Genomic DNA, 50,839 nt, shown 5'->3' with positions numbered 1-50,839 from the left:
GTCTGGGTCGTCGTATCAAGCAGAAGCTGTGGGAGCGACTGGACCGTCCGATGTTCACAGAGACAGTGGATGAAGACGGTCTGGTTCATGTGGACGTGTCCTACGGTGCTGGAGTCCAGCCTCCGCTCTACAACGTGGATGTTTCGGGTGAACCAGAGCCCGAATATCCACCAGCAAAAAGGGCAAAGCACTAAGACACACTCTCATAAGCTGACATGTCTAATAATACTGTGCTTTAAGTTTAGTTTAGTTTTTTTTAAAGTATGGCAGATAAGTTTAAGTTTATTAAGTGTAGAGATACGTTTTTAGTGCCAAGCATAAGTATTATGTGCTAAGTCTTTAGTTTTAAGTATTTAGTAATAAGTATAAGTCTAAAGTGTTAAGAGTAAGTGTTTAGTTTAAGTTTTTAGTTATAGTAATTTGTTTGAAGTATTTCATATTAAGTGTTACGTTTTTAGTGCCAAGCACAAGTATTAAGTGTCAAGTCTTTAATTTTAAGTATTTAGTAATAAGTATAAAGTGTTAAGAGTAAGTGTTTAGTTTAAGTTTTCTGTTTAAGTACTAAGTGTTTAGTTTAAGTTTTCTGTTTAAGTACTAAGTTGAAGTTTAAGTATTTAGTGTTAAGAGTAAGTATTTAGTAGTAAGTATAAGTATTTAGTGTTTAGTTTAAGTATTTAGTAATAAGTTTAAGTATTTAGTGATTAGAATAAGTTTAGTGTTAAGAGTTAGTATTTAGTTGAGTTAAGTTTACTTTCATTGATCTTAATGTATCTCACCACTGATGAATTGTCTTCCTCTGAATCAGTTCCTGCTCCTCTGTTAACAGTCTTCTTACTCCAGCTTCAGCCTCAACAGCAACAGTTATCACCTGCCAGAACACCTGCTCCACCCTCCAGCCTCCACCTGTTACTTCTACCAGACAAAACATCAGCCTTGAGCTGCAGCCTGTGAGATGACAGACTCCTCTCCACCTGCAGCCTCTGTCTCTCTGTTGCCTACATCCTCTACCAGCAGCTTCAGCATCAAACTGCTGCCTCACTCTTCACCTGCAGCCTCTGTCAGCAACCTGCAGCCATCTCCTCCAACTGCACATTCTGTTGAATAGCTGATGGCTGAACCTCCATCTACAGCCTTTGCCAGTGCCTATACCTCTCGAAGTGAACTGCTATCCGAGCCTCCACCCACAGCCTCTGTCAGCAACCTGCAGCTTCCGCCTCCACCTGCAGATTCCTAGAGCCATCTGAAGACGACCACTGGGGGAGTGGTCGTCTTCAGATGAAGATCCCCACAGAAAGCTGTGGCCAAACCTCCACCTACAGCCTCTATAAGGAAACCTGCACAGATGTTATCCTACTGCCATGTGGAGACCTGAGTGGAACAGCAAGGACCAGAGAAACACACGTAGATATAGTCCTTCAGTTAATATGCAAACATATTTCTGTGTTATTAAAGCTGGCTCTCTGTTTACATTCAGTTCACTTGTTCTTCTTCTCACAGGTGTTTTCAAACGTTGTGAAAGACTGAGCTCACACTCCTCAACATGAACCTGACTGACTGTGATGATGCCTTCATGAAACGAGAGAGCTCCACTGTACGTACAGTATAGCAGTATGAGATTTCTTAACAACACTCTGAGTGTATTGGGATTTTTAATGGAAGTTCGGTGATGAATTATATTTGAATGCAACACCTTACACTTCCAGATCTACCAGGAGCTGCTTCAGGGCCCTGAGGACAACTCCTTTTACAACAGCTCTGTTCCAGAGATGCTTCCTCCTCCTCCACATCCACCACCTTCACCACCCCTCCTGCTCATCGCCAGAACTAAGAGTGCCCCACCCCATCTCAGCAACCACCACCAGTTTCTCCTGCAGCCACCGCCTCCATATGTAGATTCTGACAGACACTGCTGACAGCCAAACCTCCTCCTACAGCTTCTGCCAGTGCACCTGCGTCTACACCTCTTGAAGCCAACTGCGGCTGAACCTCCACCCACAGCCTCTGTCAGCAACCTGAACCAGCACCTACACCTCTCGTACACTACTGCCATCCAAACCTCCACCTGTAACCTTTGCCAGCCGCCTGAAGACACCTCCTCCACCTGAAGATCCCCACAGAAAGCTGGGGTCAAACCTCCACCTTCCGCCTCTATAAGGAAACCTGCACAGATGTTATCCTACTGCTATGGTTGGATCTAAGTGGAACAGCAACGACCAGAGAAACACTGGTAAATATGATCTTTGAGTAAACATGGGAAAATATATCTGTATAAAAATAGCATGCCTGGGCTGGGCTTCTGTTTATATTCTGTGCACTTCTTCTTCTTCTCACAGGTGTTTCCATACGTTGTGTGAAAGACTGAGCACACACTCCTCAACATGAACCTGACTGATTGTGATGATGCCTTCATGAAACAGAAAGAGCTCCTCTTCCTCCCACTTGTACGTAGAGTATAGCAGTATGAGACATTAAGTCATGGGATTTTTGATGGAAGTTTGCTGATGAATGCTATTTTAATGCAACACCTTTTCTTTGTGTTTTCTCCAGGCCTTGTTGGACTTCCAGATCAAGAGATGCTTCCTCCTCCCTATCGTGCACGTTCACCACCCTTCCTGCTCATTGCCAGGACTAAAAATGCCCCTCCCCATCTCTGCAACCACCAGCACTTTCTACGCATGCCGATTCATTGAAGGCCAAAGATTGCAGAGACGCTCCACCCGAGACTTCAGTGCCTTACTTTTCCAACAACGCCCCCTAATACGACGTCCAATGTGCTCTTTTAAGCCTCTGCACTGTTTTACAATAAATGAACTATTGTCTGCAACCATCTGATCAGTAATTTGAGACCAGAATAATTTGTATAAAACAGATCCTAAGGATATGATTGTTTTTGTGTGTTTAAGTTGAAGTGTGTTCCTTTGTCATGGTATATTAATTATTAGTCGCCACTTATTTAGGGTTTATATTAATACATTAATAACATTAACACATTCACTTTCTAGTAATTCATCATGTCGGAATTTCTTGAGCCAAATGTACAAAGACATCTGACACAAAATGTAATTACTGCAATTACGGCTATTTCAGCCAATACAACATTTCCACAATCTCATCTCAAATATCAACAAGTATCATTGAAATGCGTATTAAATAAATAAAAAGCGTGTTGTTTCAATTTTCCAAAATAATGTTTATTTTTCCTCTACATTTAAGGTGAATTCTAAATATGAACCAAATATACCAAGAGTCACAATATGTCAAAGCCAGACATTTAATTATATAATAGCCCACTATATATGTACAGTTGAAATAATACAGATAACATATTCACACCAATTAAACAATTAAACAAATGCTAAATAACTTCAATATGAAGTGGGGTTCAGAGATGATCAGGATATTCAAGAAACAGTTAACAAACAGGAAATGATTAAAGAATATTTTGTTAGAGATTGAAGAACATTGTTAGAGCAGCTTACGAAATAATAAGTCATGAAATGTGAAATTCAGTCATTTACACTATATAAAAGGAGAAATGATTGTGTGAAGTCAAACAGCTAATCGTAAATACAGCATGGCCCTTTTTCAATTGTTGCCACATTATATACACATCCAGTCTCTTTTAGGCAGCTTTTTGGACAGGAATAAAGACATTGTGTCCTAGCATTGCAAACTCTTATGTATAATGTCACCTATTTGTTCTGTCCCTTTCAAACATACATTGAATTTGAGATGGTCAGGTACTGGAATTCAAACCGGAGAGACGTGATGTAAGAATTACATATTTATTGTTTACACGTCATATGAATGAAATGATTGCCATGATAGTACAACAGGAGAATGTAATGGTGTTTGGCGATTAGGCCCCCGGTTTGCAGGATAATCATTCAGGAGGGAAAGCACCGCTCCGATGAAATCCCCGGGGTCTAGACACTGGTGGTGGTGATGAGTAGGTGAGACCAGTCTGAAGGAGGAAGGTTTAGCTTTGTCCTGAAGGAGACGGGAGGCGAGAGGGGTGGAGGCGGGTTGCGTGTGATCATCTGCAATGACAACTGACAGGGAGGAAGAGCAGGTATTTAAGGCATTTAGCATGTGCAGCGATTGGCTGCTGAGGCGTGACGCCCTCATATTTAATGAGGGGGGAAGGGAGCCATAGAGTGACGTGTGAGTGACTCGAGTTAGGTCTTCCTTATTGAACTTGCGCTAAAGCTTTCATTTCAAACCGGAGAGACGTGATGTAAGAATTACATATTTATTGTTTACACGTCATATGAATGAAATGATTGCCATGATAGTACAACAGGAGAATGTAATGGTGTTTGGCGATTAGGCCCCCGGTTTGCAGGATAATCATTCAGGAGGGAAAGCACCGCTCCGATGAAATCCCCAAAACCAGTGAAGTATGAATACTGAGATGAACTGAGTTGCTTACCTTGTGGGGTGACTGGTGATCTGGGGAGGAGAGATAATAGATTAACACGTATATGAGCGACACTGTGCCGGAATCACTGCCGGAGCTTACTGGTCATGCTGAGACTCTGACTGCCGAAATCAGTGCCGGTCTTATCTGAAAACGACCTGCGGGTCGCATGCCTGGCCAGCAGGGCTTGACTACGCCGAGGAGCGAGCGGTTTCGTTTTGTAACGGTGGCCCAACGTCCACGACACCGAAGTGTACGGTAGCCTTCCGCTACGACACCGAAGTGTACGGTGGCCTTCCGCCACGCCTGACTTCGCAGGCTATATATATATATATATATATTTCTCTTTATTCTTTTTCCTTTGTTTTGTAACTGACACCGAAGTGTACGGTGGCCTTCCGCCACGCCTGACTTCGCAGGTTATATATATATATCTTTTCTTTACTCTTTCCTTTGTTTTGTAACTGACACCGAAGTGTACGGTAGCCTTCCGCTACGACACCGAAGTGTACGGTGGCCTTCCGCCACGCCTGACTTCGCAGGCTATATATATATATATATATTTTTTTTTTATTTATTTCTTTTTCCTTTGTTTTGTAACTGACACCGAAGTGTACGGTGGCCTTCCGCCACGCCTGACTTCGCAGGTTATATATATGTATCTTTTTTCTTTACTCTTTGTTTTGTAACTGACACCGAAGTGTACGGTAGCCTTCCGCTACGACACCGAAGTGTACGGTGGCCTTCCACCACGCCTGACTTCGCAGGCTATATATATATATATATATCTTTACTCTTTCTTTATTTCCTTTGTTTTGTAACTGACACCGGAGTGTACGGTGGCCCGAGTCCACGCGGACTGCAGGAAATACATTTTACACTGATGCGTTTGAGCAAGGCCTGGGAATGAAATACCTGTGTGCCGGAGATGAAGCCCGTTACATGTAGTTGCGGCGTGAGACGAGACATTATTCCCTGTGGGCGGGGCCCGCGGAATTAGGACGGGAATGCAGTTTTGAATATCGGGAACCTTAGTGAGACATGTATACTTGTGAATGTGTTTGAGCCACCACCAGTTATATGTATAACTACCATAGTTAGGGTCTGAGAGATCTTTGGGAAGCCCGTACGGCGCTGATGTCCGGACGAATGAAGGTTGTGAAGGCGGAGGAGGACCACCGTCCTAGTTGTTGTAGGGATGAGGTAGAGAGACCTTGATTAGCAGCAGAGGTGGCTGCACCTATCCTGAAGGAATGCCCGGGTATGATATGGGTGATAGGCTGGATTTAGTGAGAACTTGCTTGGGTAGAAATTGACGGGGCCATGACCCTGCGAACCACTCTCCCTGGAAGAAACCCCCCAAAACCCATGGATTGGCGGCATCCGTGAAGACCTCATTGAGTCAGAGGAACGCACGAGGCCATCGTAAAATAAAGTAATTCCGTTCCAGTGGGCGAGCAGGAGGGACCAGAACCGAAGGTCTGAGCGGCAGCCTTCGTCTAAGAAAACGCAGTCATGGAGGTTGTCGACCGCTGATGCTGCGTCCAGGAGGCGGGAGATGAACGAGCGCCCCTGGGGGATGACGTGCATGGCGAAGTTGAGGTGTACGAGAAGGGAGAGTGACTGTTGTTTTGTGATAACTTGTTGCTCGCAGTATGACTTGGTGATGTCCTGGATGCGCTGCGATTTGTCTGAGGGGAGAGACGCCTTCATGTCTATGGAGTCGAGGATGATGCCTAAGAACTCTAAGCGTGTGACGGGACCTAACGTTTTCTCTTTGGAGAGAGGGACACCTCACTCCTGAAGCAGTGTTTAAGCTTGGCCAGTGAGATCCCTGAGCTGTCCTGTGGCGGGTTTATGGGGAGGAAGTCGTCCGGTAGGTGAAGGACGGAGGGGATTCTGACGATGTTCAGCAGGATCCAATAGAGCGCTTCCGAGAAGGAATTGAAGATGCAGGGGCTGCTTCTGCACCCGAAGGTCAGGCGAACGCGAAGATAGAGTTTGGACTCCCACTTAATACCGAACAAGTTCCACTGAGACGGATGAATAGGGATGATTTGAAGGCATCGGTAATGTCCGCTTTGGAGAGCCGAGCTCCGTGCCCTGTGAACTTGATCATCTTTATTGCATTATCCACTGAGGCATGGTGAAGGGAGAACTGATCTGGAGGGATGATGCTATTGACGCTGCAGAATGGGCCGGAGCAGGGAGCGGACAGATCGAAAATCAGCCTTTTATTTACGTGTGGCTATTCCGATGGGATTTGAACGGAACACTGAGAAGGGGGAGGAGCTAAAAGGACCGATTATATATCCTTTGAGAAGTTCTTTGTCGATGAGCTGGGAAACTATGTTGGGTTCTTTAGCGGCTGACTGTAAGTTTCTTGCTACGAAAGTCACTGTGGGAGATGGGAGGACCCCTACCCTGAAGCCTTGGGAGAGCCCTGACGGGAGATAGTCAACAAACACGGAATCTGTAGATAGCGCAGCTGCTAGCTGAGGGATGTTAATGGGAGTGGAGGGGTGATATTCCAGAATGTTTTTAGTTATTTATTTATTTGTTGATGTTTCTGGCGCAGAGCCACTGTGACGGCCCGTCCACACGGTGGCGTGCGTTACAGCTTCCAAACGCTTCTGCCCATTCACTTTGAATGGGGTGACGTTACTTTTAGTAGAACTGTATTTTGGGAAGCGACGTGGAGCGTTTGCTGGCGTTGCTCGCTTCAAAAAGTTGAGCAATGTTCAACTTTTGGCGCCTCGGCAGAAGCGTCAGCCAATGAAATCCCGTTTATGCAAATCTGCCGGTACAAGCGCTAGCCAATCAGACCGCGTGTATGTTGGGAGAGACTACGCAGGTAATTCCTCATATTCCAAAAATGTGAGAGAAAATTCATTATGGCGGTAGTGAATCACCCGGTGCTGTATGATCAGTCTCTGTTCATCTACCGGGATACAAACCAGAGGAGCGAGGCATGGAGGGAGGAGGCAGAGACGGTGGGTGAAACTGGTAGGTTTTCGCCTGTTGGGGATTTTTTTTTTTTTTTTTTTCCAGTTTACTTAGTTTTAACATTGCTATTGCTTTGTGTGTCGGGGGCAAGAGATTCATGTGATTGGTTGTTGCTGCTGTACGGACCAGTAGCGTAGCAGAAATTTACTTTAGGGTGGGCCTGTAAAAATATAGGGTGGGCCAGATTTTTCTTCTGCGCATCGGAAACTAACCACGATCCCGCCGGTACCGGTGGCAGATTACTTTTAGAATACTTCCTTTCCTCTTCTTTTTCTTCCTCCCTCCTCTTCTTTTTATCTTTTCTTTTCCTCTTCTTTTTTCTTTCTCTTTAGAATACTTTCTTTTCCATAACAGATGGGTATGTTTTGGTGAACGGGAGACACGTATTTTACTGTTTTAATGGCTTATGAATAGCACGAACACAACATTTTAGTGTCATTCTTGACAGCTCTCTCATCTGCACCGCACATAAAAAGAAAAATTCACCCAGACTGCATTCTTTGTACTGTCTTAAAACCTTTCCTTGGAAAAGTTTATGCATTGTCAGGTGTCCTTGGGTGCTTTGAAAGGCGCCCCTGAATAGAATACATTATCATTATTATTTATTATCTGAAACGATGTAATCACTTTTAAAACTTTTCCCAGTTACTTGCCCATGCATTCGGCAGCAGCAGACCATTCAGTTAGATTTGATCCCGTTATGAATGTCATCATTTCGACAATAAATAAATGCTACATAAACGTTATCTTCCACGTTTTATCTAAACATCTCCGTTTCTACCTTCCAATATGTTTTGAAAGAGAACTCTCTCTCTCTCTCTCTCATCTGCGTGCGGGGCGGGGCCTCACGGACACGCTGCATCTCTCGCTCGCAGATACGTTGCAGCGCTGTGCACACGGTTCTGCCGGTAATGAATATTACATTGTGAGGAAACTTTCCACCAATAATTCCAATAAGTATTCACTTCAGTTTTACGAAAGTAACTGCACTCAGTTTACTCGTTTTTCAAATGTAACGCCAGCTGAATATACTGATTTTTTTTTTTTTTCTTTCTTTCTTTTTCTTCCGATTACGTAACACCGTTACATGTATTCCGTTACAACCCAACCCTGTGTAAGGGTCGAGTGCAAACGTTTTCGTTAAAACTAGTACCTGAGTGCAACGGAAGTTGAAGCTCCTGTGGCGGAGTCTTCCAGAGCCTGGAGGCGAGCATCGATAGCTATCATGGAGCTAGCCAGGGATTGCAGGGAGCCGGCCGCGCTACTCTCCATAGGGGTGTGTGACGCTCCCGGACTGGCGAGCCTGAGAAGGGGTGGATTTTTTGGAGGGGGACGGGATCCTGGAGGGCTCGACTTCCTGCCCTTTTTTACCTCCGCGGCTGCGGCCTCGTCCTGCTCTCTGGGAAGCTGGCTGGAGCTGCTGCCCCGGACTGGGGAGCTACGCTGGAGACCTGGTCCGAGAGCTATCGCCGCTGAGAGAGAGTGAGGCCTGGGGCTGTGGGAAAGCCCTGCTGCAGGAGCCGAGCGATGAGGAAGTCTTCCTCTGTTGATAAGCCGCTGTGGGGAGCCGAACCGGGATCGGAGACTTCCAGAGAAGGTTCGTGTTCAGAATTGTCCGAGTTGGACATCTTGAGCTAGTTGTTTCTTACGGTTTTTCTCACGAGAAGCAGTATTGTATTGCAACTACCATTGCGTGTGATCATCTGCAATGACAACTGACAGGGAGGAAGAGCAGGTATTTAAGGCATTTAGCATGTGCAGCGATTGGCTGCTGAGGCGTGACGCCCTCATATTTAATGAGGGGGGAAGGGAGCCATAGAGTGACGTGTGAGTGACTCGAGTTAGGTCTTCCTTATTGAACTTGCGCTAAAGCTTTCATTAGCACATACCAGAGGTGTGGACTCGAGTCACATGACTTGGACTCGAGTCAGACTCGAGTCACACATTTTATGACTTGAGACTCGACTTGACAACATCACAAAAGACTTGCGACTCGACTTGGACTTGAACACCAATGACTCGGGACTTGACTTGGACTTGAGCCTTCTGACTTGAGGTGACTTGCTACTTTAATTCAGAGGTCTCCAACACGCCGATCGCGAGCTACCGCTAGAAGAGCAGACTCCCGTCGGGGAAAGCAGAATCTTCAGCCGCTCCTACTCTTGCTGAGAATCCTTGCAGGCAGGGGCGGGTCTTTATTTAGCTGGGCCACCATGCGGCCAATCATATGCGAGGACACACTAGGATCATACCATTATGTGAAAGAAGGGTGGGGGCAAAGCATGTGCAGAGCGACGGGGAGACGGGGAGCCGGATTTAAATGCAAGCGCGTCGGAAAAAGTCAAGAAATGAGCGAAAACCGAAAAAAGAAGCAGCATCTGGCTGCTTTTCAATGATATTGGAGAAAGCAAAGCTGAGTGCAGGATTTGTAAAATGAAAATAACCTTCAGAACAGGGTAAACACTCAGGATTTATTGTCAGAGGTGGGAGAAGTTCAGACAATTAAACAAAGTTACAATCAGTGTTCCCGCGGGGTCTTAATAAGTCTTAAAAAGTCTTACATTTGATAATCAGAATTGAAGGCCTTAAAAAGGTCTTAAATATGATTCAGAAGGTCTTAAAAATTATCGGATTTGAAAGGTACTTCTATGTTGCGATAGCGTCTAAATGTGTTTTGGGGGAAATGTCCGGGCTGCAAAGTAACCAGTACGGTAATAGCCTTTCAGTTCCCCCCAACAATTTGTATTGAATTAAATCAACATGGAACCAGTAATCACTAACTTTGTTTCCCCCGGCCCCTTGTTGGAGAACACCCAGCTAGTAACCTAGCAACCAAGCTTCAGCTCATGTAGCCTATCTTCGAATCTACTTACAAATACATATGGGGAAGTGTAAGTTCAACCGTATTTGGTTGGAAAACATCTAATTCAGTGCTTGGTTGAAACCAGTGGAGGGAACGTGTTTGAAGCCCGCTGCACCTTTTGCAAAATAAATTAGTGTTTGTTTTGCTAGTGGAGCGTTAGCTAGTGCAGCGTTAGCTAGTGCAGCAGCAGCTAATGCAGCAGGTCCCGCAACAACACCGGGGGACCTCCGGGCTAAGTTTGGGTCTACGTCAACTCTAAAAGCGGAGGTGCTGTAGACGCTAAATACCGTAGCTAAACACCAATCATACAACAGCAACGATGAAATAGTGTAGCCAAGGCAGCAGAGCTCTGAATATAGCGCTTGTCACTCTCTCTCAGAGACACACACACACACACACACACACATACACACTTAAGTCACAATTGGGGACACACATCTTTACACCCCCCCTTAGGGGACACCACTTTCTGAAGGGGTTAGAGAGATGCTGGTATGTGGAAAGTATTACTGGGAGTGCCAACATTATCAAAATCACTTGAGATTTTAGTTTAAAATAACTTTTGTCCAACCAGAATTAAACCTTCAGATTGGGGACAAATCATTTAAATGTCCTTTTTGGGGACTCCAGACATACACAAATACACAAACTGATTAAAGTGACTTTTGGGGACCACACTTTCCCATTGGGGACACGAGTCATTAAATGTCATTATCAGCAGGGGTGCAGTGGGAGGCGTGTGGTGTAGTGGGTTGTGCATTGGTGTTTGGATCAGGGGGTCACAGGTTCAAACCCCACTGCAGTCAGCATGTTGTTGTGTCCCTGAGACACTTCACCCCAAACTGCTCCTGTGGGGATTGTCCACAGTATTGAGTATGTAAGTCGCTTTGGATAAAACATGTGACATGTCATGTAATCAGCATGTATGCATTTTGTTAAGCTAATTTTAGTAAGGAGGACATGTAAAGTGGGTAAGAAATTCATCCTTTCACACTGTTCTCGAATAGATCATGACATGTCTAAATAAAACTGTGTAACTCTATCAAGCTAAACTGATACATCTCAAATACATGAGCATAAAGTAAAAACAAAATACAACTCAAATATATTAGCATAATGTAAAAACCACAGAGATTATTCAAAATATGGGCGTGGACCAAGCCCTTAATAAGTAGCTTGCCAAGCAAATCCAAAATGTAGAAAATACACACACAAAAAAAGGAAATGTAATTCAAATTAGCTACCCTAAACGAAACCTCAATCATAGCAAACTATCTACTTACTACTACTCTATATCTTTCTAACGCCCCTCCTTCCCCCACAATGAATATCGACCAATCACGTATTGACTTGATTTGCGGGACCAGCGTTGCAGTCGGGAAGAAATGCAATGTGGAGCAGCACCTCACCACATCATAAAGAGTTAGACCTTTCCTTCTGGCAGAATCAACACATCAGCCCCATTGAACAGCCTAGTCGTGCCAGCCTATACAACACATGAGGGGCAGAGTTTTACTGTGTGTGTGTTGCAACTTGCATATATATTTATTGCACTTGACACACACATACGCATGGCGTAATTTCCACTGAGGACATGTCCCACCTACTTTTCGAAATCCCGTTTGTGTCCCCCCACTTTACAAATATGTTTATTATCATTTTTAACGCAAGCCGTCATCGCCACGGAGCCTCTGTGAGCGAGACAGAGAGCAAGAGAGAGCACACCTTTATTTAATAGTTGTACAAAATAAAGTAAGAAATCATTTATTTCATTTTTATTTGTTCCGCTCATGGTACGCAAAACCCAATGTACAATAATTGCCAACAAAACATGTCTCAAACAAACACACCATTGAGCGAAAAGGAACAGGGAGAAGAAATACATCTTATATTACCTGCCCTTCTAAATAAAAAAAAGAAATTGAAATAGATGGTCTGTCCTTCATATTTATTTTTCACAGCCAAACATTACATTACATTTAGCTGACGATTTTATCCAAAGATACATAACAGTATCTTAGGATAATAAGAGAAACAACAACAAACATATTTCCCACTTGACGGTTAATGGAAAGAAACAAAACAAAAACGTTTAAAAGGGGAGTGATTAGTAAAATATGCATAAATAAAAAGAAAGAATGCTAACTAGGTAACACAAGATAAGAATAAACAAGTTTAAATGATTTGTTATTGGTTGTGATCATATTCTAAAGATGTTTGGATCATTGAAAAGTATACAGCTCCCTTTCATCTGAGTGTTGAGAGCTGTATCCATCAATTCCTTTTGTGCTCAAAGTGCAGCAGATTGATGCATTTCACTTCAACATTCAAAAACAAATCTTCCCGGGAGTGCATACCCCCGGATCCCCCTAGAGGGTGTGAGGTCCACCCCCAAATAAAGCAGGTTAAAATAATTAAATTAGGTTAAAGGTAAGCATATAATAATGTTAAAATGTGCTAAATATATACCAAAAAAAGGAGTAAAAGTAGCTATCGACTTGTTTTATTTTTTGAAAGTAGCCCTCATCCTAAAAAAGGTTGGAGACCCCTGATCTAAAGCGTTTCCTTCACAAGAGTCCCATACAATGATACAAATGAATTTCATACTTAATCTGACAGACATGAAACCAACAAAAACGTAAATGTGGATATAAAAACCTGTCAGTTTGTGTCATTCTTAGACTAATCATGTCCCTAGTCCCTATTCACAGTTTATTACATTCAACTTTTTTTTAATCATCTGAATACAAATTGGGGTCACAGTGACCAGAGGCATCTAAAGACAATGAAGCTCAAATATGAGCATAATATAAAAAACAACATACAGTTCAAAAATACATGATTATGAGTCCTGAGAACAGGCCTTTTTCATGCATTTTGTAAAGTCAGGGTTTTATTTTGGAGGAGAATTGTTCAATTTGTCTTTTTTCCTGTATATCACCAGATGTAAAATGTTACCATTGAATTACATGCTTGTCATTTCTTGGTTTCTGGGCCTGTTGTATAATGGGGCTCTGTCAGCCATTGGAATACATGTATGCAACTAATATGATGTAGGTGTGTTGGTACGGATGTGGAAGAGTGGTGTCAGCTGAGAAATGTGTGTGTGTGTGTGTGTGTGTGTGTGTGTGTGTGTGTGTGTGTGTGTGTGTGTGTGTGTGTGTGTGTGTGTGTGTGTGTCTGGATATACAATGTGTGTGTACAGAGACAACAATATACAGTAGATTTGGTTTACAGCAATTTGCAGTTTTCACCTCATATCTCTTTCTCCCTCATTCCCAAACTCATACACACTCGTACATATTAGACCTCCTTATACCTTGTATGTGTGTGAGAATGAGACAGGAGTAAGTGTGCTCTCATGGCATTTTGTTTTTCATTTGTGCTGTTTCATGTGTCTTGGAGGTAAACAGATGTATGATCTTGACCCAGCTTGACCTCGATGTTTTGAATTAGGTCAAGATCATACATATCTTTACCTCAAAGACACATGAAACAGCACAAATGAAAAACAAAATGCCATGAGAGCACACTTACTCCTGTTTCATTCTCACACATACAAGGTATAAGGAGGTTTAATATGCAGGGATGCAAACTCATCAGGTATGAAAAAGGTGACAAGGATCCGAGCCCTCGACCCCACGGAATATCGGTTTTAAAATTAGGAATAACATAGGATTTTAGCAGTCAGAACAACTAAAGCAGCAGTAATAATAACGCAAACGCCAAAGAGTCACATCTCATAGAAATATATAAAAGCATTTATTTTAATTGTGTAGCAGTCAGTTTATCATTTTGGCTGTTGAGCATTTTGAAAATCTATTGTCATGCCTCTGTGCAAGGCTTAGTCTTTCTATCTTTATGGCATCTGGTGTAAAGTAACTAAGTTCATCAACTAAAAAAGTACTACTTGGGTACAATTTTTAGATACTTGAACTTTACAAGTATTTCAATGTGTTGCTACTTTGTACTTCTACTCCTCTACAGTTCAGAGGTACATGGTGTACTTTTCCTCCACTACATGTATTTAATACCTTTAGTTACTTCACAGATGAATGATGTGAAATATAATCAAGTGTTGAATCAGACTTTAGTGCCACCTGGAGTAAATCCACCAGCTACCCTGCGGAATACAAAGCCATTCAAACTAGCTGCACCTTTACCAGCTTTGAGAACACTTTAATGATCAATCATTATAAAACATATCATATATATTATTCTGAAATGGACCAATCAAACAACGACTACTTTTACTGTGCTACTTTCACTATATTTTGATGAGAATACTTTTCTACTTTTACTTTAGGAACATTTTGAATGCAGGACTTTTACTGTAACAGAGTATTCCTACACTCTGGTACTTTTACTGTAACAGAGTATTCCTACACTCTGGTACTTCTACTTTTACTCAAGTACAAGATCTGAGTACTTCTACTTTTACAGTTACTATTAACAAACACACCCATAGGTAATGTAGCTGCTTAAGTTAGACCAGGGGTCGGCAACCCGCGGCCTCTGCTCTGGCCTCCTTGAGCTTAGACAAAAATAAGAAGGAAATAAAATAAAAGTATTTGTAGGACTATTTATATTTTGTTGCATGGTTGAAAATGTTTCGTATCTTGTATTTTGAGGTGATACTGTGACACATAAATAAAAAACAAAACGGTTTTAATTAGGTCAACTAAAATATGCGTCACATCCTGCTACGGTCCCGCGCGAGCGCCTTTTCTTGGAGGCGAATAACCTGACCCCCGGCTCCATGAGCGAACTATGGATAAATCAAAGAAAAGTACCGGAGGAACACAGGATTTAATTCTGTGTGGACAGAGTTATCTGCTTTCACAGCAAACGATGCTGGTTTACCGGTATGTTTGATATGTAGAGAGAAGTTGTCAACGGTGGTGCAGCCTTTACGTATCGAGGAACAACAAGGGAGAGGAAGACAGCTGACGATCTTCAGTCATAATTCAATGGGGTATGTCATGTATTTCAGAAAACACTTGTTATATTCCATGGAATGCTCTTAACATCCCGATAGCAATGAATATATTAAATGCTTTGACAATAAATACATCCAAAAATTAATCTCTGGAAGCCGTAGCGCTGTAAAAAGCACGACCAATCATCTGAGCCGGCTAAAGTAACTGGATGGCCTACCTGCCTGTCAGCCTTCCATCTGGGCACAAACTTATCTCGTGCCCTCATTGGTCATGTGCGCGTTCGTGTGTGTTGGAGGAGGGGCTCTGTGAGAAAGTCTGACGGAAGAGGCATATTTTTTCCGGTTGTGTATTTTCAAATTCTAGCGCACTCGAGCTGGTTTCTCCATTCTTACCTACCCTACCTTTAACTCTTTTTAGGGTGCAGCTATATGTTTTATTTATTTCAAAGTGGGCCCATTTTAATAATTAGTTTTTTTTCTTCCTTGGAAAGTGGCCAACTCCATTCTTGAGACCTCTCCTTCTCTTCTTCAGTTAAAGATGATCACTTGAGCCAGTGTAACTTTTGCAAGTGTTGCATAGTTGCTTGAAGAGGGACATAGTCTTCCTTATATGCTTCCACAATGTTTTTTTTAGCATATAGTCCTTGACAGTGAAAACAATGCACAAAGTCAATGGGACGTCTACATTTGCGTGGTCTGTAACAGGCCTGCAGCTCTCCAGCTCCCTCCCTCACAACATTGGCATTATGGGCAAAGTTCCCACGGCTTCTGATTATGCTCAACTGTTTTTGTCTTTCTTTTGAATTTTTTGGATGTTAGAATGCAATCGCAGCATCTGGTACCTTCCCATGTACAGCTTCCAGGTGTCGTGCAATTTTGGCTGTTGGATGGAAGCAATAGAGACAGTAATTCCTCTTGTTGTATACACGGCGAGATTCAGAGTTAGATGGGGGCAAAACTCGGATTGAGTCTTCATCGATTCTGCTTTTTTTGTTGTGTGTGTTTGAGTTTTTCTTTAGTGGACTGGGGGATGTAATCTTTCTTTTCCTTTGTGTGTCCCAGTTATTTTTCTTAGAAGAACAATTTGGTTTGGCTGGAGATAAAGGGGGATGTTGCAGAGATGGCAGGGGCTTTTTTGGAGTCAACGGTATGTCTTCTTCTAGCTCAGAAGAATCTTCTGCAGTGCTGTCCGGAACAAAGTCAGGATCACTGTAGTTAGTGAAAGACGAGTCAAGGGATGTTTCCATACATGAAGTAGCCTTGCAGAAAAAGAAAAAAATATGAAACAGATTTAGTTCAGCAGGGACCGATTCTGTGTCATAAAATACAGTAGGTCCTCCATTACTTAGTGCCATACACTGTGTCGATGTTTGGACTTGTATTACAGGTACTGTATCTCTTTTGGACGAGTGATATGGTATATAAGGCTACATTTATCTTAGTGTATTTAATTTAAAAACAGTAGAGATAAGTCAGGGAGAGTGGCATTGACCGGCAAACATTCAAGGTTACCAACACATCCAATTGGTTGGATCTGCAGATATGCAAGAAATCACGTTGCCTTAAAATACACCGGGTCAAGATGAAACAAATGGTGCAAAAGTAAGGGATTCCAGCACACATGATCTGAGACTAGTGCCAAAGCTTAATGAGCAGGGACAGCTAAATAGCACTTTACTTCAATACTAATTACGCAACAGCTGTAATTAAAGTTTAAAAGTCTCAAAATGCTACAACTACTGTCACAAACTGGATGAATGTGAAGTATTTTGTTAAAGGAGGATGAAAGCGTAATCAAGGAGCACTATTGGAGCGACTTTGATGGTTATTGGACTCAGGATTCATTCATTTGGATTCCCGCTGTATGAAGAAATGGATGGTGCAAGTGGAAACAATTCACAAAGGGATTAAACTGTTTAAAACACATGCTCAAAGTAAGCCGGATTTTGCCGATGTGTTTATGTGGATTCAAAAGTCGTAAATAATCTAAATGGAGGAGACCGATCTGATCGGAGCAGCTACAGTAGGACAAATAATCCAACTGAAACCGGCATGGACAATGACTATGTTTTAAAATGCGCTTATCCAGCAAAGCCTGGTTTGGACACTTTACGGGCAGAAGAAACATTTCTATTAAAGAAAGAATTATACATTTTTATGCCTTTAATAGCTACTAACTTGAATTTGTATTCAAATTAATTAATCAATTATCTGCGATCAGGTTGGGAACCACTGATCTACATGATTACAAGAGGATGGTCGCGGAGAGCAATTTCTGTCAGATGATCTGTTATACTCACAAGAGTATCCATGTCTGCCAATTGCTGAACCAGTTGTGCACGCTTTACCAAATTCATGGCATGTTCTCTTTGTTTAGCATGTTGTTCCTTCTCTGCAATTTGGTATCGATTGAAGCCTTCCTGAGGGTGTTGTTGCAAGTTGGTTGTTCGAGACTGTAATGAGAGCAATTCAATTAATAACTAATTAAAGCAAAGAACTTTTGAAAGCAACTTTAAATAACATTTCACAGCCACAAAATTAGCAATATTGTAATAGTAATTACATTATGTGCGACTGGAGTGCTGCTGTATTTGTTCATGTCATGATATGTGTTGAATCCAGGGGACTTCTAAAAGAAAAGAAAAAAACAAGATGTATAATAATAATAATAAATTACATTTTTTATTTAGAGCGCTTTTACAGGTGCTCAAAAGTGCTTTACGATTACATATTACACATATTAAGACATGTAAATGTCATTACTGTGGATATATCTATTATAGAAACATACATAACCTCTGTGTGTATATACAGTATATACACAGTCCAAGATATATACATTCTATCAATACAGCTCATATCTCATTGCAGAAAATATGCTAGGTGTGGGGGAAACTTCTGTTGCAAATGCAGGTGAGTCACCGACTCAAAAGGAGACACGAGGAGAGCTGGAGCTTTGATGGCAAACACTGATGGTTTATTACGAGCTTCGGCCGGAGAATTCACAAGGCATGTCACAGGGCCACGGTTTGACCACACGGTTGAGATGCCACCTTCAAATTTGAAGATTCCTCTCTCCTGCAAAACCCTTTAACAGGTTTGCTTGAGAGTAGGGATGGGTACCGAGAACCGGTACTAAATTGGACGGTATCGGTATACCGTTAAGCCGCTGGACAAACGGTGCTGCTATCGGTATATGTGTTACGTCTACTTCCTTAGTTTAACTTTAAACCATTCTGGTTGGTTGGGAACCCTCATCCCGTGTGATGTATCTGGTTTGAGACCCCTCTGATTGGCCACTGTAAATGCCACTCGTCATCTCTCTCAACAGCGCTCTTATTATTATTGAGACTCCCGTGCTAGTGCTAATAGTGCTAGCAGTAGCACGCTAACAACGTCCTCCTCAGTGCAACCTGATACGATTTGCGGGCCGTGTGTAAATGTGACCTGAGCGAAGGCTCGCAGGCAGGTTAGCTGCTGTGCACGGGTAATATGTTTTGTTTACCTGAGTGCAGTCTTGCAGGCACATCGCCTTGTCTTTTTTTAGTTTATTAACACTGACAGTGCATTAATGTGAGCTCCTACACCTATAATAATGTGGCCTTTCATTGAATGCTTTATAAACCAGTTAAACTTACAGAAGTTCATTGTGAATTGGAAAACTGCATTTAAATGTTGTTAAAGGTCAACGTTTCAATGTATGGTTCAGCAATTGTTGGTCGTTTTCTAGGAATTTACATATTTTAAGCTCAAATACTTTGTTCTATGTTTAAACCTTCAGACACATTTTGACGTTTTTCAGTTCAGTTCATTTATTTTGTGATGATTTTAAATTACAATCCAGAATAATATACGTACTCGCCTTTATCTTTTTGCCATCTTAGCCTTTTTACCAATTTCTTCATATCACAGTTTTGCATGATGTCACTGTAGGACAATATTTTAAGGATCTCTTGTCGAGCTAGGTTGTCAGTTTGAAATGTCTGGATGAAGATGTAACTGATTTACAAATGTTATTTTTTTTTTTACAAAATTCCTCTTTTCATCATCTGTCTGAGGGAAAAACCCCAAAAGCATGATAGGGCGAGCCAGGCCCCTTTAAGTTATTTTATTTATTTTTGTCTGCTTCTGAAAAGCTAATATATACCGGTATCGATAAAATCCTAACGATACCCATCCCTACCTGAGAGTAATCAACATTCCTTACTAGGTAGACTAAACAGCTGGGAACAACAACAAAATACTAGGACAGCCCCTCCTTATGGGAGATAACGTCAGAGGGCGAAAGGTAAACATCTATAGGAATTATTCCCTAGCACTATGTTTTTATTTTATTCAGTGTATGGGAATGTAGGTGGTCAAGAGAGAGAGAGAGAGACGGAGAAAGAAAGTGTACTGATCTGTTATTCATCTATCATAGATAAAAAATATCAATCTAAAACCAAACACTAGTTAACCCATATCCATAAACCCAGTAAATAACACACTGAGATCACTGCAGAGCAGTGCCCAAACTACACCATTTAATACAACTACATACCTTGTCCATGGCTAACATGATTAGGCCCAAATTGCGTCCTGCTGTTCCCCCCTTCTTTTTGAAAACCTTCATCTACTGAGACGAATGGCGATCTAGTTGAGACATGAAGGTAGGCAGCAGCGGATGGTGGTGATGCGGGTGAATTCTGCGTTTACCTGCAACACATTGTGATACAGGTTAAAATGTTTTGTTTAAAGCTGTTGCATCTATAATAATATCCATCAAGTATCATAGCAGAAAGGACAGGAGTTCATCTACTGGTGTAAACCAAACAAAGAATTTCAGTGCATCTTCTTTAAAGAGTCCTCTCCTGCTGATGTCCAGGTGTATATCAGTATGTAGTGTCTCTACTTTAAAGAGTCCTCTCCTGCAGATGTTCAGGTGTATATCAGTATGTAGTGTCTCTACTTTAAAGAGTCCTCTCCTGCTGATGTTCAGGTGTATATCAGTATGTAGTGTCTCTACTTTAAAGAGTCCTCTCCTGCTGATGTTCAGGTGTATATCAGTGTGTAGTGTCTCTACTTTAAAGAGTCCTCTCCTGCAGATGTTCAGGTGTATATCAGTATGTAGTGTCTCTACTTTAAAGAGTCCTCTCCTGCTGATGTTCAGGTGTATATCAGTGTGTAGTGTCTCTACTTTAAAGAGTCCTCTCCTGCAGATGTTCAGGTGTATATCAGTATGTAGTGTCTCTACTTTAAAGAGACCTCTGCTGCTGATGTTCAGGTTTATATCAGTATGTAGTGTCTCTACTTTAAAGAGTCCTCTCCTGCTGATGTTCAGGTGTATATCAGTATGTAGTGTCTCTACTTTAAAGAGTCCTCTCCTGCTGATGTTCAGGTGTATATCAGTATGTAGTGTCTCTACTTTAAAGAGTCCTCTCCTGCTGATGTTCAGGTGTATATCAGTATGTAGTGTCTCTACTTTAAAGAGTCCTCTCCTGCTGATGTTCAGGTGTATATCAGTATGTAGTGTCTCTACTTTAAAGAGTCCTCTCCTGCTGATGTTCAGGTGTATATCAGTATGTAGTGTCTCTACTTTAAAGAGTCCTCTCCTGCTGATGTTCAGGTGTATATCAGTATGTAGTGTCTCTACTTTAAAGCGTTATCTCATGCTGATGTTCAGGTGTATATCAGTATGCAGTGTCTCTACTTTAAAGAGTCCTCTCCTGCTGATGTTCAGGTGTATATCAGTATGTAGTGTCTCTACTTTAAAGAGTCCTCTCCTGCTGATGTTCAGGTGTATATCAGTATGTAGTGTCTCTACTTTAAAGAGTCCTCTCCTGCTGATGTTCAGGTGTATATCAGTATGTAGTGTCTCTACTTTAAAGAGTCCTCTCCTGCTGATGTTCAAGTGTATATCAGTATGTAGTGTCTCTACTTTAAAGAGTCCTCTCCTGCTGATGTCCAGGTGTATATCAGTATGTAGTGTCTCTACTTTAAAGAGTCCTCTCCTGCTGATGTTCAGGTGTATATCAGTATGTAGTGTCTCTACTTTAAAGAGTCCTCTCCTGCTGATGTTCAAGTGTATATCAGTATGTAGTGTATCTACTTTAAAGAGTCCTCTCCTGCTGATGTCCAGGTGTATATCAGTATGTAGTGTCTCTACTTTAAAGAGTCCTCTCCTGCTGATGTTCAGGTGTATATCAGTATGTAGTGTTTCTACTTTAAAGAGTCCTCTCCTGCTGATGTTCAAGTGTATATCAGTATGTAGTGTCTCTACTTTAAAGAGTCCTCTCCTGCTGATGTTCAGGTGTATATCAGTATGTAGTGTTTCTACTTTAAAGAGTCCTCTCCTGCTGATGTTCAGGTGTATATCAGTATGTAGTGTTTCTACTTTAAAGAGTCCTCTCCTGCTGATGTTCAGGTGTATATCAGTATGTAGTGTCTCTACTTTAAAGAGTCCTCTCCTGCTGATGTTCAGGTGTATATCATTATGTAGTGTCTCTACTTTAAAGAGTCCTCTCCTGCTGATGTTCAGGTGTATATCATTATGTAGTGTCTCTACTTTAAAGAGTCCTCTCCTGCTGATGTTCAGCAGGTGTATATCAGTATGTAGTGTCTCTACTTTAAAGAATCCTCTCCTGCTGATGTTCAGGTGTATATCAGTATGTAGTGTTTCTACTTTAAAGAGTCCTCTCCTGCTGATGTTCAGGTGTATATCAGTATGTAGTGTCTCTACTTTAAAGAATCCTCTCCTGCTGATGTTCAGGTGTATATCAGTATGTAGTGTTTCTACTTTAAAGAGTCCTCTCCTGCTGATGTTCAGGTGTATATCAGTATGTAGTGTTTCTACTTTAAAGAGTCCTCTCCTGCTGATGTTCAGGTGTATATCAGTATGTAGTGTCTCTACTGTGACATGTCTCCATGCTTAATGTTCAAAAAGCTCTCATTGGTTAGCTTGCAGGTTCTGTTGTAATTGGTCAACAGCTTAGATATGTCCCACCACTTAGCCAATCATGATAAATGTGTTGGAGCCTTAGACAATATAAGTGCACGATTCGCACGACAAAGTGAGGTCACTATGTCGCAGAAGCACATAAAACTTGCACTGTTTGCACAACAACTTTAACCGGCATTAGTAACTGCAGGCATAAATGCAAATATATTTAACAATCTGGACTCAAAAATTGATATATGTTCATTTAATTTATTTTCTGTTTTAACAGTTTCTTTGAATAATTACTACCTGTATATAATTGTAATGTAATCTTTAATTTTACTATCCGTACTGTCCTGTTTTTCATTCTCACTCTGTTGCTGCTTAAACTCCTGAATTTCCCCACGGGGATAATAAAATATGTATGTACAGCAGGGGTGCCCAACCTTTTTTGAACCGAGAGCTACTTTTAAAGTTGCCAGTCTGCCGAGATCTACCAGTCAAAATAGAGAGGCGTAGCTATTACTGACAGCCTACTGCCAGGTAAATACACACTTCTACTTGTATAAAACTGACCTTTGTACGATTAATACTCGATAAAATAATGCAGATCCTTTATCTTACCTCTTTCTAATCTACACACATACCAGTATTTAACTGAAGTTACACAACAGTGTTGTTGATACAGAGTTGGTGTTTATTCACACGTCACATACTACAGTGGGTAATGTTTTCAAGAAACATTGAACAGTTTTGCCACATATGACACAGGAGAAAAAGAAAAGACTCTGAACCCTTTCTTTGCCATTATATAAAAATAGTGTTGCTACAAAAGTATAAATTAGGCTTACTAATAAGACAACTCAGATCTAAAGTTACACAGGAATCTGCTGCCAAAGTGCAATAAAAAAGACAACATTAATCAAATCAAACCATTTTTTTGTTGCCTTTTAGTAGAGTATAAAAATAAATGCCTTTAAAATAGGATGCAAGCAACACTAGTTTCTTAACCTGAATTGATAATAGACTATAATCAATTTAAGTTTGCATTCTTATACCATTTTGTACAATAATTATAATGAATAAGTTCAAACAAACTAAAACTTACAGCTGATTAATAACGGTATCTAACTTGAGTTTTTATCAAAAACCTGTTGAAATGCTACTGTTATTTTTACTGTCCCCCAAAAGCGCATCGGCAGCCTCCAGGAATGCTTCTTTCACAACTTCGCCGTCTTTGAAAGACTTCATGTGTTTCGTGACTGACACGATAAGATGCTATGGTAGCAGCCTTGCTCTTGTTGTTGGGCCTGGTGAAAATGGACTGCTGTGCATTTAGCTGTGCTCTCAGGCCCCTCCCCTTTTGGGAGCGTAGGGCAGAATTAGGAGGGAATTCCGTCTCGCAGCGTTTGTGCACTGTTTTGAAATGCCGCTCCTAAATTACCCTTCTTCGATAAAGCTACGCTCGCATTGCAGATGAGACAGATGGACTTTGAATTGGAATAAATACAAAAATAATCATCCTCCCACTCGGAGTGAAAATTATATATGTTTTGCTTCTGCCATAATTGCTGTCTTGATTGTGTGCGGACTGTCACTCCTGTTGACACGGACAACGTTAGCGAATTAGTGCACTGCCCATTAGCCACGCCCCGACACATGGGGTCACGCCGGCCAATCACAAAGCTTTGATGCGTTCAAGTGCATTATTCTGGCACAGGAAGATTATTTTATAGGACATTAACGATAAAACTGAATATTGTTGTTCTATTTTTAGACACATCTCGCGATCGACTGGGAATCTCCCCGCGATCGACCGGTCGATCGCGATCGACTGGTTGGGCACCCCTGATGTACAGTATACAGTATGTAGTGTCTCTACTTTAAAGAGTCCTCTCCTGCTGATGTTCAGGTGTATATCAGTACGTAGTGTCTCTACTGTGACATGTCTCCATGCTTTAATGTACACTTACATACACCAAACTTTCCAGTTATATTCCTATCAATATTTTAAAGGCTTTTACAGAAGGGTTTTTTCATATATCATTCATAGCCTGAATTATATAACATTTTATACCTAAAAACAAAACAAAAACAAGAATTTTGAATCTGGCTTTATCCAATGTTCAGAAAAGTGTTCTTGAAATTTGTTAAAATATGCGCATATTTAATCATTTGTATATTTAAACAAACTATTTCAGAAAACTTGTAATACAAAAAACAATTGCCTTATTGCAAGTAATTAACTGGAGAAATGTCTAGCTGATATCTTTAAGTTAAAAAAAATACCCTATTCACCTGTAGTGTCTCGCCTTAACTGACAAATCCTACTCATTTAATCTTTGACTTATTTGGAGACGTGAAGGATACTTACTGTACTTTTGAGCCGCTGGCTTTCATCGATATATCTGGCCACTCCCCAACAACTTGGAAATCTGAAATTCAAAGTTGGAGAATTAGTCACACAATGAACTTCATGCCAAAAATAATTAATCCTGTATACTGTCATTACAAATCAAAATGTTTATATTGCACTGTTTTAACATGTATGACTTATCCTATTCCATGAATCACCCTATTATATCAATCCTACTTTAACATTTACTTTGTTTTTTGATCAAACACACACCTTTCAATAAGAAGGAAAACAATATGATATTTATAAATTCTAAGATTTCTTAAATTCAATTATCAAACACATTGATGTTAAAAGCACCTCATGTCCCAAAAGCCTGTATTCTTAACAGGAGTAAACGTATTAACACTTAAGGTAAAGTCTTGCATTCAGAGTTCAAGATACAAAGTTCTCCAAGTAAAATTGAATAGAAATTCAAATGTATAATCTATTTGACAAATAAGAGATCGCACACTTCCTGTGTTGTCATGGCAACGTGTGCAGATCAGTCCTAGGTTGCAGTTGAATAGTCCAAAAATCAGCTCCTATCGTCTATCCCTCGACCTCTGTGTGAAACGTCACAGGGTTAAGGGATAGTGGATAGGAGAATTCAAAAAGGACTTAGGAGAAGAGACTGTGGTACTTTAGAGAATCCCACTGCACTTTTCACTCTCACTCTCATATACTCTTTGACTCTATTTTGGCCTAGTAGAACAATAAGCAGCAGACTTTTACTTTTTTATCATTTCTACTGGATCCTAGATCTGCGCATGCGCATTACGGGTCAGGGATTGACTAACCGGTGTCAGTACCAGATATGTTCGGCCTACCAGATATGTTCGGGTGTATTTCCGTCGCATCCGTCATCCGTCATATCCGTCATATACTCACCTCCCTCTGCTCCCAGCGCTATGCTGCCACACACCGGCCGTCTGCGGAACTGCAGCCGGAGGAACTCGGTACAGCTTGTTATGTGTGTGTACTTAATTATTTACAATTAAAAAATATATATATTCTGCGTTACTTTAGCCAACACTTTTATAATATATAAGCCTGATCATGTCGTTGAAAGCAAGTACAGATGTTCTCCCTTTTCCACAGTTCTGTGTGAACTTCATCTAAGGCAGATGCTTTGCTTCTGCACCAGTTTAGCAGAAGTCTGTTTTGTAAGACTGGTTTTGTTGCAGTCTGTTCATGCTATGTGTTTCTTGCGTAAGACTATATACACACGGAACACATGTATTACAGGGCTGTACCCAGTGTGCTTCATAAAACATTTTTGAAGCTTATTTTTTTAAATTAAGCCGTTTCCATGTTATAACAGCATCTCGTTAAATCAATATCGGAAACAATAATTGTCTTTTTGTGGTTATTTAAATGTAATTTATGGTGCTGTTAGAGTGCTTATAGACTGACCCGTTAATACAGATGCCCCCCCCCCCTTTGTGTGCGGTGAGCTGGAGAGAAGGCAGTCTATTTATTTTGGTGAAAAAAAACCCCCTAACATATATGGATTGAATCAGAATATTGTGTTGGATCAAAACATATTGTACATTTTGAGAATTCTTACATCTATTACAATACATTTTGAGCTTTGGACAATGTTTGGATCAAACGAGCCAGAAACAACCTTAAGCAGCCACCACTGGAATATTATTGCAGTAATATTATAATACTAGTAGCCTTATATTAGTGTAGCCTAATATTGATCGACAAATATTTAGAAATAAATCTGGTTCTGCCTGCCTGCCTCATCGCACTATGCCCTGCTGCATTACCATGTATAGTATTTACATTCATAATGATCCTTTTTTGTTGCAGAGCTTTAGAGGCTTTAAGAGACGAACTGTCAATGATGCCAACTTGGCGACCTACAAACTAGATATAGCAATCTTGGAGCTATTGCGGCTAGCTACTTTCATTGGAAAGAGTCTCTAATTTTTTGTATGTATATATTTAATATATCCATCCCAAGCTTACCTACCCAACTGAATGAATTCACACATTCAAGTAAATAGAAAGACAGCACAGCATTCAAGTGTTTATTGAGAATTTGAACTTCAACGTTAATGGAAAAAGCTCCAAACTTTTCTCTACAGCCCTTAGTATCAAGAAATCCTTCTAGTTCCTTTTACATGTGGATAGGAAAACAGCACAGATTGTTCAGAATATATGAGGAAGCCATCAGGGAAGCAGCATGACCCAAGGCAGGACTGCAGAGACAGGTTCAGCCACGACCCGAAGTCCACGACCCGAAGTCCATGACGGGCAGCGTCCGGGAAAACCAAACTTGAAGGTAAGATATCAAAGGATGATCTTCATTAATTGCAGTGACAATTTAGTCTATTCTGACATTTGTTTGTGTGAGTTAATCTTTACCTATGATATCTGGTTGCAGAAGGGACTGCAATAGCCTGGATGTTGGTCATCAGAGTAGATGCCCTGCAATTCTCCTCTTTTACCTTTCCCAACATATCCTATGAATAGAAAAAGAAAATATTGTAATTGAATCACACTAGGACCACAACACACTAAATATGTAATGACACATAAACATTATTATCCAGAATAAGAAGTCTACCTGGTTTGCAGTTTTTGTAAGGCTCCAAGCATCCACGGCAGGTGTCAATGGTGTACATGACGTTGAAATCCTGCTTGTATGAAGCAGAGAACAAACTCCATGTAGCAACACCTGTGTAAAACAAGCATTTCAATAGAGCCATTAAAAATATGCATAGACACCACAGCTGTCGTATAGTGCTGCACCTTCACTGAATCACTTACTCTCAAGCCAGCGAAAGTGGGCCCCTCTTCTGAAAGACACAGTGGACATTGTGTCTCTGAAGGTGGTACACACTAGAGTGAGTGATGAGTACGCTTTGTCACCTTCCTGGAGAACCACTTCCATCAGAAGGTCCGAGAGAAGACAGTTTGGCAGCTGTGAAGTATTGGTCAGACTAGATCAAACATATTTAACAACACATTGACTAGACTGTTGCCAGCACAATCGAAATACCAAGATTCTTTGGGCTTCAGGTAGCAAAAATACACATTTTTAATATTAATGTTGAATATATCACACACATTTTTCTTATGTTTTGTTATTCTTCTCCTTGAGGTAAAAAACAGCTATCAATAAAGTTAAAAAAAAGCAGTGAGACATAATAGTTGGAAATTCTGCCGTGATCATAGGTCGTTTTTTAAACAAAAAACAGTTACTGCTTCACTGAAAAGATATTACCTCCAATATGAAGCACATGTCGGACTTTTGAAACTGGACCTTTGAAGGAAAATATAAGGTGTGGGTCATGTGATTGTTTAATTACATGTGTATACAATTATCAATATTGATATCAATCAATCAATCAATGTTTATTTATATAGCCCAATATCACAAATGTTACATTTGTCTCAGTGGACTTTACAGTTTGTACAAAATATCAGTATGACAATACGACACCCTCTGTCCTTAGACCCTCACATCGTACAAGGAAAAACTTCCGGAGAAAACCCACAGTTTAAAGGGAAAAATGGGAGAAACCTCAGGGAGAGCAACAGAGGAGGGATCCCTCTCCCAGGACGGACAGACGTGCAATAGATGCCGTGTGTAAATTGAAAAGATAATACATTTGCAACATAGGTAGTCCAAATGTTTGGAAATGCATGTGTGTATAATAGGAAGATGAATCCACGAGGATATCCATCCAGGACCTATGATCCAGGACCACAGCCACGACTCAAGATCCAGGGCTCGCGATCCAGGACAGAGGAGCGCAGGATCATCCATGACTCCGGATCCCGGCGTATATAGACACCAAAAAGAAAGACATTTGGGGAAGCTGGGTTAATCGGAACATGAGAGTACACAGGTATAGACAGAGAGAAGGAAGAAGTAAGATGTCCCCCGACAAACTAAGCCTATATCAGCAAAACTAGGGGCTGGATCTAATCAGCCCTAACTATAAGCTTTATCAAAAAGGAAGGTCTTAAGCGCACTCTTAAAAACGGATAGGGTGTCTGCCGCCCGAACACAAACTGGAAGCTGATTCCACAAATGTGGAGCTTGATAAGAAAAGGCTCTGGCTCCCATTGTACTTTTAGAGACTCTAGGAACAACCAACAACCCTGCATTATTGGAACGCAATGCCCTAGTAGGACAGTAGGGTATAATGAGTTCTTTAAGGTAAGATGGCGCCTGCCCATTAAGGGCTTTGTAGGCGAGAAGAAGAATTTTAAATTCTATCCTGTGTTCTATAGGGAGCCAGTGTAAGGCAGCCAGAACAGGAGTAATGTGGTCCCTTTTCCTAACTCTGGTTAGTACACGAGCTGCAGCATTTTGAATCAGCTGAAGCGACTTGACTGACTTCTTGGTACACCCTGATAATAAAGAGTTACAATAATCCAGCCTTGAAGTAACAAATGCATGGACTAGTTTCTCTGCATCGTTTTGAGGCAAGATATGCCTGATTTTTGCAATGTTACGTAGATGGAAGTAGGCGGTCCTTGAAATTGATTTTATGTGGGCGTTAAAGGATAAATCCTGATCAAATATAACACCAAGATTCCTTACAGTCTCACTGGAGGCCAAATTAATGCCATCCATAGTTAGTATATCCTTAGATAATTTGTTTCGTAGATTCTTCGGGCCAAGTACAATAACTTCAGTTTTGGTCGTGTTTAACATCAAAAAGTTTAAGGTCATCCACGTTTTTAAGTCCTTAAGGCAGTCTTGAATTTTATTTAGATGATTAATTTCATCAGGCTTGATTGATAAATATAGTTGAGTATCATCCGCATTACAATGAAAGTTTACAGAATGATTCCTTATAATATTGCCTAACGGAAGCATATATAATGTGAACAAAATAGGTCCGAGCACTGAGCCCTGTGGCACTCCATGGCTAACTTTGGTTTGCGTGGAAGATTCATCATTGACACGTACAAACTGAGAGCGTTCAGATAGATAGGACCTAAACCAGTCTAAAGCAGTTCCCTGTATGCCAACTAAGTGCTCTAGTCTTTGCAATAAGATATCATGGTCGATAGTATCAAATGCAGCACTGAGATCGAGCAAAACAAGAATAGAGACACGTCCCTTGTCAGAGGCTATTAGAATGTCATTTGTGACTTTAACCAGAGCTGTCTCTGTGCTATGATGTGTTCTAAAGCCAGACTGAAAAGCTTCAAATAAATCATTGTTTTTTAAGTAATCACACAGCTGTTTTGCGACCGCTTTCTCAAGAATTTTTGAGAGGAACGGAAGATTAGAAATAGGTCTATAGTTGGCTAAAACCTCTGGATCGAGGTTGTGCTTTTTAAGAAGCGGTTTTATCACTGCTACTTTGAATGATTGTGGAACATAGCCTGATAATAAAGACATATTCATAATATTTAATAAATAAGTGCTAATTAATGGAAAAACTTCCTTCAACAGCTTAGTTGGAATTGGGTCTAACATGCACGTTGATGGTTTAGAAGAGAGAATCATTGAATTTAATTGTTCAAGGTTTATGGCTGAAAAGCATTCTAGTTTACTATCTAGTGTAATATTAGAACTTACGTTTCCGGGAGCTGATGATAACACTATACTGGTCAAAGGCAAGAGGTCATTAATTTTGTTTCTAAGAGTAACAATTTTATCGTTAAAAAAGCACATAAAATCATTACTACTGAGTGCTATGGGAATCGAAGGCTCAATCGAGCTGTGGCTTTCTGTCAGCCTGGCTACAGTGCTGAAAAGAAATCTTGCATTATTCTTATTCTCATCTATTAATGAAGAGTAGTAGGCTGCTCTCGCTTTACGCAGTGCTTTCTTATATTCATTGAGAGTAATATGCCAAATTAAACGAGATTAGTTTAGATATGTATGCATGTGTTAAATAATCTGGATTGTTACATTTCTTTATCACAAACAGGAGTGTGCCTATTGACCTCATGTTCTGTCTTTTGCTTCTTTGAGACCCTGTACACTGGCTCCAGTGCCCCTTTGAGCAGCTCTTCGGCCTCATTGGTCCAGTAAGAAAACCTCTGTCCGTGGCTATAAAAATCACATAATATCAGGATGAAAATGTAAATCAGTGTCAAAGAAACTGTTGTCTATAAAGTAACATTTAAAATGTATGATTTACCCTTCAATCTGGTACCGTTCCATGAGCATAATGCACCACCATTTCCGGATCTGTGCTATGTCCCGCTAAAAGAAAATGTAACAATAATAAAGTTGAAAATGAATGGAACCTCATCATTTGTCTACTCAATGTTAGCCCCCTCTTCCCCCTGAAATACTAACTCAGAGGATAAATACTGACCTCGGTAAACCAAAGTGGAGCATCTGTGCTGAAGTTGAGTGCATACTGTGAAAGGATAAAGATCTGTTAAGTTATGAGTTTCAAAAACTAACAAAACCCCTTAAAAAAAAGTGTCAAGGGAGGAATTTACCATCAGTATGAAGACACCACAGTCATTGCCCGTGGTTTGGTGAGGCAAACCCTGTAAGAATTTGGAATTTAACAGTGATGTTCATGGTCAAATGTAAAATAAAGACATGTGAAAGCAGGTGTATGAGATGGTGGAGAAATGTACCTTGACGTCTCTGCCGAACTTTACTGTCCACTGACCTGGAGCAATGCGGTGCGCTAGGTCACTGTCAAAAGAAATGATAAGACATGGGAATTGATTTGGTGAAGGAACGCTATACTCAATATAATTCATGTTTTTGGATTTCCTTACATTGAACTATTGCATGCCTTAAAAGAGGAAAGTTATGAAAGCCACTGAACGGGGCTAAAATAAAACAAACAAAAATACGTTTACCAGCCTCTGAACAAAGCTGAACTTGAAAACAACCTTTGAACAAGGCTTATAACAAAATGAACATTATAATTCATAGCATCCTGTTGCAGACTCTTTTTCTTTTGGTTCCACTAAGGACACTCCAGACTTTGTGGAAATGGAGATATATTATAAATGAATTTGATCAGATTCAGACCCCTGGTCTACAAGATGGTTACTGCAGTATTAGAATACTATAAACTATTTAGAACTCCCATACAAGCCACAGAACGGTGGGGGTAATCATGTTACAAAAACCTAAATATGTCCTTGTAGGAATTGTCCCCAAAGCCATCTGGCTTAAGAGGGTCGAGCAAATATAACTCTCTCTTTGCTGGCTTGATCACCTGTCAACCATTGACAAAATAGCTGAAATTAGACATAATCAAACACCAGAAGAAAACCACACAGCACAACTTATGTTCATTTTGTACATGCTGGTGAGATCATTTGGAACAGACTCACGCAAAGCAAATAGTGATCTGCCTTTCCTTGCTGCCGACTCCAGGCAGGGATGAAAACCATGTCCTTGGTGGCCAATTGGTCAGCCTAGTATTTTAAACAAGGGATTTTAAGTTGCTGTATATCAATTTCAAGAAACATAGGTCTCAAGCAACAGGAACTTACTGGAAAACTGGCCAACACGTCAGCTGTTTTGGACTTCCAGGTAGGAACCACATACATATCCACGATGTATATATCTTTGCCCTATATTGATAGTTTTTCAAAAAAAATGAAATCTTCATAGAAGTATGTTCAACAACAAGAGACAACCACACTTCACGAGATTGGAGTTTCACCACTAAACAGCTATTTAGAAAATATGTGTTATTCAAAAGAAAAAAGCAGGCCAATGATGTCTGTTGAAAACCGTACATGTCTTTGGGTGGCTTCTTGTACCATCTTCAGGCACGTGTTTCCAATCTGAAACAGTAACAACAGTAAGTTACCTGTGCCATTTATTTGAGACAAGATGAAGTTGGGAGGAAAGCTCAAGTATACCTACATTTGACTCCATGCACTGAGGAAGACCCAGGCTCCAAAAGTCCTCTCTGGTCAGGCACACATCACCCTCCTTCACAATGACCTCTGCTCCAGGCCTATTGTGGTCTAGCACATAGCTGAGCTGCAAATAACAGATTGCAAAACATACTTCAAGCCAATAGAAAACATAGAAAAATTAAAATCAAAACAATGCACCTCCATCACTGTGCATGAAGTAAACATATATCTACCAGCTTGTCTTGAATCGGATGTAGATCCTTTGCGTATTTCGCACCAGAGAGGGCATACTGGTGGTCAGCAACAGACCCCTCCGAATCCAACTTCGGTTCAGCTGTTATTAGATAGACAAAAAATAGTATTATTGAAGTACCACACATGAAGTATACCTAAAATGTGTCCTTGTATTGATAATCAAAATACCTCTCAACATAGGCCTGATAAAGGGCTTCAGCTGAGACACATTCACACTCTGTCTCAGCTGAGCTCCTGTTGAGCTCAACAGGGTTGCCACACCCTTGTTGGTGATTGAGGAAACCACATAAGGGCCAAACCAGTTGCACTCCAGTTTTCCACCTTTTCGGCCCTCCTTCCTCTTATTCGCTCTTAGGACCTCATCTCCAACGTTAATCAGGAAAGATTTCACATTCTTTCCCTTGCGTTTTTCAAAAGAGATTTTCTGTCTCTGTTGTGCTATTTGGATGTTCTGGTAAATCTGAGAAAGATATGTAACAGTTATCATTTACAGTCCTTAACATACGCTTGCATTTTTTAGGAGTTATTATGTTTTAAATATTGCCATTTTATTCTCACCTTCGAGTGCAAATCTGCAATGGTTGCAGCCTTTGCCTCAAGCTGCTGTTCTGCCTCATCAGCAGGCACCAAAACAGAGGTATCATCCCTGTCATTGACTGTAGCATTTATAACACCCGGGACGCGAGGGTGCCTCCCAAACTGGGCAAAATAGGGCGTGCACTTGGTTGACCTCTGAAAGCATAAAAATTCCTTTTAGTATCTCTGTTGAGTATTGTTTCCATCTGCATTTGTTACAACATTGTACCTGCTTTGAGGTGTTAATGCTCGCCACAATGCCCCTCAGATGTAAATCCCAGTCATTCTGGTCCTCTCCACAGTACTTTGCAAGTGCTTTTTTTATGTTTTGGTTTGTACGCTCATCTTGGCCATTGCACTGGGGATGGTACGCTGAAGTGATGCAGTGTTTTACACCCAGTGCATCAAAAACACCACGGTTGACCTGCAGATGGTTTAGTGTACACCAATTACCAAATTACATTGTTACACATAACACATACACTGTATTAGATAGATTATTGTACCTCATTGACAAATTCCCGTCCTTGGTCGGTAATGATCTTCTCGACAAGACCGAAATCGAGAAGAATATTTACAATCTTTTTTGAGACCTCAACAGCTGTTTTGTGGTAGAGCGTTTTTGCTACCACCCACTTCGTGAACAGATCAGTCGCTGTTAGAATGTATCTGCAATATAAAATGCAGAATGTTGTAAATACATACAGAATCACTGTAAATGATTTCCTTTCTTTTTAAACCAGATTCTTCACGTTTAGAACCTTTAAAGGAGGTTACACATGCTTCAGCCCATCATGATAGTACCTTTTGCCCTTAGCAGTGGAGGGAAGTGGGCCAATGAGATCCACACCAAGGACAGTCCATGCCTCGGGAACATGAATGGGATGCAGTACGGGTGCAACCGTTTTAATGACCTCGTGTTGCTGGCAGCGGGGACACTCATCAACCTTAGCAAATATCATACATTTTCAATCAGCAAAACAAAAAACTTTAGGTATAAAAATGATAGAACAGAGAAAACTTTCAGAGGAGACAGAATTAAACTGTTAAAGTTCTGAAATATGTTTTCTCTGCTCTGATGGAGCTCAAACTGTCTCACTCTGTTTCAATGTACACATACAACACATTTCTGTAGATCAATAATCAGTCAGTCAGTCAAAAACTCCCACCCATTTCTTCACGTCCTCCCGCATAGTGGACCAGTGGTACGTTGCCAAAACCTTCTCGGTGGTGCGCCTTCTCCCTGCATGACCTCCGGAACCCAGGTTATCATGGCACTCCTTCAGGACATTGATAATTTGGTCCTTGGTGCACACAACCATCCTCTCATTGTCCTTGTATGTGTAGTACAAATCTCCAGCTGGCACAACAGGAACAAAAAAACAATCATTTGGGACATGTGTAGAGATGACATTATGACTAAAAGCTGTTCAAGAAATCCAGTGGCAAATGTGGTTTAGACGTAACAACTACAGTAATGTAAAGTGTGTATAAAAAGAAAAAGGAGAAACAAGCTGTGGAGTCCTTGCGATTTACTGAAAAATGTTGGAATTGCAATATGATAAACCATTAGAGGTATGATCACTTTTGCACCAAAAAACACCATTAGATAAATAGATAGATAGATATATACTTTATTGATCCCTATAAGTAAAGGGATGTGATGATGTCACATGTACAGGGGGTTTATACCTCATAATAAAAACGTATGTTCGTGACTTAACCATGGTCTTATTCTGTTACTTACCTTTGATCAGGTATTGTTTGGATGCCCTCCGAATGAACGCCTTCCTTTTATCAGGCTTTTCAGCGGCGATGGTGAGATTGTGGTAACCACCATTGAGCACGTACTGCTTTATCTCAGCATAAAAGCTCTCCATTTCTGTCATGAAAGTTAAAATGTTCGCGGTAATTATGGGGAAGCGGAGGGATCTAGATCGTTCACACATAACAAGCTGTACCGAGTTCCTCCGGCTGCAGTTCCGCAGACGGCCGGTGTGTGGCAGCATAGCGCTGGGAGCAGAGGGAGGTGAGTATATGACGGATATGACGGATGACGGATGCGACGGAAATACACCCGAACATATCTGGTAGGCCGAACATATCTGGTACTGACACCGGCTCCCACTGCTCTGCTGTCTGTTAACGTTAAGAGTGGTGGGGGCGGGGAGGGAGCGGATCGACAGCTTGAGCAGCTGTCAACTCAACATTGTAAATAACCAACCAAAAACGATCACTGGTTCATCTTGTTTTTGGCGTGAGAATAGTTTGGGCAGCGTGAGAGCGTGAGATTGAGAGTGAAAGCGTGTGTCACACGCCAGATGCGTGAGTGTTGGCAACCCTGCTTAAGGTAACGACTAGGCACGGCTCAGGCTGACGCAACAGTAGTGACAGATGGGAATTGTTTTTCTCTCCAAATAAGCCTTACAATTGAACAAAAAAACCTCCATCAGGGCATTAAACTTGATGAAGTTATTTTTAATACTTAGAAGACCTTAACCGAATATGACCTTTTTGGAACTGTAGATGTCTAACTTTGCAACCAGGTTCTCAAATCTTTAAATCAAGCGCATTTTTAAGATAAAAAACGTGTCCACTTACTTTTAAGGTAAGTGGACACGAGGTAAAAGTTAAGCTAACATTACTAATTATAACCACATCAAGCTAAAATCATTAAATACATAACGATTGAGACTTCTACAGACAAAGCTTGAAATGTCACCTATTTTGTGACATATTCTAACACTTTTAATTGCAAGGAAACATCATTAAAAAGTGACCGTTAAGCTAGCTGTTAGCTGTTAGCTAGCTGTTAGCTAGGCTGCACAGCTTTTAAAATATATCATCAAAGTATACAGTTGGTAGCAGGGAAATCAAAAATACACATCAACTTTTGTATTTCAGAGACCGTTTGTGTTTAATATATGTTAATATTTAAGAAACTTACCATAAAATCGCAGGATGGCACAGGAAAGGGGAAAAAATGCGGTTCTGTCATCAACATCTCACAGCCTCACAGGATCCAAATGACGCATGTCCCCGGTCTTACAGCGCATGTGCTGAGAAAGTACGGCGAGCACTTTGGGACCATAGCCGCGTCCACACCGTGTACTTTGCAGTACTTAGTGCACACTAATGCACACACTTATTATTAAACTTGTGTCATTGTGCACTCTCACGTCGCTCTAAAATGACGCGAATATGAAGGAAGTTCATGACAGAAGTTTAACTCATGCTGCTAGCCCAGGGGGCTATCCTGCTTATCAATGGGCTTACTTGAACATTGAACATCAACATCTGATTGGCTGATAAATCTGTCACTCATGCTTATTACCAATCAGGTGTGTTGACTTTCAACAAAAGGCTAGCAGTATCTGTTGTGCTGGCTCCCGCCAACTGAAATACCTGTGAAGTGGGTATGACATTCATTCTTTCACACTGTTCTCGAATAGCTCCTGACATGTCTAAATAAAGCTGTTTGACTCTATCAAGCTACATTGATACAACTCAAATATATTGGCATAATGTAAAAACCACAGAGATGATTCAAAATAGGGGCGTGGACCATACCGGAAATGTAGACGAAGTATATGTGGATTTTTTTTAACAATAATAAATGAAAACGCCATGTCCCTAGTCCCTATTCACAGTTTATTCATTACATTCAACTTTTCTTTAATCATCTGCATACAAATTGGGGTCACAGTGACCAGATGCATTTAAATAAAACAAGCGTTTCCTTCACAAGAGTCCCATACAATGATACAAATTAATTTCATACTTAATCTGACAGACATGAAACGTAAGTAACTATCCAACAAAAACGTAAATGTGGATATAAAAACCTGTCAGTTTGTGTCATTCTTAGACTAATCATGTCCCTAGTCCCTATTCACAGTTTATTACATTCAACTTTTCTTTAATCATCTGAATACAAATTGGGGTCACAGTGACCAGAGGCATCTAAAGACAATGAAGCTCAAATATGAGCATAATATAAAAAACAACATACAGTTCAAAAATACATGATTATGAGTCCTGAGAACAGGCCTTTTTCTTTAGGGCAGTTATTCTGTTCCTTACAAAGTTCTTTACCCCAGACCAATTTTGGTCCTTGAGTGCACGCGATTCTGCATTTATGCATCGAATGCAGTCGATCTTCTGAGGTACCTTGCACGTGTGGATGAAACGCATCATGTGTCTTTCGACCGCACGTACCTCTCCGTCTTCCCACTTGCGCTTAAAGTTACCTCTGTTGACTGTGAAGAAAAAGAAGGGATTTCAATATCTCATTATTCAAAATATGTTTTTGTCATGTATTCAATACAGAGTTGAAAACCCTTTTCTTTGTTTTTCAATTCAATTTATTTTTACAAGGCATGAAATCCTAACATAAGTTATCTCAAGACCCATAAGCAGGTCTGGACGATATTCTATTGTTTAAAGAGACCCAACAAGAGATCTCCAAGAGCGAGCACTGGTGGGACAGTGTCAAGCAAAAAACTCAGATGGAAAAGGGGAACACAACTTAAATAAAAAGTGTATTATGATATTTCCATGGCCAAGGCAAGTGCAAACAGTATTTGTGAACTTGAACTCTCCCAAATCAAAATCTAGTGTGCTCAAAAACTCAAACTTGTGATGTCATATATAATGTCTGGAGCTTGCCCATAGACAATGGAAGGGATAGTGTTTTCTCTTTATCTATTTGTATTAGAAGTGTGATTAGTAGGGTTCATGATTGTGAAACCGAAAATGTTTCAATCACACACTCAGACCTTCCCACAATTCATTTTCTATTGTTCCACACTTTATACCCTATGACATCACAAGCTCGAGTTTTATCACTCTGGATTTAAGAGAGAGTTGTTCAAGTTTACTGATATTTTTTTACTCTCTTATGCCTCATTTCCACCGCAGCTCGTAGCTCGGTTTGGTTTGGGTCGGCTTGCTTTTGTTGCGTTTCCACTAGGGGTATTTCCGGCTAACGGGTACTTTTTCAGTTTAACTGGCCTTCCAAAATCGAGGTTCTTTCCAGGCCAACAAACCGGGCTGATTATGCTAAACTAGTGATATGAGTGGCTACAACTACAACACAATGAACATATTTGACCGTGATTTAATTGTAATACACGTTTCAAAATGATGCCGAAGTAAAAACATACTGATACCGGTTTGTAAAAACCATGAGTTAATGCTTTGACAAGTCTGCAGACAGACGGCAGGCGAAAAACCCTTTAAAATGCGTGTTGTCTCAATGGAGTGCGGCTAAGCTAACGTTATATATGCTCCGACCGTCCACAAACTCACAATAACGGCCTACAGACATAAATAAAGCAGCGACTGTATTCTCCATGACACAGACAGTCTGTGGTTTGTACATGTTTAACTTTTGTCTAGTTTCTGAACAGATAGCTGTGAGCTCTGAGTGCTAACAGCTAACGGCTGATGTTGTGCTTGTGGTTCGCATTGAAGATGACGTCACGGCTCCGCCTACACTGCGTTACTATAGTTACTGCCCCAGGTACTAAACTGTAGTGGAACTGCGCCATTAAAAAAGCTGGGCCGTCCCAGGCCAACCAAACCGAGCTACGAGCTACAGTGGAAATGTGGCATTAGTCAATCGGAATGTAACATTTTGAAAATGTGCGTAGTTCCCCTTTAGCGGGTAGAAACTCTGGGCAAAACCAGGCTCTGGATGGGTGACGATCTGCCACATTTGAATTAATAGGCTTATCACTGCCCCTATAGATCTGACTATAATTAAAAGTATGTATTCCTTTAAATTAATTTCCTGTTACATACTTTATTATTGCTTGTTTAAAGTACTTTTTGGCGCAGTGGGTTACAGCGTTGATCATCAGAACTGAGGTTACCTACTGTAACCCAGCTTCTATGAGTAAATGGCGCAGCCCTCTAAGGCTATCGCTATTGGGTTATCCCTCTGCGCCCCCGCGCAGCACTGAAACACTTGTAGTCCACGCCCACCCGCTAGGTGGGCCCCACCCTCGGGCTTCCTTCCGGTATAAATAGGAAGGAGCCCGGGCAATCTGCTCCCATACAAAATAACTTTTGTTCAGCTATTCGTAGAGCCAGTGGGGCCCAGCGCTTAGAGGGCTGCGCCATTTACTCATAGAAGCTGGGTTACAGTAGGTAACCTCAGTTCTATTTCGTATATGGCTTCGCCCTCTAAGGCTATCGCCATTGGGTTAAGGGCGAAGCATGATGTAGTCTGCGCCCCACTCCGCCCGGCACTAGCACAGACACACCTGCTCAATAACACCCCCCTGCCTGCTGTGCCATGCGTAATGGCGCATCACCATCCCTGGAACATAGCAAAACATGCCTATCTTCCCGACGGGGTGAAGGCTGGGAACAATACATACCGGCCACTGTGAGAAAGTAGAGACGAAGGTCCCACCTTGTCCAGCGATCATAGAGGGGGAACAGCCGCTCTCTCCGTGTCAGACAGGTAGGAGAGCGCACAGCTGGATCCCTGACGTCACTCACTCTGACCAGGCACTCCGTACGAAGTGTGTCAGAGTAAATGGGACATCCCTCTCATACGAGGGGAAAAGGGCCGCTCTCCGCGTGCCGAGAGGCAGGAGAGAGGCGCACCGCTGGATCCCTGACGTCAATCACTCCGACAGGACACCCAGTACAGGGTGTGTCAGAGAGGAATGGGAGACCTCCCTCAAATAAAATTGAATAAATGAACAGGGGGAAGACCAAGATGCAGCAGTGCAAATATCTTCCACTGACATTCCTCCGTGCAACGCCGTGGAGGAGGAAAGTCCTCTGGTGGAGTGCGCCTTGATACTCTCCGGGGGCTCCACCCCAGAGGAGACATATGCCTGTGACACAGCCTCACAGTGTGACAGCCGTTGTGCAGACAGAGGTTGCCCGATCGAGCGCTCTCTATAGTGCACAAACAGGCGCTGAGAACGGCGCCAGGCCGCCGTGCGCGCCACATAGCAGGACAGCGCGCGCACAGGACAGAGGAGATGAGACGTGGCTTCTTCCTCCGACCTGTAAGGAGGGGGGAATAAGCCAGCCAGGGTGATCACTCTTGACCTAAAAGAGTTGTGATGACCTTAGGCAAGAAGACGGTGTTTCTTGTATTCCATGGAACTGCTGGGGGGAGAGGCTTCTCTGTGATGTGCCGTAATGGTCGTCATGGTGACGTGCCACGCCATCGCCGACGCTGCCTGTGAGGCAAAAGGGCTGCGAGGGAGTTTCCACACGCTGCATTTCACTCCGTCTCTCATCATGAGGCGCGTACACGCCCAGAGGATGAGAGGTGTGTGTATGCTGTCCACACGAGGCGTTATAACGGTGCTCGTGGATTTATTATGACCGTGTGTAGGAGGCATATCTGGGACAGAGGAATGCCGCGAACTCTGCAGTTTATAAACCAATAGGTTAAAAACAGCAGGCTTCTGCAGCGAATGAACCACCTCTGAAGTGTCCCCCTTTTGGAAGAGACCCAAGGGGATCACCACGTGACCAGCTGACGCCAACGCAGAGCAGCTGCGTCACGGAGAGGGCTGTGTGGGTTGTGACATGCCGGAGGAGAGCTGTTTCTCCACTCGCTGCCGCGAGAGCCGCGCTCTGCTGGCTGAGTTTAATTCCACTCCAGATAACCGTTTGTCTGAGAGGGAAGAGGACAGCTCTTCTTCCAATTTATTATGAAACCCAGGCTTTGACAGATGCGATACAAGATGTACCGTCTGTAAAGCGACTTCCTCCCTGGAGCGAGCCAGCAAATAGCAGGTCGTCCAGAGGAAACCACACTCTCATCCCTCCTCTTGTGTAGCGGCTCCAGCCTTCTCTACACAAAAATGGGAGGAGCCAGGAAATATCCGAACGGCAGACGATTGTCTGGTCTGATATTCCCTGAAATGAGAAACCGCAGGAATTTCCTGTGTTTCGGGATGATGGGTACGTGGAAGTATGCATCCTTCAGGTGGAAGTGAACCAGTCGTCCTGGTGAACACATTCCAGCACTTGTTTGATCGTCAGCATGTGGAATACTGACAAATCGAGGATGTCTCATTGCCCCAGTCTTTTTCGGGATTAGAAAATGAACGGGTGAAAACCCCTGATTTTCCTCCCTTTGAGGAACCCTGGAAATATCCTCTTTCAACAGGAGTTCCAGCGGCTCGGATTGGAGCGCAAGACATAGCTTCTGGGAGGACAGGAGTGTTTCCTGTATCCCATTGAACTGTGGGGGGGGTGGGAGAGGCGAACTGCAGGGTGTCCCCTCTGCTGATCAGCCTGCTCATCCATCTGTCCATCAGACACACGCGCTGCCACTCAGAGAAACACTCTGAGAGCGGGTGCACATGCTCGAGATGTGTTGTGGTCGTCATGACGACGAGCCACGCCAGAGCCCTCGCCGCCGCTGCCCGTGAGGCAACCCAAGGTGGGCCTAGAGCGAAAGGGCTGTGAGGAGGCCTCCACACGCTGCATTTCACTCCGACTCTCATCATGAGACGCGTACATGCTCAGAGGATGAGTGGAGGTGTGTGCAGTGACATCCACATGAGGCGTTACCACGGCGCTCATGGGCTTATTGTGACCGTGTGTAGGTGGCGTATCTCGGACAGAGGAATGCCGCGAGGTCTGTGGTTTAATAACCGAAAAGTCATAACCACCAGGCCTCTGCAGCGAACCCTGCTGCCTACTAATCAACAGATTGGAGGCAGCTGGCCCTGATTTTCTTCCTCTTGGGGAACCCTGGAAATAGCCTCTTTCAACAGGAGTTCCCGTAGCTCTGCTTGGAGCGCAAGCCACTGTTCTCGGGATGACAGGCGTGTCTCCTGTATCCCGTTGAACTGTGGGGGGGGGAGGCGAACTGCAGGGTGTACCCTCTGCTGATCAGCCTGCTCCTCCATCTGTCCATCAGACACACGCGCTGCCACTCCGAGAAACACTCTGAGAGCGGGCGCACATGCTCGAGATGTGTTGTGGTCGTCATGACAATGAGCCACGCCAGAGCCCTCGCCGCCGCTGCCCGTGAGGCAACCCAAGGTGGGCCTAGAGCGAAAGGGCTGCGCGGGGGCCTCCACACGCTGCGTCTCACTCCGACTCTCATCATGAGGCACGTACACGCTCAGGGGATGGATGGAGGTGTGTGCAGTGCTGCCCACATGAGGCGTTATAACGGCGCTCATGGGTTTATTAAGGCCGTGTGTACGAGGCGTATCTCGGACAGAGGAATGCTGCGAGCTCTGCAGGTTATTAACAGGGGTTAAAACCGGCAGGCTTCTGCAGCGAGCCCTGCTGTCTACTTAATCAACAGATTAGTGGCAGCCGGCTTAATTAGCGAGCTCTGCAGTTTATTAAACGATAGGTTAAAACCAGCAGAATTCTGCAGCGAGCCCTGACGCCGTGGCGCTGCCGCTGGGGGCACTCAGCCTGGAATACTGCTCTTTCCCCCGTTCTGGCTTCTCTGGGATGTGCCGTAATGGTCGTCCTGGTGACGAGCCACGCCATTGCCCTCGCCACCACTGCCCGTGAGGCGAAAGGGCTGCGAGGAAGCCTCCACACGCTGCGTTTCACTCCGGCTGTCATCATGAGGCGTGTACACGCTCAGGGGATGAGTGGAGGTGTGTGCAGTGCTGTCCACATGAGGCGTTAAAACTGCGCTCATGGGTTATGACAGTGTGTAGGAGGTGTATCTCGGACAGAGGAATGCCGCGAGCTCTGCAGGTTTTTAACCGATAGGTTAAAACCGGCAGGCTTCTGCAGCGAGCCCTGCTGTCTATTAATCAACAGATTAGTGGCAGCCGGCTTAATTAGCGCGCTCTGAAATGTATTAACCGACAGGTTAAAACCAGGCTTTAGCAACGACCCCTGCTGGCTATTAACCGAAAGGTTATAGGCAGCTGGTTTACACAGGGCGTGAGGCAACCCCAGGTGGGCTGAGACCGAACGGGCAGGCTTCTGCAGCGATCCCTGCTGTCTACTTAATCAACAGATTAGTGGCAGCCGCAAAAGGGCTGCGAGGAAGCCTCCACACGCTGCGTTTCACTCCGGCTGTCATCATGAGGCGTGTACACGCTCAGGGGATGAGTGGAGGTGTGTGCAGTGCTGTCCACATACGGCGCTCATGGGTTATTATGACCGTGTGTAGGAGGCGTATCTCGGACAGAAGAATGCCGCGAGCTCTGCAGGTTATTAACCGATAGGTTAAAACCAGCAGGCTTCTGCAGGGAGCCCTGCTGTCTACTTAATCAACAGATTAGTGGCAGCCGGCTTAATTACCGGCTCTGCTTCCTCTGAGGTTCTCGCGGAGCAGACCAGGAGCGGGGGAGCCTCACTCCCCTTTGACTCGCCGCCGGGAGACCCTGTCTCTGGGGTGGCGGGGGAGTGGAGACGTGGGACGGAGCCCCTGCAGCCTGCTGTGGGCGTCTCTCCGCTTGCGGCCTCCTGTGGCCGGCGTAGACGCCGCAGCTGCTGCGGGCGTTGATGCCGCTGTGGCTGGAGCCAGCTGTACATGCTGGCGAATGCCGTCCGCCTGTTCCGCAGCCGTCTTCATGGACTCCACCATGGCGTGGAACTGGGGTCCGAGCAGCCCGTCCGGGCTGATTGGAGCGTCCAGTAGCACTTTTCTGGCCGTCTCCGTAACAGACGCCTATACTTCAGCCCAAGGTGGCGCTGGATCTGTGTCACCCACGTGGAAATCCTCACCTGGGAGACAGCGACGGACGCGCACAGAATGAGCGCCGTGCTGGCCGCCTTGCTGATTTCCTCTGCCTCGGTGGTGGACCGCTCTACCAGTGTCCCCACCGAGTTGGAGAGCCGCGCGATGTTATTCGCCGCCGCGCTGTGGTGAAGGAGAGGGGGAAAGCATTTTCGGCCAGCAAGCTGGCACCCTGCTCCGACTCTGTCTCCCCCGTCCGGGGGAGAGGAGGGAGGGGAGAACCGAACTGTGGAGGGAGACGGGGCAGGAGTTGCCTTTTTCCTCGGACTCCTGCTCGGCACTCGGCCCCGTCCACGGGCTCGTAAGCCTGGACGGGCCAATCGTCCTCCTCGGCCATAGCAGCAAGAGCGTCCGCTCTCCGCTTCCTGTCGCCCGAGGGGAGACGAGCGCAGTGTGTGCATGCTACCTGCTGGTTTAGAGCCGCGTATGCGTGCTCTGACCCCAGGTAGGCTGTGCTTCAGTAACTGTGCTGGTTTGCTGAAGAAAAGAGGGAGCAGATTGCCGGGGCTCCTTCCTATTTATACCGGAAGGAAGCCCGAGGGTGGGGCCCACCTAGCGGGGGGGGCGTGGACTACAAGTGTTTCAGTGCTGCGCGGGGGCGCAGAGGGATAACCCAATAGCGATAGCCTTAGAGGGCGAAGCCATATACGAAATAGAACAAGGGGTGTTGGAGAACACCAGTTCAAATCCCGCCTCACACTGTGTCTGTATGTTCTTGGATAAGAAGACACTACACTCTAATCTGCACAGTACTCACTGTTACAGGTCTAATATGTGTAATATGTAATGTAAAGCTCTTTGAGCACTTGGAAAAGCGCTCTAATAAATGTAATGAATTATTATTATAACCACAATAACAATATATATTATATTCTATTATCATGTTTCTGAATAAGCTTATGGTGCCTCATGTTGACGTGAGACACGTCAAAGACACGTGCTTACAGTCCAGCAGCCTGTTTGTACTGTTTCTTTGCCAGCGATACTTTTATATATGCTGTGGGTGATAACAATATGTGAAAGTAAACCTGCTCACTGCTTTGCTCTACGCTCTGCTGACATTTGACCTCTCATGTTGGTGATTGGTCATATGCTGCACACCCTGCCCCTTTGATGTGAACGCACTTTTTGCCAGACTGAGAAACCATGGGTTGATTTACTAAGTTGATAACCAGCAGTGTAGGACCACCTAGCGAGATCGCCTTAGTGAAGCCAGATAATGAGAACATATACCCTGGGTATGTTGAACTCTCCTCGTAGTACAGGCTTCAGGTTTATTAGGTTAGGTTTATAGTTACTGTTTATTAATGCTGTTTGACCCAGCAAGAGGAAACCCAAGAGCGACTAGTTGCATATAATAACTCTCTCTGATTAAAAAATCCTGAGTCATGCCAAAACAATATTATTCTACCTCCATTGTGAGGAGTACTGGATGAAGATGGTCTCTCTGGGGCTACATGGCCTTCTTCTTCTGTTGCCTCTGTGGTCGCCTCATGAGGCTCCCCCATGGAGTCTTCCTGATCATTAGATTCAATTTTTTCTGAAGAGAAAATGTTAGGGATAGCTAAATAAATAATTAGATGTAAAGAAATATATGAATGCATCATATGTATTCATTTATTTATATTATGTTTGATAGAAACTTTGTTTATTGATTTTTTACATGCATTTACTTTCATTTTTAATCCAGCATTTGTTTATTATTTTATCATTTATTCCTCTATTTTTTAAAATTTTTTTTTTTTTTATTGTTTTTAACGTTGAAATTACAAGTGCACCAGGTGAAGATGAAGTTGTTGCGGAATTGTTGTGAGTACCCTTTTCAAGACGACAATTCAGTGAAAAGACGGACATTAACAGAGCATTTATATACTAATAAAGGACTGGCTTATCTAAAGCCAGTTGAGCAGCACTTGAAATGTTTGGCTCTATGAAACCTGATGTACTTTATGATTCTGTTTTCTTCAAGGTCGTGTCTTCCTGGTCGAATGTACTTATTGTAAGTCGCTTTGGATAAAAGCGTCAGCTAAATGCAATGTAATGTAATTATAATGCCGCGGAGGGGGGGGGAGGGGCGGCGGGGGGTGTGTCTACAGAAGGTCCAGTTGTGATAGACACGGTTCGCCACTGGTCCACACTGAATATGAGAGGGGAAAAATGAAAGTAATAAATGCTTTAGACAATAACAAATATAAAGTTAACTGCTGAGTTGCTACATTTTTTTTTAGATTGTCAATACTATTACTGTATAACTAATATATCAGGTATATATAAAGATTGGTCTTTAAATACATGTAGTTGATTTTGTCTTTTGAATTCTAGAACTGGTACTTATAGTTGTAATGATACAGTCTGGTTATAATGCTGTTTGGAGGAGGCATCACAGGTAAGAGCACTAACTAGCTACCATCACATGTATCTTAGCTTGAATTACATTTATTAAACGTATAATTAAGTGACAGCAAAATATAAATAACTAATGTCATGCAAAAATATTAATCTCTGCTTGATTTCAGTGTAGAATTTAGCACAATTACGTGAAGGCATTTTAAGATTCTGAAGTATTCTACAGTATTGCTGAACAGTTTTTGTCTGCTGACCAGCAGGTCCCGCCTCTTTGCCCTTATTTGGATCAGCTGGTACAGGCGGCAGTTATACTCTGACGTCACTGACGGGCTTCTCTCAGCAACTCTGCAGAAACCTAGTTGTGTGGAGCTGTTGCCAACTTGGCGACTTTCTCGTTCAATTCGACGGTTTTCCAAACCCTACGGCTACTTATTTTTGTCAAAAGCGACTAATCTAACGACTTGTAATGGTGTTATTAGGCACTTTTCTGGTGTTAGGACTTAGGAGACTCACGTATTTTGTTCAGCAGTTAATGAGCCGCGGGTGCTGCCGTGAGCCCCTCTGCCCTCCCATAGTACTCACAGGCGCTCAGACTCACAGTTGCCACTCGCAACCTTCTTAATACATCCATGCTCGCAACAGCTCAGCTGCAGTCAGAGAGGAGACAGCCACACTCTCCCGCGTTGAGACTGCAAATTAATTGCGCATGCGCCAACTGCCAAGCCGTCCTGGTTTTGAGCGGGATTTAAATATAAATGTTTCTTCACTGTCACACTATAATAAATAACTGCCTTTGCTTTGACTCACACAGCCTCAGTCACTTAATCACCTCGTCCACTGTGTGTGTGTGCCTCTCTGTGACAAGCTAAACATCCACGCAGGTCATCATGTCACAGTCTAAACTGTATTCACAAAAATACAGAGAGGAGTGGGAATGAAACCCTGAGTTTAAAGGATGGTTGAAGCCATTTATTGGAGATGACACACTGCCTTTATTGTAAGGGAGATTTCTACTAAAAAACTATTTCTACTTTTTCTAATGGAGACATTTCTGATCTACTGTCGTCTGGATTTACTCCTTGAACGTTTTTTTTTACTCCTCTCTCCTATGCTCTCCTACAGCCGCCAATACATGATATGCAAATTAGGCGATGACGTCAATAGCTACTTTCCTTACTGTGGAGTTGGCAATACTCCCATAAGGAGGGGTCTGAGCTCCTAGGAAAGCAGTGAAATCATACATCTATGGGGGTCGCTAATACATTACCAACAACCATTATTTTAATCACAAATAATGCATGTGTCAATGTAATGAGTATTATTTATGTTAAAGAGGTAAATAGGCTAAAAGAAAAACGTGTTTTCCAAAAGAACTACGCATCGTATTCTCTCTTGAATGACAATATACCTGCACTTCACCAATAACCATAAATGATTGCGCAATCTATACCTGTGAGCGTGCTGTGCAAGCTGAGATGAAGTGTTATGTGGTGTGCATAGTTGAACCTTTTCATATTTAAGTTTGTAGCTGTAGCACAGTTGCTGCTGTGTGTGTGTGTGTGCTTGCAGCCTACCCTTATTTTCCCGCCTTTTTGTCAATATTTTGAAGAGCCACAGTTTTTGCCCATAGGACAGGAGACCGACAGGCCTATCAATGATTGTCAACTGACAGCATAATGAGTCAAAGGACTAGCAGCAGCAGCATGATGATGTTAAATCTGTTGTTTTAGGAACATGGATGTAAATAAATGGAATTCAATAAACATTGAATAGCATATCATGCAGTTTGTCTGTGCCTTTTCCTCCGTGTTGTCCTGGCATATAGTGTCCCCCATGGTTTGCTGCGATGCCGGGGGATGCTCCAAGCGCTCAGAGAAAGGAGTATGAATGTACGGCTTCCCCACTGACACAGAGAGGAGGAAAGAATGGCAGGCTCAAGTCAGCAGGAGCAATTTAACTATCACAAAAGACAACAACAGCAACACAATATGTGAGGTAATCATATTTTTCACAAAACAAAGACCACACCATTGGGAAGCTTAATGTCTGTTTGATACAAATAAGGAACAGGGAGAGGCTTGCAAAGCTCTGGGAGGTGAGACTCAGTGGTGAGGGTCTCAGTGCAGGTCTTCATGCTCCATTGAATCCCCCTGGGGTTCTTGTGCTGAGAGAGGGAGACAGGAGAAAGGGTTAGATACATCTAGCAACCTATAGGATGGGAAATTGCTGACCTATTTTAAACTTACCTTGTGTTTTCACTCTCACTTAAGTCCCTCTCCCTTTGCCATCAATCCAAAATCAGCTCAGCTGCAGACAGGTAAAAACAGAATCACAAGGACATAATATGACTCTGCTAAAAACACTCACTTATAAGTAACGTTTTTGTTTACTGTTTGGAAGTCTCAAATATGCACTCTAAATCCATATCAATAGCGATGTATCACAACAATAGCTCTCTTCCTTATTATTGTGTCACGTTAACTATAATATACTAGCTTGAACTCCAAAATGGATATCCTCATTTCACCACCCCCACCCACTACAATCACACGCCCCAATGTTATATTTAACTCCCTCCACCCCGGATAAAAGCATGTTAAGAAGCCCCTTTTCTCTAATTCCAAAACGTTGGACGAAATGACATTAAGAGAACGGAATTTACAATTAAAAGGCTGCATGGTTAACATGTGTTGCTAACTTTATCCCGTATCCTAGCCTAATCTGTTATCGTTCCCTAAATCTATAATTTAGAGGGGGATAATCCTCCAACATGCTAACTCACATGTTAATTTGATTCAGATGTGCTGATAATATCCGCAATATAAATCTTTAAACGTCTTACCTTTAAAAGTCCATCACAAACGGTCTATTATGCTGCAACTCTACTGCGCTGATAGCCTTGCCGCTAACTTCCGGGAACTATTGAGAGGCTCCACGATCCGCCATTGCTGTAAAAAAATTGTCCATTGGAGTGAACCATGGATGTATAATAAGAACTGGATACAGCGTGGGAGGCGGGGCCTCATTCATTCCTATGAGAGTTGCTCAATAGCGCATGATGATAAAATGGCCCAACTTTTGAGAGAGTGAAACGTCACAGATTACCCGGCATGCCTGAGAAGTACCCGTATGTGTGCTCATAGCGCATGCGCAACTTTAACCACGCCGCCCAAAAGGCTCGTTCACATTAAGCACGTGAATTTGCGTACACGTAACAGCACCGCGCGTTCATGACAGCATGGTACTGGATTTATATTAACGAGGCGGCAGTTAGCAGCTAGCGGCTAGCTAGTAAATTATGCTAAATCACACATCAATCGTTATGTACTTTTATATTACGCTGACATCAAGATCTAGTGATATCCAAGCAACAGAGCTTAATTTAGCATGATACTTGTGTGGGTTGTACATGAAACCACTTGGTAATATATAAAAATGTATATGTTGAAGCCTGTTATGATCAATTGTGAGTTAAAACTTTATCTAAAAAGTAAAGCTGATGATGGATTACTGTGGTGGAGTTAAAATAACAATAGCCTATTTCTTTTTGAAATGTGATGGAGTAAAAGGATAGTAACTGTGATTATGCATGTTAAGTAGCCCACAAGTAACTAAAACAATTGCAAGTGCAATAAGAAGCTACAGGAACGTTAATCTACGTCGGTAATATTAACTTTATTTAATACAACATTTACGGTACAAGATTTACACCATACAGCCCATGTAGTATAATATTTTACAAATGATGGATTACAGCAAACATGTGCAATATATCCATTATTACAGCTCCGTGGCAGTAAGGCGATATGGGTGCGTTGTTATTGTGCATCCATGGGTAAAGATAAACGCATGTAGTGCTGAACACGTAACATGAACGTGCCGGGCAGCGCGGTCCTGTGGGTTAGATGCGCGTTCATAATGCCGAGGGAAATAACTCTCAGAATAACGTTATTAGCACATTTTTACAACTTGAGGAACGAATGTTTTTAATAAGGGCTATACAAGTGTTCATACTGGGTTGTTTATTTAGTTTAAAAACAATTATCCAACGAGTTACAGACCACTCTTTCCCCATGTAAATCAATGGGAAAAAGTGTTTCCGGGCCCAGCAACCAAACGGAAGTGTAGTACCGCCGTTTGGCCACTACGAATATTCTCATCAGACTCCGGCGCACTTCCTGGGGGCTTGGAGTGAACAGAGATGTCGCAACTCTTCCACTATAGGGCTCTGCCCAAACCTAATCGGGGACGTCCATCCAAGTCAAACCTTTAGTCACTAGTATAGTTTTTAGCCCACTGCTCCTAGTACTAGGATGGGTTAAATGCAGAGAACAAATGTCACTGTGTGTGCTGTGTGCTCTGCATGTGTGACCATTAAAGAGGGTTTCATCCCTCCCAAATATATTTTATTCTATATCAGTCTATTGCAGGGTTGCCAACTCTCATCTGGTGTGTGACACACGCTTTCACTCTCAATCTCACGCTCTCACGCTGCCCAAACTATTCTCACGCCAAAAACAAGATGAACCGGCGATCGTTTTTGGTTTGTTATTTAGTTATTTGTTAGTGCTGTATACCTGTA

At 42.5% G+C, this 50,839-nt stretch overlaps 2 protein-coding genes and 1 long non-coding RNA gene across 8 annotated transcripts; 1 reads left to right on the top strand and 2 right to left on the bottom strand.

Moving 5' to 3' along the window:
- The first annotated feature begins 612 nt into the window (after positions 1-612).
- LOC117562225 lies at positions 613-3,164 on the top strand. 2 transcript variants are annotated; one of them, XR_004571520.1, is made up of 6 exons: positions 613-640; positions 712-1,401; positions 1,498-1,591; positions 1,704-2,227; positions 2,334-2,441; positions 2,548-3,164. It is a non-coding gene; the product is annotated as an uncharacterized LOC117562225 (long non-coding RNA). The 2 variants fall into 2 exon arrangements; XR_004571521.1 differs by having other exon boundaries at positions 1,498-1,608.
- Positions 3,165-15,712: 12,548 nt separating this feature from the next.
- LOC117562228 lies at positions 15,713-20,046 on the bottom strand. Its single transcript, XM_034240079.1, has 4 exons — positions 19,769-20,046; positions 17,792-17,857; positions 17,529-17,681; positions 15,713-16,487 (listed from the first exon to the last, which is right to left on the bottom strand). The coding sequence occupies exons 1-4, from the start codon at positions 19,838-19,840 to the stop codon at positions 16,044-16,046; spliced, it is 735 nt and encodes a 244-aa protein (XP_034095970.1). The 5' UTR covers positions 19,841-20,046; the 3' UTR covers positions 15,713-16,043.
- A 6,521-nt stretch (positions 20,047-26,567) lies between these two features.
- LOC117562226 lies at positions 26,568-33,222 on the bottom strand. 5 transcript variants are annotated; one of them, XM_034240076.1, is made up of 17 exons: positions 33,186-33,221; positions 32,796-33,087; positions 32,606-32,706; positions 32,377-32,496; positions 32,247-32,294; positions 31,998-32,078; positions 31,836-31,919; positions 31,122-31,182; positions 30,978-31,028; positions 30,848-30,892; positions 30,668-30,732; positions 30,471-30,576; positions 27,781-27,819; positions 27,324-27,477; positions 27,121-27,231; positions 26,919-27,016; positions 26,568-26,828 (listed from the first exon to the last, which is right to left on the bottom strand). In XM_034240076.1, coding segments are annotated over exons 5-16 (897 nt in total). In that variant the 5' UTR covers positions 32,249-32,294; positions 32,377-32,496; positions 32,606-32,706; positions 32,796-33,087; positions 33,186-33,221; the 3' UTR covers positions 26,568-26,828. The 5 variants fall into 5 exon arrangements, with proteins under 5 accessions (XP_034095967.1, XP_034095969.1, XP_034095965.1 ...); XM_034240078.1 differs by lacking the exon at positions 31,836-31,919 and having other exon boundaries at positions 33,186-33,222; XM_034240074.1 differs by lacking the exons at positions 32,247-32,294; positions 32,377-32,496; positions 32,606-32,706; positions 32,796-33,087; positions 33,186-33,221 and having other exon boundaries at positions 31,998-32,235.
- Positions 33,223-50,839: the final 17,617 nt, after the last annotated feature.

This window comes from Gymnodraco acuticeps, unplaced genomic scaffold (genome assembly GCF_902827175.1).
Source record: "Gymnodraco acuticeps unplaced genomic scaffold, fGymAcu1.1, whole genome shotgun sequence".
NCBI lineage: Eukaryota > Metazoa > Chordata > Actinopteri > Perciformes > Bathydraconidae > Gymnodraco > Gymnodraco acuticeps.
This window is presented reverse-complemented; position numbering and strand designations above follow the sequence as displayed.

Excerpts from the sequence above, each read along its gene's own strand:
- LOC117562228 (XM_034240079.1), bottom strand. The coding sequence starts at position 19,840 with ATGAAGGTTTTCAAAAAGAAGGGGGGAACAGCAGGACGCAATTTGGGC. Across the intron at positions 17,682-17,791 it reads GCACTCCAGTCGCACATAAT|TCTCGAACAACCAACTTGCA; the intron begins GTAATTACTATT and ends CTCTCATTACAG. Across the intron at positions 16,488-17,528 it reads TGGCAGACATGGATACTCTT|GCTACTTCATGTATGGAAAC; the intron begins GTGAGTATAACA and ends TTTTTCTGCAAG.
- LOC117562226 (XM_034240074.1), bottom strand. The coding sequence starts at position 32,116 with ATGAAGATTTCATTTTTTTTGAAAAACTATCAATATAGGGCAAAGATA. Across the intron at positions 30,577-30,667 it reads GAACGGTACCAGATTGAAGG|CCACGGACAGAGGTTTTCTT; the intron begins GTAAATCATACA and ends TGATTTTTATAG. Across the intron at positions 27,017-27,120 it reads TTACAAAAACTGCAAACCAG|GATATGTTGGGAAAGGTAAA; the intron begins GTAGACTTCTTA and ends TTCTATTCATAG.